Genomic DNA, 72,089 nt, shown 5'->3' on the forward strand with positions numbered 1-72,089 from the left:
ATTTGTGGGTATGAAGGATGGTTGTGGCCATGGCCAAAGCATCAGTTTCCTGACCTGTGGCTTGTCACCGTGAAACCTATAGCTGAGTGGCAGCTCTCTGACTGATGTTTCTCCAGTCCTGCCAATGTCTTTGGAAGCCCCCAATGGCCAATATTAAGCTCTCTGCTGGAATTATCTTGAGTAGTTTCTGTTTTCTGCACTTAACCCTGATGTATAGTAATGAAACTTCTCCCAAAGGAAGACTGTTGTTTATTAACTCATTTGTTTTTTTATTCTGTCAATAAATATTTGTCCATTCAGCTATTGAGTATTGGCCTTATGCCTAGCACTGTGCAAGGGGCCTAGGATTCCCTTGTAACCCAGACAGAGGTTCTGCCCTTAAAGAAGTTATAATCAAAAGTTACAATCAAAAGCCAGGCTTTGCAGTGGGGTGGGGATACAGTACAGAGAATTATTAATGATTGAAAAGTCCAACGTGAAATGCCTAGTATGGGGAAAAGAAGGGAGACTCACCCTCATCATGCATCCATTATGTGTCAGATATTATGATGGGATTTTATATACTTTATTATATTTAATCTTCATAACAATCCGGTGAAGCAGGTTATCACTCCCGTTTAGCAGACGTGCAAACTAAATTTTTCATTTTGCCAAATATCTGCTCAGGATCTGCCTGACCTCAAAGTCCATGCTCTTGGAAAGCAAACATCAATAGCTTTAGACTATGCTTTGCAATTGCCAGGTCCCCTGAAGAAATGCATGAAGGGCTTGGCCTCGTAACTCATCAGGTTCTCAGTGTCTCTGCAGCCCATCAATCATTCATCCATTCCACTTTCCCTTTTCACTTTGATTCCCATTATTTTTCCTTTCCTTTAGGTTTCCCTTGGCCTGCCCATCAAGTGCCTTTTCCTTAACTATCATTCTGCCTTTGATTTCCTTTCACGACTTTTCTTTTTCCTTCACTCTGGACCTCTTGCATCTCTGTCTCCCCACCTCTTTCTCTCCTTCACCTTCCTTGAATCACAACTTCTCTGTCTCATCTCTCTCTCTGGGCCCTCTCAGGCTCTCTGTCTCTCTGTGTCATTCCTTCTCTGTCCGTTACATCTCCTAAAGAGAGTCCCTGGTTTACAGCAGTTGGGCCTCTGTATTTCTGGTTCCATGTTAAGGTTGAGGGGACAAATAATTTTACATTCTCTCTTGGTTCTGCTTTTGATGGGAGAGTTAAGGAACTGTACCTCTCAGTTGTCAGTGAAAATGCTCCTTTGTTGGTATGCAAGAGTTTTGACTCCCCATCCTTGCCATTGTCATGCTCTGTTTTTCCCACAGGTTGCTCATGCTCTCACAAAACTCAGCCCAGTGAAGTCATTTTTCCTTTTTTCTCTGCCTGGCACTGTAGGGACGTGAGGGCTTAGCAGATGTTCCAGCTGCATTGGGATGACATGGAACATGGAAATCCCTGACATTTAAAAAATACATATTGTTAAACAATGATTTGAAGGAATATATGTACCCAATGTCCATTGCAGCATTATTTACAATAGCCAAAACTTGGCAGCAGCCCAAGTATCCATAGTAGATGAGTGGATAAAAAAAGCTTTGGTGCACTATACGGCTGTAAAAACAAAGGAAATCTTACCCTTTGCAATAGCACGGATACACCTGCAGAGTATTATGCAAAGTGAAATAAGCCAGTCAGAGAAGGACAAGTACCATATGATTTCATTTATATGTGGAATCTAATAAACATAATAAACTAACAAACATAATAGAAACAGACTCATAGATAGAGGAGAGACTGACAGCTGTCAGAGGAAAGGGGGGTTGTGAGGCTGAGTGAAAAAGGTGAAGGGATTAAGAAAAAACATACACAAAAACTCATAGACACAGACAATAGTATGGTGATTACCAGAGGGAAAGGAGAGTGGGGGTAGGTAGCAGAGGGTAAAGGGGGGCGTAAATGGTGATGGAAGGAGACTTGACTTGGGGTGGTGAACACAAAATATAATATACAGATGAGATATTATAGAATTGAACACCTGAAATGGGTATAATTGTATTAAAAACTAGAGGCCCGGTGCATGAACTTCATGTACGGGGGGTGGGGGTTGTCCCTCAGCCCAACCTGTACCGTCTCCAATCTGGGACCCCTCAAGGCATGTCTGACTGCCTGTTTAGGCCTGATCCTGGTGGGATTGGGCCTAAATGGGCAGTCGGACATCCCTCTCACAATCCAGGACTGCTGGCTCCCAACAGCTCGCCTGCCTGCCTGCCTGAATGCCCCTAACTGCTTCTGCCTGCCAGCCTGATCACCCCCTAACCACTACCCTGCCAGATCGATGCCTAACAGCTCCCCTGCCAGCCCGATTGCCCCCAACTGCCCTCCCCTGCAGGCCTGGTTGCCCCCAACTGCCCTCCCCTGTAGGCCTGGTTGCCCCCAACTGCCCTCCCCTGTAGGCCTGGTCCCCCCGAACTGCCCTCCCTTGCCAGTCCGGTCACCCCTAACTGCCCTCCGCTGCTGGCCTGGTTCCCCTCAACTGCCCTTGCCTGCAGGCCTGGTCCCCCCTCAACTGCCCTCCCCTGCATGCCTGGTTGCCCCCAGCTGCTCTCCCCTGCAGGCCTGGTTCCTCCCAACTGCCCTCCCTGGCAACCCAGTAACCCCTAACTGCCCTCCCTTGCCAGCCTGGTTGCCCCCAACTGCCCTCCTCTGCTGGCCTGGTCCCCCCAAGTGCCCTCCCCTGCAACCCTGGTCCCCCCCAACTGCCCTCCCCTGCAACCCTGGTTCCCTCCCAACTGCCCTCTCCTGCAGGCCTGGTTCCCCCCCCAACTGCCCTCCCTTGCCAGCCTGGTCACCCCTAACTGCCCTCCACTGTAGGCCTGGTTGCCCTTAACTGCTCTCCCCTGCTGGCCTGGTTCCCCCCAACTGCCCTTCTCTACAGGCCTGGTTGCCCCCAACTGCCCTACCCTGCAGGCCTGGTCCCCCCCAACTGCCCTCCCCTGTAGGCCTAGGTCCCCCGCAATTGTCCTCCCCTGCAGGCCTCATCCCTCCCAACTGCCCTCTCTGCTGGCCTGATCGCCCACAACTGCCCTCCCCTGCCGGCCATCTTGTGGTGGCCATCTTGTGTCCACATGGGGGCAGCCGTCTTTGACCCCATGGGGGCAGCCATCTTGTGTGTTGAAGTGATTGTCAATTTGCATATTACTCTTTTATTAGATAGGATGTCACCCCAATGAATTTTTTAAAAAATTATTATTGACGGGTACAAATTGAATGAGGAATAAAAAGCTAGTGGATCTTGCTCCCAGTTAATCTTCTCTTGTGCTCTGATCACATGGTAATTGCAGGTCTCTTTGCTGGAACATTCTTTCTCTGCTCAGGGGCAAAGTGCCCTAGTTAGGCATCTTCAGGGAGGAGGAGCAGTAGTTTCAAGGGAAAAAGGGCTGTGTTTAAAAAGATTATCCTTACAAAAAGAAAGAAATTCCATCATACTTGTTGTTTTTTTTAAAAGCAATTTTAGCTTTTGAAAAGACCTACATTTTCTTTTGTTTTCTTTTGAACTAAAAGGAAAGAACCAGTGAAATTTTGCTCTTTATCAATTTTACTCTTTATCTTCATTTTCCTTGATTGTCAGACTTCATCCTAATACTCTGTTTGTCTCCCAAGACTCTAGAGGAATGATTGCCTTCCAAATTTCCACTCTCCTTCCTGAAATTTCAGCAGTAAAGATGCAGATTACTGTTTTATGCTTGTGATAAGCACCTTAACCTTTTCAAAGAATGTAATTATCACAAATGAATTATATAACTCAAGATCTCATTTTCTCTCCATTTAATAAAAACTTAAATGGGTGGAGTTAGGTGTTTCCCCCCCAAATAAATTACCTTTTCTTGGCCCTTGGGCTAGAAGGGCCCTTTCCCATCCCCATGTGGAATGGCTGCCGAAAAGTTAATGGGATCCAAGACTGAATTAGTGAGCAAGTTGACCAGTTCAACAGAAATAAAAGTCTCATCGTACTTTGTGATAGCAACTTAGGATTCAGACTTGGGAACCACAGTGTTTGAAAATTACTTACAAACTGGAATTAATAGAGGAGGACAACTGGGGTGGTGAGGTGGCTGAAATCTATACTATCTAATAAAGAGGGAATATGCTAATTGACCCTCACACCATCACAAAGATGGCAGCTCCCACAGCCAATAAGGAGGGAATACGCTAATTGACTGCCACGCCCTCAAAGATGGTGGCGCCCACAGCCAATAAGGAGGGATATGTTAATTGACTGCCCTGCCCTCAAAGATAGTGGCGCCCACAGCCACAAGATGGCAGCGCCCAGTCCCCTCAGCCCCGCCAGGGCGGCAGGCGTGTGGCAAGTCCGCACCCTTCCCCAGGCAGGCCTGGCTGCTCCACACACCTGCCGCTGGAGTCCCCCAGTCTCCTCAGCCCCCCAGCCACCCAGAGCTGGCCCAAGGCGCAGGCAAGCCTCGGATGGCGGCTGCCCAGCTGACGCCCGAGGTGCAGACAAGTCTCAGATGTCCACTGCCCAGCTGCTCAGGGCTAGCCTGAGGTACAGGCAAGCCTCGGATGGCAGCTGCCTAGCTGCCTAGGGCCGTCCGAGGCTCAGGTAACCAGGGCTGGCTGAGGCTTGCACTGCTGGCAGTGGCAGCAGCAGAGGTGTGATCGGGCATCACCTTCTCCTGATCACCGGGTCGCCTCCTGCCCCTGAGGGCTCCCGGACTGTGAGAGGGGACAGGCAGGGCTGAGGGGACCCCCCCGCCCCGCTCCAGTGCATGAATTTTCATGCACCAGGCCTCTAGTGTTATATAAGGAATCAAGAAATAACTAGGTTGGAAAAGACAAGTGTCTGGAGTGAGAGAGGCCAATAAAAGACAGTGCTATACTTACCACAGTGATTCATCTTTAAAAAAAAATCCTCACCTAAGGATATGCTTCCATTGATTTTAGAGAGAGAGGAGTGAGGAGAGAAAGAGAGAGAGAGAGAGCGAGAGAGAGAGGGAGAGAGAGAAACATTGATGTGAGAGAGAAACATTGATCAGTTGACTCCCATACACACCTCTACTAGGAATTGAACCTGCCCTGACCGGGAATCAAACCCACAATCTTTTTGGTGTACAGGACAATGCTCCAACCAACTGAGCCACCTGGTCGGGTCTGGAATTCATTTTTTAATTTAGAACACAGGACATTATTGAGATATGACAGTAATTAGAAGAATCCTTTACTGGATATTCAGTATTTATACTTAGTGCTTTATATATTTTTTGCTTATTTGTTTTAATCCTTTACTGGATATTCAGTATTTATGCTTAGTGCTTTATATATTTTTTGCTTATTTGTTTATAACAATTTCAGAGGTAGTTATAATTATCTCCATTTAACAGGTGGGAAAACTGAGGCTCAGAAGAAGTTAAGAATCTAGCCCAAGGTCAGGCAGTTAATAAAGGCTAGAACAGAATTCAAACTTAGATGTCTCTGACTCTAAAGGCAATATCCTCAAATAAAGCACATGTATGTCCCAAAAAGAAGAAATGGTGAGCAAAAAAAATGCTTGGTTGGGGAGAGAAACAAATGTCCTTTGTTTTATGCAGGACTGTGTCTTTGTACCTTTTCATTTAATATGGCGAGAGACTGCATTACCTCTTATTTCTGTGCATTAGCAAGGTGAATGCATCCCACTTGTCTCAATTTACAGAGCAAATGCCGTGGCATGGATTCAATGGAAATTTTCTCCCTTGTGTTCCAATCTATTGCTGATGTGACAAGGACAGAATTGTCGGAGCAGCTCCTAATTAAATAGTTCAGAGCTTCATTAGGAAGATGTGGCTGGATGCGGGACTCACCAGGCAAGTGTTGACATCACAGTTGACACTAATTGGTCCCTTGGCTGGCAGCCTTGGCACGACAGAGGAACTGGACACTGAGGGGAGGGCAGGGATGCCAGACTTGCTGAAACTACTTTTGAAGCAGACTCAGAGACCATCGCCATGGGTCAGGAATGCAATTCCCATAGGCACTAGGATTGAACTTGTCGCTTTGGCTTTCTCTCCTCAATCGGTGGCTCTCTAGATCCAGGGTCCTTCTATTGTGGTTGACTTGAGCACATGCACACACACACACACACACACGCACGCACACACATGCACATGCAGGCTCATGTGTGTGCACTCAGAGACTGAAAAAAAAAAAAACGTGTTATAGTACAAAGTTGAAGTGTCTGTTATAGAAGTAGGACTAACCTACTTAAATAATCTTTTCCCTTTTGAGATGTGAAAAGTATCCAGGAAACCAGGCCATGAGACTTTCTATAGGAAACAAAAGAAAAAGCAAATTTTGGCCCTTGTCCCTTATTTACCAGAACAGGTGAAAAGACATGAGTGCCCCTGTGTTCAGTCTCAGCTTCCATAGCGGAAGCTCTGTGTTGGATTCTCACTGCATTGCATGATCTTCCTGACTCAGGGACTCAGGGACTCAGAGACTCAGGGACTCAGAGGATGACTCTTTATTTCATGCCCAGGATCATGCAGGTCACCCTGAAACTAGGAAATACTAACATAAAAAATAGATCTTTTAAGTAGATTCAGAAACTTGTTAAATATCAAGATCTGGGTCTATCACTGATTGGTCTTTATATTTTGCTCCCTGAGATCCTATGTGAAAAAAAAAACAATATTTTGATTTTACGAGGGGCAGTTACTGTTTTCTCAATTTTATAGATGATGAAGCTGAGACCTAGTGAACAGAAGGACTTATACAAGATTTTGCAATCGGTAAGAGACACAGCAATGACATGTGTCCATTCTTTTGGCCTTAAGTGTAATATTTTCTGCTATGTGACTTCCTTTATAGCATTTTATTTCCTTTCCCACTTGTTACCCATAGAGTTCACCATAGTAAACTGTATGCACTTTCAGCATTCCTCATTTTTCTTTTCTTTTTTTTTTTTTTTTTTTTTTGTTAATCCTCACCTGAGGATATTTTTCCACTGATTTTTTTTAAAGAGAGAGTGGAAGGGACAGAGGAAGGGGGAGAGAGAGAAACATCAATGTGACAGAGACACATTGATTGGTTGCCTCCTGGTATATGCAACCCAACCAGGGCCTGGGTCGAACCTGCAACCCAGGTACATGCCTTTGACCAGGAATCGAACCTTCAACCCCTAGGTGTGAGGTTACTTACCCTCCAACCACTGAGCCCTTCCTTGTCACCAAATAATTTTGACCAAATTTTTATATGTGCTTATATCACACATACCCTATAAAAACAAAGGTGATTAAAAACAATTGAACAGTGGTTGAACTTATCCTCAGATATCACACCATTTGACTTCTTGCAAGAGAGAATTCAAAAAGCTTGTGCTTGTTCCACCTTCCCCGTGACTCTCAGTAAATGAAAGAAGGCATTGTAGCTGCCATTTCACCCATCAACCTATAAAGGGTCCGGAATGGATTGAGACATCAGGATTGATGTGTGTCCTATAAAATGAGGGGTGCATACTGAGCATGTGCAAGATTATAGAAATGCTGTGACAGTTCCTTTACAAATTGGTCTTGACTACTTGTTCATCTATAATCTAGTTACTGAGTAATGCATTTTTCAAAGTGTTGACTTCTCTTTTAATCACCTTGTACATCTTTCACTCATACCTGCCTCCCAGCCCAAGTAGAATTCCATCAAAGGAGAGGAAGCATGTTGGATTTTTTTTAAGAATTATTTTTGGTGGCACTTGAAGCAATACTTTACATGTTAGGAGTCATAAGCAGTAGTAAAATGCTTTTATTGTATGAAGCTCTTCCTTCTATGAACTTAATAAGCTGTTATATTTCTGAGGAGAACATTGTCACTCTCCCTAAATCTAGTCTGGGTTATTTGAATTCTGGAGTGCCATGTGTTCTGACTTCCTAATCTGCTTAGGCAGCCTAACTCCATTTCTTTGAGCACTATTTTATGGCAGGACTCTCTTGTCTTATAGTCACTGGGGCAGTGGCCTTATCATGGTTCCCCCTGAAACTCTCCTATTGGGTGAGTGGGGACTCTTCCTCCCAGTGGCTTAGCTCAGAGTGTGATCTCGTCCCTGGGGGCTGTCTCAGGACATGCTTCCTCTGCTTTGGACTTGGCTGGCTTTGTAAATGGTCACCAGGGGGTGAGATTTCTCTATCTTCTGACTCTGAGAGAAGCATCATCAAGTGGATTTGCTTTCAGAAGGAAAAGATTCACTCAATGAACTCACTGACATTTTAATAACTTGTCAGCCTCTGAACTACAGACTTCTCCTCATTGTATTCTCAAGGATCTCCATCTCTGAGTCTTAGGTTAAAGCAACCATTGATTCTCTAAAGGGGATGTTTGATCTTCCTATCTGGAGGGGCAGCAACCTTGACTCTCAGGTGTGCCATCTAGGGTGGGCAAGGCTGTCTTTCCCTGGCCTCCCTGGGAGCCACTGTCCAGCATAGTGGGCTGCAGAAGTCACTTTGAGTTTCTGTTTTCCATGTAGATGAGGAAGGGCTGTTATAAATGAGATTCCTAAAAGAAAATACTTTCTGTTTTAAACAGAAAGGTAACATGCTTTATTGTTTGAATAACAATTAAATGATATTCAAACAATAATTTTTTTTGTTATTGATATTTTTTGCCTCAAATAATAGTTATGTTTTAAAAGTTATTTTTATTTATTCATTTAGATATTCAAATATGCTTCTTCTATTTTTTAATAATAACAAAAATTCATAAAGCCTTTACTTTGTGCCAGGACTAGGCTGTATATCTTACAAGCAGTAACTTATATGAGTCTCTCAAAAATTCTATGAAGAAGGTATTATTATCAATCTCATTAATGAATTAGGAAAGAAGTTAAGGAAGATTAAGGGCAAAGAGTTAATAAGTGTTATGGGAGATATTAAAAGACACAATTCTTGCTTTAGAAATCCAGAATGTTAAAATGAGAAGGAACTTTAGAGGTCTTTCATATAATCATCTTATCCTAATATATAAAAACCCTGGTTCCGTCAGGACCAGAGGCTCAACCAACCGGAAATCAGCCCTGCAGTCAGTGCTGGGTTGCCGTGGTGACCTAGCACTAACTGCTGAGGGGGCTGCGAATCAGGCCCTGAGAGAGGCCTGAAGAGAGAATCAGGGTCTGATCCGTAGCCTGTGTGAAGCTGTTGATCAGCAGTTGCCTCTCTCTTTCTATCCGGCCAGGCCAGCAGCCGCACCTCCATTTCTCTCCAGGCCTCCACCGGGGCTGCTGATCATCCCTGCCTTTCTGATCAGGCCCTGTTGATAGGCCCAGAGACACTGACTGGCATAGAAACCGACCAATCAGAACCAAATCTGGGTGAACTGTGAGGAGCCAATGGCTGCCTAGGAGGTGGAGCTTTTGACGCTGACTGGCATAGAAACCCATCAATCAGAACCAAATTGGCCGGCAGAGGATGGCAGTTGGGGGCAAGATCAGGCTGGCAGGGGAGGGCAGTTGGGGATGAGATCAGGTCGGCAGGGGAGGGCCATTGGGGGAAAGATCAGGCTGTCAGGGGAGGGTAGTTGGGGGTGAGATCAGGCCAGCAGGGGAGGGAAGATGGGGGCGAGATCAGGTCGGCAGGAGAGGGCCATTGGGGGTGAGATCAGGCTGGCAGGGGAGGGCAGTTAGGGGCGATCAGGCAGAGGCAGTTAGGGGCGATCATGCAGGCAGGCAGAGAGGTTAGGGATGATCAGGCAGCCAGAAAGAGGGGTTAGGGGCAATCAGGCAGGCAGGCAGGTGAGTGGTTAGGAGCCAGCGGTCCCAGATTGCAAGAGGGATGTCCGACTGCCGGCAGTCAGACATCCCCCAAGGGGTCCCCGATTGGAGAGGGTGCAGGCTGGGCTGAGGGCACCCCCCAACATGCACGAATTTCGTGCACTGGGCCACTAGTTTTGTTAATAATAATAATAATAATAATAATAATAATAATAATAAAGCCCTGAGAGGTTTGCCTTGGAACCCACAGTAATCATAGACAAGGGCTGGACAGAACCAACAACTTCCAAGTCTCATCCCAGTGTGCTTTCCACTCTATGCTGCCTCCCTCCAAGAGTTGAGAATATTGTAGCAATACCACCCCTTGCCTCCACCCCCCAGCATTGTAACAGCGAAAATGGGTATTGCTTAATATAGAAGTGAGGGGTGCAGATGGAATGTTCCATTGATGCTGAGAGAGGGGAGAGCTTTGGGGGCTGCTGGTATATCCAGGAAGACCTGGTGGAGAAGAGGGCACTTTAGCTCACAACCCAAAGCTGGTGGAAGATCTGAATATTCAGGGAGAGAAGAGAACAGGTATTCTAAGGACCAGGCTGAAGAAAGGCTGTGAGTTACAGACAGGGATAAAGAGGAGACCTGCCTGGTTGGCAGGGAAGTCTTATAAGGCGGGGGGTGGGGGGGGGGTGGTCATAGGAGAGAGAGGAGGCAGGATTTTCTGAGCTTTGTGCGCCAGGGGTATCAGAAATAGGATGGAGGCAGAGAGAGCAAGTTCTGAAAATAATATTGATGTAAAACGATGAGGTGCTGGGCAAGAGTGGTGGCCATGGGAGGCTGGACAGAGGACATTTCCATATGGTGACAGCACTTAAGGCATTTCAGGGAGAAACATACATTTGGGTAAATAGGCAGACTCTGGGGTGAGGAGTTTGAGGTGGAAATGAGGAGCTGTCTTTGGGAAGCAGGGAAGATGCAATTCAGCTTTGGGGTCAGAGCCACGTGCAAGGCCACGGGCCTGAATGCAGCTGACTTGCACCCTATTGATTTTCCTGAGCAGACCATTTTCACTTAATTGATTTTCTCGGCTTATTGACCTGTGTTTTGTTGGTGGTTAGAGGTCACTTTGTTCCCTTCAGATTCGTTTTTGGCCTCTTGCTACTTCCTCTTGTTAGCGTGTATTCTAATCATGACTGCCAGCTATGGACCAAATGTGACATTTCTACCTTTGGTAGTTTTGTTGTTTGGAGAAAAGTTAAGGGTACAATCAAGAAGCTGAGTTTACAGAGGAATTTGGACTTAGCCATCCTGAGAGAGGTGTCACTGTGGATAACATAGAGAGACTGGGATCACAGGAAGGTGACATTGTTCACCATGAGTAAAATGCTCAGTGGACCATCAGGGGCAGGTGGGATAGTGAGTAGAGTTGCCCACTCATACTGCTTTCTCTCCCGCAATTACAGCGGAGCCAAGTTTGTTGAAAATAGCTGTGAAGTGACCCCAGAAAAAGTTACTTCATTGGGCTCAGTTTTGTCCTCTGTAAAGTAAAAAGTTGTGTGATTGATGGGATTCCCACCTGTGGCTCCTCCCGCTTGTTAAAATCCTATCATTCCTCCCCACCATGGTCAGATTCAGTAGGTCTAGCATGGAGCCTAGGCGTCAGTATGTCTAACAAAGTTTAGGTGATTCTAGCAAACTGGCCCGATGCCTGGTGTCTGTAGATCTCTGGTCTGTGTGCTTTCCAGGATCCTTCCAGTTTTATTCATTTGCCTTTTTTCTCGGGGTCCAGGGAGGTCTTCAGGATGCACTGCCTCTTCTTTCAGTGAGAACCTCCTAATTCCGCATTCTTCAGGGATAAAAGGCTTTTTTCCCTAAAGAAAACCCACTTTTTAAAATTCTTTATTGATTAAAGTATTAAATGTGTCTCATTTCCCCCCCATTGACCTTTTTCCGGCCACTCCCAACCCCCAGCACATGCCCTCACCCCCTAGTATCTGTGTCCATTGGTTATGCTTATTATATGCATGCATACAAGTCCTTTGGCTGATCTCTTACTCCCCCCACCCCCAACCTTCTCCTGCCTTCCCTCTGAGGTTTGACAGTCTGTTAAAACCCACTTTTTTATTTTAATAGAAATATAATACTCTATATCATCTATCCCAGCACTACATATATTTTAAGTCACATTTCTGTTGTGGAATGACAATGTTTCTGGTTAAGGACATTCCAAGCACCAACACTCAGGTAGAGAAAACAACTTGGGACAGGCTCTTCCTGTGAAAGTCTATATAAGGCAGCCCTATATTTGGTTTCATTCCCGCCCCCCCGCAACCGCAACCTTCCCAGAGAGGAGACAGGAAACCAGAGCAGATTTAATTTCTTCCCACCTATAGATTTTATGTCTCTAGCCAGGTTATAAATTTAAATAAATGGTCTCTAAACAACACATGTATTTTAGTCTTATGAGAAACTTCCCCAGAGAATTTCTTTCTAGGAAAAATAATAATGGATGATAATGGTGATAACTCTTTCTATTGAGTACTGACTGTGGTCTGTACATCCTGTACTAAGTACTTTCATACATCGTATTCATTTAATTCTCACAAAACCAATAGGTACAATTGTTATCTCCACTTGACTGATGGGCAAATGAAGTTTAGAGAGGTTAAGCAATATCCCCGTAACCACATAGCTTGTCAACAGTGGAACGAGGATTGGGCCTGTCTCTCTAGGTCTGTAAGGCCCCAGGGTTGAATCATCACTCTGTATTGCTTGCGCTGTATGATCTGATAGAGGAGGAAGAAATAGGGCATGCGTGATCAGCAGGAGGCCTTGGATTTGGATTCTCAGACATCAGTCTATATTTCACAGCCTTTCAATGTATATGCATTGCAAGTCAAAGCAAAGCATTGGTATTTCCTGATGGATGGGAAAGAATGTGACAACCCCAAATGCTTTTCCTACCATGTGTTGACTTCAGAAAGAATTGTAAAGCTTTTTCCTGTCTTGATCAGCATGTGCAACATATTCCTTGAAAACAACATAGTCCTAGAAGCCAACTGAGCTTTTCCAACCTGGTGTCCTCAGGTTTCTAGTTAGACTTTGTCTGGGATCCCTCTTTTACAACATTTAGTTCAGTTCTGCTGTGCTTAGAGGTCATACTTTGTATGATTTCTATTCCTTTAAATTTGCTAAGCTTTGTTTTGCAAATGGTGGTCTACCATTTAGATAGTAGTTTTCTAGTTTTTTCCATTAGTCTTAAAAGTTTTTCCTACTTTGTACCTTGTTAGATTAATCAAGAATTGTTTGATTCCATTTTATCAACACCATTGGCTAATTATTTACACCTTTTCTTTGTAATGGTTTAGTGATTGCCAATAAGTTTACAATGTACAGGTTTGTAGATCTGTAATTAACCAGAGTACATCTTCAAATAATATTATACCTCTTTGTGTATAATGTCAGGACCTTACAAAAGTATAGTCTCAATTCTTCCCTTTCATCTTTTGTACTACTTTTATATTTTAATGTACATATGAATAAATGCACAATACATTGCTACTATTTTTACTTTAAACAGTCAACTATTTTTAGAGTCATTAAAATAAGAAAAAATTTATTTTTACCTTCATTTATTCCATTTCAGTGCTTATCATTTCTTTGTGTGGATCTAAGTTTCTGTTGGTAACATACTGCTTTTGCCTGAAAAATTATTATATTGCAAGTCTACTGGCAGTGAATTCTCTCAGTTTTTGTTTGAGAATGTATTTCTACTTCATTTATGAAAGACATTTTTACTGCCTAAAAAAATTCGGGTTAGCAGGGTTTTTTTTCCTTTTAGCATTTTAAATATGTCATTCCTTTGTCTTCTAGCTTGCTTGGTTTCTGACAAGAAGTCTCCTGTAATTCTTATCTTTGTTCCCTTGTATGTATCTTTTCACCCTGGCTCTCTCTCTCTCTCTCTCTTTTTAATCATCACTTTTTAAAATAATCATCTAAGGATATTTTTTTCCACTGATTTTTAGAGATAGTGGAAGGGAGGGGGAGAGACACAGAGAGAGAAACATTGTGCGAGAGATACTTTGATTGATTGCCTCCCACACACACCTCTGCAACCGGGGTATGTGTCTTTGACTGGAATCAAACCCATGACTCTTCAGTCCACGTGGCTGACACTCTATCCACTGACCCAAACTGGCTATGGCTCCCCTGGCTCTCTTCAAGATTTCTAAAGTTGTCTTGTGTTTTCAGCAGTTTTAATATGATATGCCTAGTTTTGGGGGGATTTGCATATTGATAATATTGTTTTTTATTTCTTTTTTATATGCCTTGTAAATTTTTAATGGACATTTTGTATAGCATAATAGAGACTGAAAGTAGTTTTTGTGCCTGGAATGAGCACACCTTTTCTTCTGTGAGGCTTTTAGTGACCTGGGCTTGGAGTTTGTTGTTGGCGTGGTTAGACCCCAGAGCATGGCAGGCTTAAAATTTCTCTGGCATTGCCTTGCGTTTAGGGTGGGGCTAGCTTGTTAGAAGGTTTTTCTTAATGTCTTCTCTGTTCTCGGCTTTCAATAGTCTCTTTGAGTTGTGCCTCCAAGAGAGTCTTTCTCCTCACTCTTGTAAGTCTCTCAGCACTGTTTGATTATTTGTTACTTCTGATTGTTAGCCTGGTCCTGGGAAGTGGTGGGGAGTGGAGAGGTGTTCTTTGTCATTCTATTTAGACATCCTCAGAGAGGTGCTCCGTCCCTGGGTCACAGGCTGTGCTGCTCTCAGTGCTTCTGCCCCCTCCCAGGGGTAGTTCTGTCTCTGAAGGTACTCCTGCCCTCCCCCAGGAGTAGAGGGTTCTTTTCTATATTCTTTCCTCCACTGCAGTAGGTTTTTTTTCATGCCCTGAGTGTGACAGTGTGTGCTGCTCTCCCCTCAATATTTTAAAGCTTTTGTTCTGTTGGGGAGATAGAACAGTAGGATTTGGGTTAGGTTTCCTGGGTTTCCTGCAGCAGCTGCTATTTCCGTCCGACAATGCTATCTCAGGATAGATTCCTAGGACACCTGCCAGACTTCTCTGTGAGTACCCAGTGAGGTCCATAAAGAAGAAACTGCAAGTAGGTGCAGATTTCTTGTATATCCACTCCCTGCCCAGGGGTTCTAAACATTCTCACTAGCTCCTACTCAGCCTTTTCCAATTCATGAAGTTTTAGCTGAATCCTTCAATGTCCAATAGCATCTTTCCCAGGTAAGCAAGAGTTTGTGACTCATAATCTCTCCTTGCAAGCACCTGTTTTTCCTTAGGTTTTGGGTTAGTTGGTTATCCTATCACTTGAACTCTGCTGGTTTCAAAAAAATTTGGGATGTGCTGTTTTTTAATTGTAGAGTGATACTCTTTCCAGATTTCTCTATCTCAAGTGGGAATCTCACCATACTTATAAGCCTCCCTGCTCTTGCGCATGTTCACTCTGCCTGCAGTTCCCCTCCCCTTTCCTCTACCTGGCAACCTTCTACTTGTCTTAGTGACCTCATGTTCTTCTCAGAAGACAAGGGCAGGCTTACACAGTGATTAAACCATTAAACTACTTTCATAGACAAACATCAGGATTTATTGTCAGAAGACCTAGAAATTGAGTCTCACCCTTATCCTTGGCAAATCTCTGGTCATATTTGAGACTTGGTTTCCTTATGTGTAATGTAGGAATGCTGATGCCTTCCCAACTTCCTTTGCCAGGTAAAACAATGTGTGGCGGTATCTGACACACTTTTAAAGCTCAGTATTAGCCCATCCAACCAGCACCAGTTCTGTCCTGAAGAAGACCTCACTCTTCCCAACAACTTGAGAAGTTAGTGGCCCAGGGAGCACTAGCTTGGTCTTATGTCAGAGTGGAATCCCAGAGGCTCAAACCTTGCCTGCAGCCAGTAGCCAAGAAATACAAAAGGTTCAAGCAAAAGACTTGCCTGGCTCCAGAAACCCCACACTTGCCTTTTTTTATTTTTTATTTACAAAGTTTGTTGCCAAATACTAAGGAAAATAAATTGATTTTCATCTTTACTGATGTGTTAAAATTGCTGCAACACCTCATATTACCAAATAGATTTTACTGTATAAATTGGAACATAATTGGTACTTCAGGCAGGTCACAAATCTACCTTGGCAGGAGCATATCACTCACAGTACATTGATTATAAAAATTAGTTAATTCAAGACAAACATTACATTCTCTAATTCCTGGCACAAATCCCTCCAAATCCTCCATGCATTGCTGATGCTGAGCTAGAGGATAGCTATCCATCAGGTCAGTTTATTCTCTGCAGACTTGATTTAGGTGGTACTTATGCTTGTGCATCCACTGAGATAGATCTCATTTATTAAATCTGTCAGGCAGGGACCTAAATGATGGGATTTAGTAATAGTGCACTAATCTGTTGCTTTTATTTACTACTCCCTGTCTTACTGGTGTAAATCTTCTCATGGAGAATGCCTCCTAATTCATTCAGTTTGACTCCTCATGAGGAGCAGAGGTAGCTCATTGTAAGGTACACCCTCATGAGAACTAGCATTTTTGAGTGCTTCTGTGCCTTGGACAATGTTGGTGCTCCACCCAGATCACTTTGAATAACTCTAATGATAGTGTGTGTGTGTGTGTGTGTGTGTGTGTGTGTGTGTGTGTGTGTGTGTTGGGGAAGAGTAAGTGCAGCAAATAAGGCTTTGGGATCCTATCATTACCAACAGCTGCAGGAGACTGCCCTCAGGCTCCTCTCCTTGGGCTACTAGGACCTGCCTGGCCACACAGAAGTGCCTAGGCATTTACATTCCTCAGGGCAGCCCCTATCCAATGACCGATGGGCTCAGGAGCATGAAAGCCCCATTCCTTTGATGCAGGGTAATTCATATTCCAGTTCGCCTGCAAGATCAGGCTGAAGCCACTCTACAAACTTGACCCCAAATTGCACCTTTGCTCAGCTTCTTCCATTTCGATGCCTTTGTTCCCTCTACCCTTAATCCCAGGAGCCCTTCCTCCCTTCTTTGCCCACTCCCTTTCTCTTTCTATTTGCCTCTCTTCCTACCCACTCAATAAATGTTTCTTGCTATGTGCTCTATGCCAAACCACTGTGGAGATTGGGAAGGCTGGGGAGGGTTGGGGGGCAGGGGTGGTAAGAGATCAACCAAAGGACTTGTATGCATGCATATAAGCACAACGAATGGATGCAAGACACTGGGAGGGGGGTGAGGGCATGTGCTGGGGGGTAGGGGAGGCTGGGGGAAGGTCAATTGGGGGGAAAAAAGGAGACATATGTACTGCTATTTGTAATACTTTAAACCAGTGGTCCGCAAACTGCGGCTCTCGAGCCACATGCGGCTCTTTGGCCCCTTGAGTTTTTAGCAAAGGCCAGCTTAGGAGTACCCTAATTAAGTTAATAACAATGTACCTACTTATATAGTTTAAGTTTAAAAAATTTGGCTCTCAAAAGAAATTTCAATCGTTGTACTGTTGATATTTGGCTCTGTTGACTAATGAGTTTGCCGACCACTGCTTTAAACAACAAAAAAAAAAGAAAAAGAAAAAGAGTAACAGGACAGCATTGTTAGAAATGTCACATTGGGGGAAGGTTGTGATAGGATTATGAGGACATTTGGTCAGGGAACACAGAAATGCTCATTTGTGTGCTGTCCCAGCCACACGTTCTTGCAAGATTCCCAAAGAAAATGTCTGTAAGGAAAACGGAGTGATGAAAAGCAAGGTGTCACTATCAGCCAGGACCAGAAAGCTGGGCTGGACCATGTGGAAGATCCCTTCTTGCTTCAATGGGAAGGCCCAAGTAGCGTAAGCCAGAGCAGGCAAAGGCTTTGCTTTCTAACCCAAATTCCTGGGCATAAGCATCCTGATTAGAGTGAAAGCTGCTTTTGCTTTAATTCTTCCTACCCTCTTATCCAGTCCCTGCGTAGGCATTTTCTTTCCTTATTCCTGAGAAGTTTTAGTGCTGCTTCTAGGTTATCTTGCTTTTTCCATGCCAAGATCATTTGTAGGAAGAATAGAGGATTTTCTGTATCTATGATGTGATTTTAGGAAGGATGGCAAGACCTAATCTGAGCTATCAAAATCTGCTTTACCTCTTGGCTGATACATAAAACTCCACTTGCATTGCTCATTTTTTGGCTTGACTTTGTTATGAAGGCAATGCCAGCCAAGAAGAAGAGAAGGAGGCACTGAGAGACAAAAAGATAAGGCTAAGACCACTGAGAAATATGCCAAGGCAATTTTGCTGAGAGTTGGCCCGCCTTCCAGCCTGGCTGAATGAGGGTCTATTTAGTGACTCTGCTTACTCAAGAGAGAGGTGGTCCTTCCCTACCCCCTTCCCTCCTTTCCCCTCTCCCTTCCCCCTCCCTCCCTTCTTTCTTTTCTTCTTACAGTTCTTTGCATTTAAACACAGGTATAGATTTGTGTAACCACTACTATAATCAAGATATATACCAGTTCCATCACCCCCAAAACTCCTCTGTGCTATCCTTTATAGTCATGCTTTCCCACAACCCCTACTGGGAATCACTGATCTGTTCTCCATCACTATTATTTTGTCTTTTTAAGAATTACATATTAATAGAATCATGAGTGTAACCTTTTGAGACTGGCTTCTTTCATTCAGCATAATGCCTTTGAGATTTGTCCACGTTGTTGTGTGCTACACCATCTGCTTTTGATCTCTCATGTATTGGATCTGCCCTCATTCAACCATACAATGCCTGCAATGTAGAAACTAGAACATTAGAACGCCTATTGTCCAACTCCAATAAAAGCTTGTGTTCTAGTCAGGCTTGCTTATTTTCAAGGAATAAAGACCCACTCAACCCCACCCAAGTAAGTAGGAATTTATTGTAAGAATCCAGGGCTTTCCAGGAATCCAAAATCAAGACTCATCATAGCTAGGTCTGGGAATGGGAGATAGTTTTGGATCCAAGGCAGCTTTGGGGATGAGTATAGGATCAGAGCCTCTCTTTTAGGGTCTGCATAGTCTCTCATTCATGCTACTTCTCTTTCTGAGTATAGATTTGCTCTGTTCTTACTCTTTACCAGCTGGCTGTTCCTGCTTCCTTATGACATATACTTTCTCTTCCCCCACCTCAGCAATTGCCCATCACAATTTTTCCTACTCCTGCCCTTAGAACCATTTCTGAATCTAACTGGAGCGTTAGATTAAAATTCCTGGGAACAATCTGTTGGGCTCAGCTCATCTTTCAGGCCAAACTTCACAGGTGTCAGACCATCTGATGAAATGCCTGCTCTGTTCTAACCACCTGTGCCGAGTGCCGATGGGGACTTGGTAGAGTAGCTACCATAGAAGAGGAAGAGTTGGAAGGTGGGGCTGGCCATGATAGACTGCTCTAGTATTTTCCATAAAGAAACTTCTCTTTATGGAGGACTGTTGAAAGATTCATCCATTTCTTCAGATATTCTGCTCTTCATTCTTTGATCAAGCCAGCCACAGGGAAGATGTGGCTGGGCCATCCTGCTTGGTCTCCAACAGACTGCTTTCAGAATTGTGCTTTGTTATCCTGCTGGCTTCACTGAGAGAAATGACAAAGCTCTCTTGAAACTGACTGCACTTTCTGTTGTTGAGGATGTTATCCTTGCATTGCATCTAATAAGCTTCATGGGAGAAATTTACTAGAGGGGAAACTCTAAGGATATACTTTACTTCCTCTAAGGCAGTGATCGGCAAACTCATGAGTCAACAGAGTGGCAAACCGCGGCTTGTGAGCCGCATGTGGCTCGCGAGCCGCAGTTTGCCGACCACTGCTCTAAGGAATTGGCATGCTTCCCTCCTCTTGAACAAAGAAAGCTGGGCAACTCATCAAGCTCCCTGTGTGCTGGTGCTCAGGAAGCTCGGTTCTCAGGAAACCAGGGTTCAGTTATAGCAGCTGCACAGCTCCTGATGGTCTCCATTCCTGCTTTTGGCCTGGTCTTCATATATTCTTATTTTTCTTTATCTTCAATTTTAAACGTATATTGGTTCCCTGTGATCATCTCATAATATTTTAAGGGTTGAGGACTGGTATAAACAAATAAACAGACAAATAAATAAGAAAACCATGGGAGAGAGAGATGGGCTATAGAACTTAGTTCCTGGACCTAGGCTGCCATCTGGCACATTAGGTCTCTTCCAATGACAAATGTCCACTTAGCTAATGATAACAATCATACTTTTCAAGGTAGAGAAAACAGAAACAATCATCAAATAGTACATATTAGGGATTATACCAAGAGTTCTAAGGACTTACTTACCACATCTCATGTAATCTTCACATGTCAATAAGGGATTGATATTAGAGCAAGTTACTTAAAACTCACTAACAACCCACACACACACACAAAAGTGGTAACTAGGTGAGGTGATGGGTATGCTAATTAGCAATGTATACATATATGAAATTATCAAGTTGCACACATTGAATATATACATTTTAAAAATTGTCAGTTATATCTTAAAACAAAATCAAAAGAAAACACTCACTAAGCATCAGCTTCTTCATTTGTTAAAAAAGGGAAATAATACCTTTCTTCTAAGAGTATGATAAAAGGTTAAATGAAGTAAAATATACATAATAGCTAACACAGTGTGTGGTACACAGTAGGTGCTCAAACATTTTAGCAGCCTTTGCTACCCTGTCCAAACGTGCACTGCCCATAGCCTCTCCTGTCATCTTTGGTGAACTTCCTATCTTACAGGTGGTGTCAACGTTGATTTTATCTAATCTAAGTATCTCTTTAGTGCTGTGGTCCTCTTATCTGCAAGTGCCTAACTTATTTGACTATGGCCAGGGCAGGAATGATGCTTAACATCCCTTGTCCAGTCACAATCATAGCAAGATAATTCCTGGAAGCCATTTTTTATTATTATTTTTAATTTAAATTCTTTATTGTTTAAAGTATTACATGAGTCTCCTTTTTCTCCCATTAACTTCTCCCTGGCCTCTCCCACCCCCCCAGCACATGCCCTCCCCCCTCCCCCCCCGCCACTACTGTCTGTGTCCATTGGTTATGCTCATATGCATGCATACAAGTCCTTTGGTTGATCTCTTACCTCTCACCCCCGCCCCGCCTTCCCTCATAGGTTGGACAGTCTGTTTGATGCTTCTATGTCTCTGGTTCTATTTTTGTTCATCATATTCCACAAATGAATGAGATCATGTGATATTTATCTTTCTCCGACTGGCTTATTTCACTTAGCATAATGATCTCCAGTTCCATCCATGCTGTTGTAAATGGTAAGAATTCTTTTTTTTTTTTTTTTTTTTTTTTTTTTTTAACAGCACCATAGTATTCGCCACTGTGGAAAACAGTATGGAGTTTCCTTAAAAAAATTAAAAATGGAACTTCCATTTGACCCAGTAATCCCACTTCTAGGAACATATCCCAAGAAAACAGAAACACCAATCAGAAAGGATATATGCACCTCTATGTTCATAGCAACACAATTTACAATAGCTAAGATTTGGAAACAGCTTAAGTGCCCATCAGCAGATGAGTGGATCAGAAAACTGTGCAACATCTGGAAGCCATTTTTTACGATAAAGATGAGATTTTGCCTGTGGAAATTTGTTGCTGCCCCTTTGGAACTGTGAATAAATTAAGAAAAGGTTTGTTTTTTGGAAAATGTGGAGCTGCCCCAGATAGACCACTTGGCTTTGGTCAGAGGGGTAGGAGTCCGGAGGGGACTGTCCCCGAGCAGCTCTGGAGTCCTTGCTGCTGACCTGACCTTCCTGAAGGGGCTCACCATGCTCTTCTAACAGAAACTGCTTTTGTATGTGGGGCCGTGGGGAGCCATTGGGGTTGGCTGTGCCTTTGTCATCTATATTGTAATCTAGCATGGGGCCCTACGTATTTAGCCAGAGAGACTGCTCCTGAGCTCCAGTGACACAGAACAGGTCAATAGCAGGTCTGCTGTTTTAAAAAACCGCAGGAGCTGCTTAACACAGTAACGCTTGGCAAGACATCCTTGCCAGGCAGATCCAAAGTGGACACTGTGATCCTCTGAGAAAAAAGCTCAGTGCAGAGAGCCAGTGAGAACCAGGAGTCACTCTCATCTTATCCCCACCTGCAGCCCCTTGAAGGAAGCGCTGATGTTGTCACTGTGAGACCAAAATATATAGATTTGTGTAGTACCCATGAGATCACACTTACATTTCACATGCCTTTAGTAGACTGTGGCTGCTAGGAATGATTTTTTTTCTCATTATTAATAATTTCCTGGACATTATTCCAAGCCAGGCTGTCCTGAGACCAGGCTGACAGGAACACTTAGGACGCCACATCTCAAGTTTTCACCCAGGTGATTTAGAATTAAATGGTTTCCTTTACATTTTTAGCAACTTTCATCTCAGATGCTGAATGACTGAGAACCTGATAGCCTGGGGAGCTTTGTTTTCTAGCCACTGACCTAGACCTCAAGCTTTGAATTATATGCAAGTCAGAGTTGTGTTCTCAAAAGGCTCCAGGAGAGGGTCCCAGTAGAAAATGTTTCATGGGAGGCTCCAGGGTCAAGGAACTCCTTTCCAGCTCCACGGAGCTCCTGTCTCACCTGCTTAAACTTGAACTAGAATGGGCAAAACCTTTTGGGGGAGAGTGGTTTTGAGCAACAGACTAGAAGCTGTAGACCTCAACATTTCCTCCCCAAACATCCATTTCTTGTATGAATGTAGGCAATTTCTTCTGGGCGGCCAGCCTTCGAAAAGCTGATGTAACCCCCACTTCTCTAGACATAGGTTCCTTCTTAGAGACATTTATTCGAAGACTTCACATTTGTTAATCACCCTCCTGCAAGGAGAAGGCAGCAGAGCCAGAGATGTGGCTAATTGTAGCCCCACCATCCCAGACCATGACACTATTGTTGTCCAGAATCTCTAGGGCAGCCATGGGCAAACTACGGCCCGCGGGCCAGATCCGGCCCGTTCGGCTGTTCTATCTGGCCCGCAGAGCCGAAAGAGTGGAGGGTTCCCTTGCTCTCCCCTCCGCTCCTTTACTTTGAATTTATATTAGTTCACACAAACACTCCATCCATGCTTTTGTTCCGGCCCTCCGGTCCAGTTTAAGAACCCATTGTGGCCCTCGAGTCAAAAAGTTTGCCCACCCCTGCTCTAGGGCCTTTCCAGACTTTCTTCATCCTTTGTGTTTCCCTGTTTCAGGAAACCAGAAGTCATGAGCTTAGCAACACATGCATTTCCACCCAACACTTGGATGCCTTCCCTTCCTTCAGACCTCACGTCTCCGGTCACAGTCAGGAGCCTCCCCAAGGAGGATGATACTGAGCAAGTGAGAAAGGGAGGGAGAGGATGAGAATTCCTGGTCCAGCGGAAAATATGCCAGAGGAGAAACAGTCAAACCAGTGCCAAAATAAACCACAAAAAACAGCTAGTGCTTATATCGTTGGGGAATACAGTAAAACTCTGCTCTATGTGTCATGTGAGTCTATAATTTAAATCTGAGTTTCCATCATTTTTTACTGTGTCCCATAGTAAGAAGTAAATTGTATATTGTGGCTCAGTACACATACACAAAACAATGTTCATGCTTACTTCATGGATGCATGCTGGCATTTTTTTCCTATCCTATCCCACTCCATTTCCCCCCCCCCCCCGCCACCTTACCCATTTTACTCTGTTCAAACATTTTCTGTTCAATTTCACTTTGAGAGGGAAAAAAAGAGGGAATGGTGCCTACTCACTAAATTAATTTCATAATCCACTAATAAATCATCACTTGCAATTTAAAAAACTGGTTTTTAGTCTTCACGGATATACAGACTCTTGGATTCATAGACTTTCAGAGTCTGGATTCATAGACTTTCAAAACCTTATATCATCCATTTCTAGTGTAACCTCATTTTCCAAGTGAATACACTGAGCCCTAAAGAAGTAGTTCATCCTCCCTGTGCGGCTGGTTGATGGCAGGGACTGTTTTTAACAACTTCACATGGCGACCCACGAGGGAGTGGGGCACAGAGGCTGGGGCTGGGATTTGAGATATGTTCTGCTTAGAACTCTATGACGTTGAGCTAACCACTTAAATACTTTAATCCCAGTTTCTTATGAAAGGGTTGTTGTGAACACCAATTAGGAGAGGCTTTGCACGTGGTGAAGTCCAAAGTTAAAAAATAACTATTTTCCCTGCCTTTCTGCATTAGCCTGTGATGCAGGGGCAGGTAGGTGTTGTCTGTATTTTTAGACCCCTGGCTTTGGGACAGGGAGAAAAAAATGTCTGTGTAGTTATTGGTTTTTTTTCCTCTTCATCAGAGACTCCAAATCCCCCTACTTTAACCTCTCCTCTTTTGTTCTTATGGCTTGTTTTTTCTTCTTGATTTTATCTTATTTATTCACATTTCAGAATGTTTTGATTTTTGAGTCTTTTAAAAAAAATATCCAAGGTCAATGAATGGGTCAGAAATAAATAGTCCATACAAGGATGGTAAACATTTAAAAGTGTCTGCGTCTCTCTCAGTGTGGGAAAAGAGAAGGATCCGTCTAACCATCTGGAAATTCATCTGTTCCACCTGTCTTAAGAGAATGAAGCCATTCCTCAAACAATCAGTAGGAATGAGTAAGACATGTGGATCCTGGCATCAGTGGTTCCAGGGGTGAACCATATTGCCTCTGGGGCTTTCAGAAACACGAGATTTTCTCTGATCTGAATGTAAGCAAGTGTGAATGGTCTGATACTAGGAGAAGCCACTCTTTCCCATGATCACTTTAGACCAAGCATGTCAAACTCGCAGCCCATGAATATTTTTGCAGCCCAGCCAATATAATGGTAAGAAACGTTTTAATAAAAATTTTATAACTTAATTTTTATAATATCCTGGTATACATAATTGTTAATAACGAACTATAATGTTCACTAATGACTGATTACTATAATTGTGCTGCATTCATTTCCCTTACTCGCCACCTTCCGCACAGGCGCACCATTTCTCCCCACTAATACTAGCAGCAAATATTTTAGCAGCCGATTGCCACATCATTAGTCTTGTACTGACTTGTTTGGTGTGCGCAACAGGAAGTATTTTGCTTTCTGAGAACAAGAAAAATAGGTTTATTTGCGTTATGCTTATTAAATTGTGTAGTTATTCAGTGTCTGGTAAGTTAATGTTCAAGAAAAAATATTAATTTTTATTAAAATGTTCTATTATTTTATGTTAACAATTACTCATTTATTTCAGCCCTTTGTGTTCAGCATGTCTCTATCAATATAAACCTATGTTTCTATGAAAATTGAAGCTTTTGTTTTTTTGCGGCCTGCATAAACTTAAACCTTGTTTATTTGGCCCGTGTTAGCCTTTGAGTTTGACATGCTTGCTTTAGATAGTGTCAGGAGGGGCAGAGTCTTGTTCACAGGTGGCTTTGTCCAGAAGGAGGCTCAGTAGACCTCGACAGCCTGTCAGGGGCTCTGGGTGCATGTTCAGGTTCCTCAGGGGTGAGTAACTCAGGAGGACCAAGGAGGAGGGGGATACTGTGGGCTCTCCTCACAGCTTCTCATACTTGGTTTATGCTGGCTAAGTGCTTTCAGGAGGAAAGTGGAGCTTGATCTGGCCTCAGGGTCACCCTGGGGCCATTTCTCTGCTCTGGATTGGAAGGGGTTCAAGGGACTGGAGTTCACTTCTCTAAGGACCTCGCTATGTCTTAAAACCACAGGAAAAGTTTACCTAGAAAAATTTAAATAAATTCATCTGCTTATCCCTCCTGTTTCATATTTGAAAGATATGGCCATGGTAAGGCTCATTTTGTCTTTTCTCCTATCAACATATATTCTGCTCAAGTATCTGGTTTGGTTTCTTTAGTAATTTATGCAGTCTCAGCTCATTGATTTTCTGCAGAACCAGCCTTTTATAAGAAACTAAAATTTTCCCGGGGAGAAAATTGCCTTCTCTGTCACTGTAGTTTATATTTAGTGCATAACCACCTGTATGACATGACCTGACTTTCCACATCTAAAATGAAGATACTGTACCGAGAGCAGACATCTTTTTCTGGTGGCAAATAGCACCCATTTGAGAGCTAAGCTGCCTGGGTTTGATCCCTACTTTTCCACTTACTAGTGGTGTGACCTTGGAAAAATTACTTAACCCTTCTGTGTTTCAATTGTTTTCATCGATAAATTGGTGATGGCAATAATAGTATCTATGTCATGAAAATGATATGAGTTAATGCAGTGCCAGGTTATAGTAATTGCCATATGAGACTTAGTGTTTTTCTCACTTAGATAACTTGTAAGGTCCCCTATAGTTTTAAAAGGGGGTGATGATATAATAATGCCATTTTTCATTGGAATAGCTCTTTATTGCTTGTTAAATGTGGCTCCACATATTATCCTCCAGATGAGGAAACTGAGGCTAAAAAGTTAAGGGACTTGTTTAAAGACATACTTTTTAAGGGGGCAACTGAGTCTAGAGCTGAGCCTTCTGACTACCAGTTTTGGACTCATTCCTCACATGATGATGTCATTTGGCCGGGTCCTGCTAGTTCCCTCTTAAATGGTCCTGCTCTTGATAACCTCTCATTATGTTAGGACAACACCACCATTCTCCAAAGTACGGGGTGTCACCAGGAACCAGAAGGCATCCATGCCTTTCCCTGCCCCTTTCTATTTTAATTAAGACAGCACTAGCTGCTGTAGCAGATAAACTAAAATCTCAGAGGCTTAACACAATAGCAACCTATGTCTCACTCATGTAAAGTACAGTCTCAGTGCTCTCACTTCTCACTTGGTAGGTGACTATTCAAGGCCACAGGCTTCTTCCAAAATGTCTCTTTCCATCCTCCCCCAGGACCTTGAAATTCTCTCCTTCTGGGTAGTAGATGAGGCAAAAGATCATGGAAATCTCTCACCCACCTTTAAACCACTTTGAACTAAAAAGCACACACATTACCTCCTTTCACATTTCAATAGCAAAAGCTAGTCATGCGGCTCCACCTACATGCAAAAAGGATGGGGAAATATAGTCCCTTGCTGGGCAGTCACTTTTTGACAAAAAGCATGAATTTTTGCTCATCAGCTAGTCATCTTGGCCACACTTACCCCTCATTCAATTACTTGCCAAACATGGGTATTCTCTCTCCAAATTTTCTCTCATATTGGTGCTTACCTACCATTCCCATTTCCACCACCATAGTTGAGGCCCTTCTAACTTCACACTAAGGTACTATCATAGTTCCTTAAGTGATTTCAGAAACTAGCTTCTCTTCTTTACACTTTTCCATGTCTCCCACATGCCACAGACAGATTAATCATCTTGAAGTACTTTTTCAAAATGTCATTTGTATTGGCTCCATTCAGCAACATTCAGCTCTATTCAACAAACAGTATGGGGCTCTTACCCACCAGTGATTAAGCACTGAAGGAACACATAAAGGAATGACACCTGTCCTTCACTGAAACTGCTTGCAATGAGTGATGGACAGGGACCAAGTGCTAAGATAGAGTACCAATCCTATATTATAAAGAGGTAATATGCAAATTAACCCTCATACCATCACAAGATGACTGCACCCACAGCAGAGGCGGGGTTCCCATAACGAGCAATCAGCAGGGACCTGAGGCTGTGCCCCCTCCGCCCAGCGGGGCTTGACAGGGAACCTGAGGCTGGGCCCCCTGCCTGGCAGGGCTTGATGGGGGTGGGGCTGGCCAGGTCTGGATCTCGCCCAGTGGGGGTGGGGCCAGCCGGGTCTGGGTCTCATGCAATTTCGAGGCACGTGCAGGTGTGTGTGTGGGGGGGGGGGGACTTGACTCTGGGTTCCACGGCACACCCCAGACTCTGACAGGAGGAAGATTTTCATATACATTTTACTAATTTTCTTTCATCTCTGACACTTCTATTATAGAGAAAGGGCAAATTAGCAATATTAAAATATTTCCTCTAATTAACTCCCTTCTAATGTGCACGAATTTCATGCACCAGGCCACTAGTAGTTGTTATATGTGTTTAGAGTAGGGAGACAGTAAGTTCTCAGAAAGGAAAAGCAATTCTAGTTAAGAATTATTAAGAAAAGTAGAGCATAAGACTTGAGAGGAGGCAATGAGATTGTAGTTTCTGAAACAGGCCTCAAATCTCTGTGTGTAGGTGAATTTAATTTCAGGAAACTGAGAGAGATACAATTGAAAACTGCTGGGTAACTGGGTGACATTTAGCATGGTGGTGATTTGGAAAGGTCCTCAGAGATTTAAGCTGAACAGATATCTAAATTAAAAAATAGATATAGGAAACTCTATAGTCTAGTGAGCTTGATATGTACATTTAGAAATATTATAGAACTTATTCATAAGAAGGGGGGATGAACCTAACTCACTATGAACAAATCATCTCAGATTGGTATTGTTTTCTCTCTTTTAATAGGATCGATCATTAGAGTTAAAGGTCAAGGGGAGATAAAGATTCAGTTTATCTGAATTTTAATTAGAATTCTGATCAGTTTGAATTAAATTCATATGGAGAAGTTGGAACAGTATAGCCTGGATGATTGTTTGGTTTGGTGGATTTAAGCTGTTAAATGCATTACAGTAAACCCTCAATTTTTGGGACTTCAACTTAATGGACTTTAGATTTAATGGACAAAATTTCCAGTCCATATGTCATATGTGAAAATTAATATCCTGTTAATTTTTAAATGTTTTTAACCAAAATATGCTTATAATTAAATTAAGAGGTTGTTTTTGTTGTTTTTAAGTCACTGTTATTTTTAACAAATTTTAGCAAATAGGCCATATGTTGGAAAAAACACTGTAGTAATTTTGCCAACATAAATAAATATTACATATCTACAAGTATAGTCTGCATATTTAAATCCAAGAGTCACCGCTCCTCAACAGTGTTCAGCGAATTATTGGCACGTGATCACACCACAGTGGTAATAGTCCTGTGGTGTGACTTTATGTAGCAGGTTTAACATGTGAAGGCTGATGTTCCCACCTGCACTAAACCACACCCCAGCTGTGTGCATTTGTTTACTCGAGGTGACTGGTGAATGCATGCATTTACTAGGCCTATTCAGTGTACATTTAAAATTATACTAATACATATAAAAAACTTTTCTGTGAAATTAAACTTTTCATACATACTTAATTTTAATTACACAAACATGTCTACATTAGTAAAAACAGGTAAACTAAGTTGTCAATTTTTTAACATACACATTCCGAAACCTACTTTATTATATAACAGACTTTTGGCTTTAACCAGACACCCCCTTGCCTGAATTAGTCCATTATATCAAGAAACTTGATATAATAGAAACTTGAAGAAAGGTTTATAAAGATGTGTTTCAGGAACCTGTCATTGCTTCCACCCCTCCTTTTAAAAAAATTAATTATTTTGGTGGAAGACTTGAGGTTCAAGTTTATGGTTGATATGAATTTGGAAGCTAAGTTAATATCTTTGAAGTAGTAAATTCTTTTTTTCTTAATTTAAATTCTTTATTGTTAAAGTATTACATAAGTCTTCTTCCCCCCCCCCCCATTGACCTCTCCCCAGCCGCTCCTACCACCTAGCATATGCCCTCACACCCATACTGTCTGTGTCCATTGGTTATGATCATATGCATGCATACAAGTCTTTTGGTTGATCTCTTACCTCTCCCCACCCCCTCACCCCGCCTTCCCTCTTAGGTTGGACGATCTGTTCGATGCTTCTATGACTCTGGCTCTATTTTTTCCATCAGTTTATGTTGTTCATTATATTCCACAAATGAGTGAGATCATGTGATATTTATCTTTCTCCGACTGGCTTATTTCACTTAGCATAATGCTCTCCAGTTCCATCCATGCTGTTGTAAATGGTAAGATTTCCTTCTTTTTTACAGCAGTGTAATATTCCATTGTGTAGATGTACCACAGTTTTCTAATCCACTTATCTGCTGATGGGTACTTAAGCTGTTTCCAAATCTTAGCTATTATAAATTGTGCTGCTATGAAAATAGGAATGCATATATCCTTTCTGATTGGTATTTCTGATTTCTTGGCATATATTCCTAAAAGTGGTATTACTGGGTCAAATGGGAGTTCCATTTTTAATTTTTCTGAGGAAACTCCATACTGTTTTTCACAGTGGCTGTACCAGTCTGCATTTCTACCAGCAGTGCATGAGGGTTTCTTTTTCTCTGCATACTCGACAGCACTTGCCCTTTGTTGATTTGTTGATGGTAGCCATTCTGACAGGTGTGAGATGGTACTGCATTGTCATTTTGGTTTGCATCTCTCAGTTGATTAGTGACTTTGAGCATGTTTTCATATGTCTCTTGGCATTCTGTATGTCTTCTTTTGAAAAGTATCTGTTTAGGTCCTTTGCCCATTTTTTTAATTGGATTTTTTATCTTTCTTTTGTTAAGTTCCCTGTAAATGTTGGAGATTAAACCCTTATTGGAGATAACATTGGTAAATACATTCTCCCATGCAGTGGGCTTTCTTGTTTTGTTGATGGTTTCTTTTGCTGTGCAAAAGCTTTTTATTTTGATGTAATCCCATTTATTTATTTTCCCCTTAGTTTCCATTGTCCTAGTAACTGTATCAGTAAAAATATTGCTACAACATATGTCCACTATTTTGCTGCCTATAAATTCTAAGATTTTTATGGTTTTCCATCTTACATTTAAGTCCTTTATTCATTTGAGTTTATTTTTGTGTATGGTGTAACTTGGTGGTCTAGTTTCGTTTTTTTTTTTTTGCATGTATCTGTCCAATTTTCCCAATACCATTTATTGAAGATACTGTCTTGACTCCATTGTATGCTCTTGCCTCCTATGTCAAATATTAATTGAGCATAATGGCTTGGGTTGATTTCTGGGTTGTCTGTTCTGTTCCATAGGTCTATATGTCTGTTCTTGTGCCAGTACCAGGCAGTTCTGAGAACAGTGGCTTTGTAATACAGCTTGATATTTGATATTGAGATCCCACCTACTTTGTTCTTCTTTCTCAGGATTGCTGCAGCTATTCGGGGACTTTTTTTTTATTCCAGGTGAATTTTTGGAGAGTTTGTTCTAGGTCTGTGAAATACGCCATTGGTATTTTAATGGGGATTGCATTGAATCTATAGATTGCTTTGGTAGTATGGACATTTTAATAATGTTGATTCTACCAATCCATGAGCACAGTATGTTCTTCCATTTGTTAATGCCTTCCTCTATCACTTTTTTCAATGTCCTGTTATTTTCTGGGTACCAGTATTTTACTTCCTTAGTTAAGTTTATTCCTAGGTATCTTAATTTTTTTGTTGCAATGGTAAATGGGATTTTTAAAAAATTTTTTCTTTCTGTGCGTTCATTATTGGTGTATAAAAAGCAATTAGGGGATATGGCCACATGTAATACCTTAATCAATAATAAAAAAAAGCCGTAGATTTCTGGGTATTAATTCATTTATTTAGTCTAATAGTTTTTTGATGGAGTTTTTTGGGTTTTCTATGTACAATATCATGTTATCTGTGAATAATGACAGTTTTACTTCTTCTTTTCCAATTTGGATGCATTTTATTTCTTCTTCTTATTTGATCACTATGGCTAGCACTTCCAGTACTATGTCGAACAGGAGTGGTGAAAGTGGGCATCCCTATCTTGTTCCTGTTCTTAGGGGAAATGGTTTTAGTTTTTGCCCATTGAATATGATATTGGCTGTAGGTTTGTCATATAAGGCTTTTATTATGTTGAGGTATGATCCCTGTATTCCGACTTTGCTGGGAGTTTTATCAGGAAAGGGTATTGGATTTTGTCAAATGCCTTTTCTGCGTCAATTGATATGATTATGTAATTTTTGTCTTTCAATTTGTTTATGTGATGTTTCACGTTTATTGATTTGCAGATATTGTACCAGCCTTGCATCCCAGGAATAAATCCCACTTGGACATGGTGTATGATCTTTCTAATGTAATGCTGGATTTGATTTGTTAGAATTTTGTTGAGGATTTTAGCATCTATGTTCATCAGGGATATTGGCCTGTAATTCTCTTTTTTTGTAGTGTCTTTATCTGGTTTTGTGATTAGGGTAATGCTGGCTTCATAGGAAGAGCTTGGAAGTGCCTTCTTCCTGAATTTTTTGGAATTGTCTGAGAAGGATTGGTTTTAGTTCTTCTTTGAATGTTTGGTAAAATTCCTCTGTGAAGCTGTCCAGTCCAGGGCTTTTGTTTGCTGGAAGTTTTTTGATTACTGTTTCAATTTCATCAGTAGTTATCGGCCTATTCATGTTTTTTTATTCTTCCTGATTGAGTTTTGGAAGCTTGTATATTTCCAGGAATATGTCCATTTCATCTAGGTTGTCCAGTTTGTTGGAGTAGAGTTTTTCATAATATTTTTTTATTATCCTTTGTACCAGGTGTACCGGTCAATAATGCGGATTTTGTAATAAAAGAAAACACGATAATTTCAAGAGAAACATCGAAAGTGCTTTATTCAAAGTAATGTCCATCACTAGCTACACATTTCTCCCATCTTTCAGGTAATTTGTGGATATCGTTCCAATAGAACTTTTCTTGTTTTGAGGCAAACTATTCAGAGACCCAATTTTCCACTTATTCGTACGTTTTGAAGTGCTGCTTAGAAAGTGTGTGTGCCATCAGTCGGAACAAGTGGTAATCTGAAGGAGCAAGGTAATCTGGTGAATACAGCGGGTGGGTTAATACTTCCTAGGCAAGATCTTTTAACGTGTTTTTAACTGGTTTTGAAGTGTGTGATGGTGCGTTATCATGAAGCAAAATTACTTTGCCGTGTCTTCTGGCACATTCTGATCGTTTTATGATCAAAGCATGGTTCAAATTGATTATTTGTTGTCGGAAGCGATCAGTTTTAATGGTTTCACCTGGTTTTAGAAACTCATAATACACCAAACCTTCCTGATCCCACCAAACACAGAGCATTGTCTTCTTTCCGAAGTGATTTGGCCTTGCAGTCGATGTTGATGGTTGACTTGGATCAACCCATGATTTTGTGCGTTTGGGATTCTCAAAATAAATCCACTTTTCATTGTCAGTCACAATTTGATGCAAAAAAAAAAAAGACTTTCTTTCGTGCCATTGAAGCAACATTTTACTGATGACTTTTTGGTTTTCTATTTGTCTTTCATTCAGTTGATGTGGCACCCATTTTCCTTCCTTTAAAATCTTTCCCATTGCTTGTAAATGATCAGGAATTGTTTGCTGAGCAACGTTTAATCTTTCTGCAAGCTGTTTTTGAGTTTGACATGCATCTTCATCCAATAATGTTTGTAATTGTTGGTCTTCAAACTTTTTCAGTTGACCTGGACGTTCTTTGTGTTTCACATCGGAATAATCACTTTTAAAGTGTTTAAACCAGCATTTACAAATATCTTGAGATGGAGCATGTTCACCATAAGCTTCCTGAAGTATATGATAACTTTTTATTTTTAAATATATTTTATTGATTTTTTTTACAGAGAGGAAGGGAGAGGGATAGAGAGTTAGAAACATCGATGAGAGAGAAACATCGATCAGCTGCCTCCTGCACACCCCCCACCGGGGGGGGGGGGATGTGCCCGCAACCAAGGTACATGCCCTTGACCGGAATCGAACCCGGGACCCTTCAGTCCGCAGGCTGACGCTCTATCCACTGAGCCAAACCGGTTTCGGCTATGATAACTTTTTCTTCAAAATAATGAATTAAAACTTCCCACAAATGCTCTTTTTTTGGCACGAAATTCGACATTTTTAAGTGTAAAAATATCTATGATGTTAACACCTTCAGCAAATTTGACATGAAGTTTTGAAGCTTGCTGTCAATACAACAAAATAGCATACATATTAAATAGCATATATATCAACATATGTGTATCTCCATCTATTGAAAAAAATCCCCATTATTAACCGGTACAACCAGTATGTATGTGGGGTTGGTTGTTACTCATCTCTCTCATTTCTGACTTTGGTTATTTGGGTCCTCTCTCTTTGTTTGTTGGTGAGAATGGCTAGAGGTTCATCAATCTTATTTATCCTTTCAAAGAACCAGCTCTTGGTTTCATTGATCTTTTGTATTGTTTTTTTTTTTTTTTTTTTTTTGGTCTCTATGTCATTTATTTCTGCTCTGATCTTTATTATTTTCTTCCTTATGCTTACTCTGGGCTTTTCTTGTTGCTTTCTTTCTAATTCTTTAAACTGTAGGGTTAGATAATTTATTACTATTTTTTCTTGTTTTTTTGAGGTAGGCCTGTAGATCTATGAACTTTAAGTTACCAAAGACTTAAAACTGGTTAGGCATATATAATTATCATTGAAAAAGCTTTATCATATACCTTTCATTTTAGTTATATTTATTTTGCCTTAACAACTTTGAGATTTTAAAGGCAATTATTACTACCCAAGGCATTTTCTTGGCAAATTTTGTAACAGGAATTACTCACTGGCCTACAGTGGCTTTAATATAAAAGTACTATTTCATTTTTTTACAAAAATGGAAATGGCCCCCCAGGTTATTTCTGTAACCTGCTGGAGGGCACTTCTGCCGATCTGGTCCTCCTAGGAAAAGAACTTGGGGGGTTTCAAAGATTTTATTTCCTGTATATTTTTCTTTATGAGTAGACTAACAATATAAAATCTTGCATATAAGAAGAGATCTTAAAAACAAAAACAGAATATCCCTTACAGTAAATGAATGAGTGCTCACAAAAGGGTGGACTGGAACATTAGCCTTAGAATCTTATCTCACACCAACCCAGCATAGCAAATGGGTTCTGAGTGGCACAAAGCCCAAACAGCAGAGACAGAGGATTCCCTATGTTCATAAAACAGTGAAGCACAAACTAAGTCCCCCAAAGATAAGAAAGCAAGCAAAGAACATCAGTAACCAAGTTACATCACAGACAAACAAGAACTTTCACTAGCTAAGTGTTTCCAGTGTCTGGTGCCGTGAGAGGGAGAGCAGGAAGGGTCCCCAAGAATATTTGGCAGCTTAAGATTGAAGTTCCTGCAATCCCTGCCATGGGGTAAGCCCGCCACAACTAGCTGGGTCCCCCAAAGTGAGATGTGCCCCATATTTAAACAAATTAAACCAAACAAAGACACAAAACAATCAACAGAGACACTCTATGTACCATATTTACAGGCAAGAGCTTCATACCATGCTCCTTGTCTGACCAGTGACAGAAACCTCAGAATGCCCTGCGTTTAAAACCAACTGAAGCAGGGCGATGTCTCTCATCTCAGAGTGGATCAGACTAAGGGCTCGGAGATGAGGCAAGGACTGCTGGAGGTCCCTTGCCACCTGGAGCTGATCAGCCTCACCCAGACAAGAGACAGTAAAATGCCTCCCATGCCATTCACCATACTACCATATACAGTACATGCTTCCTTACAAGGAAGCCCAAATGAGAGGCAGCAAGTATTTCTTGCGCCACACAAACACACTTGATTCCTCCTACAAAAACGCTTGATTCAACTTGGGTCTCAGGTGAGATTACGGAAATTGCTAAGGCTGCGGCTAGAATTCAAAACAGGAAAATTCCTGACAGTGCTGGAAATAAGAGTCCAGGCCTCAGCTCTAGGAGCCTCCAGTCCAGGCAGCAAGCAGGATCCCCGGTACTCACCCCAGAGAAGTCTCTTGCTTACATCCCTTCGTGGTTGCCAGAATATGTAACCAGACAATCAAAGGCTCCTTGCTGCCTGTCACTACTTGAGCCAATTAAGCAGAGACAGGGCTGAATCATATATGAGTGTTTATTCCCATACTGCCAGCAGAATGGGAGAGCAGCAGGTCATCCACAAAAATCTGTTCTCCTAGTAGTAAATTCTTAAAATTCTCTGGGTAATTTTCTAAACTTGAGGTTGTAATGAAAAAAGACAAATGATATATTATCTTGTGTATGATAATTTTCCTCTTTGTAAAAGATAGATGCCAATGAGTTTTTAATTATATTTTGGCTTAGAAGTGATCTATTATTAAATTTAAGCTAACTTTGTACCAGTCAGCACAGCTTAGCCAGAAGGATGTTCTTGCTTATTAAATTTAGAAAAGAAGTGGTCAAATAGAAGTTAAGCCCTGAATCCTCTGCCTGAGTTTCAGGAGGTAATAAGTCAATGAGTTATACCTTCCTCCACACCTCCCCGATCCCTACCCTCTCCCTACTTCTGAAGTAGTAACCTTGGGGAAAAAGACCCATGAGAAGCTGGCTGTGCTCTGATAAACAGGAGTTTGAAAATTCAGGAGATGTCTGAGCCCTGGGCACTAACTGGAAGGAAACATCCAGAGATGTCTGAAGGCCCAACTCTACCCCCCTGAGTCCTCCAGAATGCAAATCAAGAGGCCTACTAAGTTGAACCGTGGTTTATATGGCATAATTAAAATCATGACATTCTAAGCCAACTCCATCCAGAGGAGAAGAACCCTGGAGCATCTTCTACTCTTGGGCCAATATTGTGTGGGCCCATGCTCCTAATAAGTGGGCTACTTTTCTTTTATAAAATTCCCAGTGCTAAAATGTGTTTAATTTAGTTGAGTCATGCCAGGAACGGTCTTTTGAGTCAGCAAGGACCCATATCTGGAAATGTTGAAACAGAAGCTACGTGGTCCCTTGCTAGTGATGTTGTAGAGGGAGTTCCTAAGCAGGGTACAGGGCAGGAAGGCTTTAGGAGGAGGGGGACTTCGAACATCCCTTTGGGATGGTACCTACAATATGCAAATTCCCAGCTTGCCATTTATAGCCTCCACTGTCTAGTTAGAGCTTGGACTTTAGCATCAGAAATATCTGGGTTTTAATTTCAGCTCTGCTGCTTAACTTGGAAATGTTAAACATGTAGTTCACCTTTCTGTGCCTCAGTTTCCTCTTTTGTAAAATGGGAATGGATGCCAACAGTTGACTCTTCAAAGACAACTTTAAAAAACTGTTAATCAAGCACAGGTTTATTAGACTGAATCAAGTTTATTAGACTTTACTACAGTAACGGAAAGATCACTACTTGGCAAAGACTACAAGTCTCAGAAAGGGGAAGTCAAGAGAGGGTATTTATAAGGTTTTAGGGCTGCATGATTTTAAGACAGGTCTTCAAAGGCAGGAGAGGTTGGGATTGGGCAGAGGTTGGGATTGGACAATAGATTTGGATTGGTGGATACTGAGGCAAGAGCCTTAAAGTGAGTTATTTTAGGTGTTTCACTGACTTATCTTACAATATTTTAGCAACAAATGGCTAAACTATTTTTGCCTGATGCTAGTATTATTTCCAGGGATAGGAAATATGTTGGTTTCAGTTAATACCTCATAAAGTTGTTCTGAAAATTAAATAGAATAATGGACAAAGCACATAAAGCTCCTAGCAGGTATTCAGCAAATGTTGGTCAATAGTAACAATTACTGTCCACTCATTTACAGTCCCTATGTTACCTATGGCCAAAGGAAACTTAATATGTCATATTTGCAGTTTCTTCTCTTAATTTATGATGTTCTAGAGAAATACAAAACTTCAAAACTGCTCAGTGTTCTTTCCTCCACCCTGTTTTCTCAGACCTCACTTAGTAGGGAGAGATTTTGTCTTCTGAACTGTATCTTACTGTGGAGCTCTCCTCTGTGACTCTCATTGCATTCTACTTTCTACCTATGACAGTTACATGCATAGAGATATTTTTCCTGTTAGACTTCTAGATCATGAGCCCTGCCCCCCAGTCTCCCAGAGTTCTCAGCCCAGAGCCTCCTCCAGGTAGTGGTGTTCTAAATGCTTGCTGATTTAATAAACATAATTCATTACTGACCAAATATAAAATGGAAGACCTTAGGTAAGAGCTGAAGCTTAAGGCAAAGTCTGGGTCTTCTTGCATACTTTGCACACAATAGGTGTGTGCCTTGAGCTATCTGTAAATGTGACTGGTGGTGCGAGGAATGATACCATGTAAGACAGATGTATGTGGAAATAACCAATAGGCTGAAAATGTCAAACAGAAAGTGATGGTGAGAGAATCCAAAGAGCTAGTACTCAGAGATATGGGCAAAAAAAACCATTTCAAACATGAATCATTGACTATAACTCATGGCTAAAGATCTAACAGAAAAGATCCATGAAATGATCCTGTTTCCCGTAGGGCTTTGTTTGTTAGGTTTCCACATTTATCAACATTTCTCTTCTTGAGATCCATCTGACAGGCTATGCAATATTTTTAAGGTAACCTTGGAAACAGAGACCTAATTTTTTAAGTTAGAAACTAATTATGTTAATTTAACATTTATTAAAGCTCCCACATATAATTTATTAATATTTTAATGAAAAAAACTGTCACATTGTTTTATAGTAATAGCTACCATTTTATAAATGTGGTGCTTTATTATACACTAGAGGCCCAGTGCATGAATTTGTGCACGGATGGGGTCCAGCCAGCCCAGCCCCAATCAGGGTGGATTGGAGCCGGGCCTGTCAGGAGGAGGAGATGGCAGGAGGTTGGCTGGCCTGCCCATCCCGATTGGGGCCGATCAGGGCCCAGCCAGCTGGGGTGAGGGGCTGTGGGCGAATGGCCTGTGGGCCCTGCCCCCAATTGAGGTGTGGGGGCTGATTGTGGGGGATGTCCAACTGCTGGTTTAGGGGCATGAACTCCAGCCATTAGGAAAATCACACAGAATGTCCTTGACATATAAACAGTGTGGTTTTATGAGTTGTTTTAATAATAATGACCATTCCTTTAAATAATATCTGCTTACATACAATACAGCTGGTACTAAGTGAATTCAGAATGTTAATATCACAGAATCATAGAAGATTGTAGTGGAAATAACCTTGAATTGTCTAGTCCAAACTTTTATAAATATTGGAATTCCCTTTTAAAAGATTTTGAATGCTTTTTGTCCTAAGAAGCTTAACCAACTTTTGAGGCAACCCATTTTCTGTGAAAGGTCTGGGGGTCTCAGGCAGCAGGTAAGTGGTGTGGCTGCCACCCTCAGGGACCGGGGGACTCTGGAGGGACTGAGGGGACTGGGCACCGCCATCTTGTGGCTATGGGCGCCGCCATCTTAGTGACGGTCAATTTGCATATTCCCTCTTTATTAGATAAGACTAGAGACCCGGTGCATGAAATTTGTGCATGGGGGGGGGGGGGGCTGTCCCTCAGCCCAGCCTACACCCTCTCCAATCTGGGACCTCTGGTTCCTAACCACTCACCTGCTGCCTGCCTGATTGCCCCTAACCACTTCTGTCTGCCAGCCTGATCGCCCCCTAGCCACTCCCCTGCCAGCCTGATTGATGCCTAACTGCTTCTCTGCCAGCCTGATTGCCCCCAACTGCCCTCCCCTGCCACAACCCACCTTCTCTGCCCAGACCTGCCTCCTCCACGTGAGGTGGTGGAGATGCCAGGACTGGCCTCCTCCGCACCACACAGAGCCACAGGACCCCCAGGCCTCACCACGCTGAGCATCTGCTGGGCCCCGCCTTCGCTGTGTACACAGCCATCTTGTGACAGCCATCTTGTGATGGCCATCTTGTGGCGGCCATCTTGTGATGATGTGGGGGCGTGACACTACTGAGGCTATTATTGGTATAGATAGATTAGTTCATGTAACCTTCAGAAGAACACTATAAGTTTATTATTTTTACCCCCATTTTCCATGGGAGGAAACCAAGGTTCAGGAGGTTAAATTACTTGCATAGTGTCTCATAACTACCAAATGGTAGAGCCAAAATTTGAACTTAGGGTGGCTTCATTCCAAAATCATATTTTTAACTACAAAAGTGATTGAATAAGGCTCTCATCTAAAAGCAAGATATTTTACTACACAAAACTCATTGTGAGGGGTCAGGGAAGACATTGTGGAAGTGATAGTATATGACTATTTTAGGAAAAGTTATATAAGTTTTTCTAAGAAACTTACATTGATTTAATTCTATATCCATGTATTCATATATATAAACTCAACTAGTTATAAATATGAATAAAAATACACATTTCTATCAAATTTTCTCAACAGTCCTTAGCCATATCCGGTTTACTCTCACATGTGCATATGGTTACAAGAAATATGTATTTATTAATAAGTGAAGGGGGAAAAGACTGATTAGTCAAGGAATACCAAAGACTCAATGTTTATTACTTTATACTTGTATAAAGGGGCTCTTTAACCCTTAAGTGGGCTCTAGAGTTTATATGTAATTTTTTAAATAGTTGTTTTATTTTTCCTACATAAAGTCAAGCATAGCCAATATGTTCGTATAGAAACCTATGAAAATGGTCAAGAGTGCACAAAAACTAACCATTGACTTTGTATTTCAAGTTAAAACAGGTTACTGTTTATCTTTTCAAATAGTTCTCCCAGCTCTAGAATCATAAAATAGAGTATCTTTTGTCAGTCACTTTAGCTGCCTCTTCTTCACAAATTGACTGGGACTCTGACCAAATTAACATCATTTTGACTGATGATATTTTTGATGTTCTTTCCACTTTTTTCTCTTTTCTTTTTAAACAGGTGGGGAGGAAGCACGTGTGTCTGGCAGGTGCTGCTGCCACCCAGGATGCATTGCTTACAGCCCTGTCCTGCTGTCTTGTCTTCGGCTTGCTGTCAGCCCCCTGAGTAAGTTCCTCTCCAACAGCGTGTTTGCACACCTGTTTCTTGCAAGCCCAGGCAGAGTGCAAGCTGTTGGGGAGTAATTCTCTTGCTACTGTCCCTGCTTCCCCTGGTTGTTCATCTCATAGACTTTTGGAACAGGAGGAGGGCTTAGCGATCACCTGGTTTCCTTTTCATTTTACTGATTTGGAAACTGAGGCCCAGGTCGGCCTTGTGGGTCCCAAAATGTGGTCCTGGGACCAGCAGCATCAGCCTCCTCTGGGAACTTTTTGGATATGCAAATTCTCAGGCCCCACCCACACCTATGGAATCTGAAAGTGGGGGTGGGGCCCAGCAATCTGCATTCTAACTAGCCCTCCAGAGGATTGCTTCATGCTATAGTGTAAGAAACACTGGCTAAGGGGAGGCTGGGGGAAGGTCAATGGGGGAAAAAAGGAGATATATGTACTAATATATGTAATATTTTAAACAATAATAAAAAAAAGAAACACTGGCTAACAATCATGGGATGGGAAGTACAGCAGAGGGGATATAGTAAATTACATTCTAACTATATGTGGTGCCAGGTGGGTAGAAGACTTACCCAGGTGATCACTTTGTGAGTTACATAAATGTCTGATCACTGTGTTGTACACCTAAAATGAATATAGTATTGTATGTCAACTGTAATTCAAAAACAAAACAAGACACTGGTTTGAGCTATTTTGCCAAGGTCATGTGGCTATCAGCAGGACACAACCCCAGATTCCCTGACACCTAGTTCAGAGGTCTTTCTGCTCCGTGGCTCTGCTTCTGCCCCTTCCTGAGCTTACATTCATGGCAATTTTTTCTCTTGATGTCTTTTGCAAGCTGGCATTTCTTCACTTCATTTTAATGAGGTCCGGCCTAGCTGCCCCCATCCCCTGACCCCCACACCTGCTTCAGCTTGCTGAAAGATCCAAGTTCAGGAGCTATTACCTAATTATATGAATTTCATGTCTGGAGATTTTAATAACAGTTTCTTCACACTGCAGTTTTAATTTGACCATGAATTCTTGTCCTGAGCAGAGATATTGTTAGTTCTTCTGGTTCATAGATTTTTCTTTGCTTTTCAAGCCGAGTTCAGCAGCTGAGCAGAGGCATTTTCTTTCACTCTTCTGAGGAGATGAGAAAGGCTCATGCCCTTTCATGAGCAATTTTTCTTTTCTAGTGACAGTTTTTATCCTATTCTAACAAAACCACGCAGCAAGATTTTCCCTTTCAACTTTAGTCTCAAAGAGCCAGCTTCAGTGTGTCTCACTGACCACCTCCCCCATGTTGAAGGAACAAGGCCTTGTAAGCTTCTGAGGCTCTCCCTCTGCCTCCACAGACCCCAGGCAGGACAGACACCCTTGACTGACCCTCCTCCACGGTTCTCCAGGGGTATCCTCCATGTGGCTGAGCTTCCATGCGGCGTCCGCTTTTGTTTAATCTCCCTTCTCTCCACCTGCGTTTCCTCTGGGCTTCCATCCTTGGGCTAGAAGCCTGTTGTGGTCATAAGACCCCAGTAGGAAGCTTTGTGTTTTTATGGCTTTTTTCTTCCATGAAAAAAGTTTGCATGAGAGCTGAAAGGCACTGAATGAACTCAACTAGTCTTTTGCCTGGTGCAAGGTTTATTCTAGGCCCAGAAAACCCTGAGAGCCTTGGAACATTTTCTTTTGTTTCCTTTCTCCTTCTCCTTCTCCTCCTTTCCAGGGAGCTCTTTCCATCTGGACCTTTTCCAGGTTGTTAGCTCAGGCCACACCCAGCCTGGGGTTCTAGGGAGAACTCTGGAATGAGGTATACTCCAGGGAGGCCCTGAATCCAGAGGGCCTGGATTTGACCTGGCTGCCCAAGGGCACCTTATATGAGGCTGGCTCTGGGAACTGACCAGAACCAGATGAGGTGAAGATTTCAGGAAATTTCTTCTGTGTATTTGGGGCCATGACAGTTGTCTACTTGAGGTTAAATTTTTCAATACTGAAAACTTAACATGTTAATATTTGTTTGATGCCTCTGGGCTTGGGTTTAAATGAGCACATCTTTGCATGATGATTCTGTTTACATAAGAAGCTGTTGTGGAGTCCCTCTTGATATATAAAGAATGACAGAAAAAATAATAAATACTATAGCTATGGAGTACATGTGGTGGGTTCCCATAGTAGGCATTTTATAAACATTGCCACTAATTCTTCTAGCTAACTGGCAAGGTGAATACTATGAGTTTCATTGTCCCAGTGAGGAAACAGTCTGAGATTAAAGCAATGCCCAAAGTAAAACCCTTACTAAGTGTGAAAATTTAGTTGTCTTTTTTTTCTGCGAGGGTTTAGTGTAGTGGTTAAGTACATCACCTCTGAAGTCAAACTGCCAAGTTCAAATCCTAGCTCTGTCACTTGTATTGTAAGACCTGGCTATACTCTATCTCCCTGTACCTCAGTTTTCCCATCTGTAAGGTGGGCATAATAATGTCATGTAGTTCATAAGACTGACATACGATTCAAAGAATTAGTATACATTATGTACTTTAAAAGTGTCTGGCATAAAGCAATCACTATATGTATGTTGGCTATTTAAAAAAACGCAAGGCTGATAAAAAGTGCTGTTTCACGTTGTTTGCCAAATGATCTAATCCTTTAATGTAGATTTTCCACATGTCTAATAATTTTTCTGGCTCTTTTCAGGGCTAGGTAATAAAACAATTCAGTGCTTAGTCAGACAAGCTAGGAGGAGATACATAATTTTTACTTAGAACAAATGAACCATTTATCACTCTTTTGGCCCCCTGTCCTCCTCTCCCAACCCTGTCAGACTGCACCTTTATAGCTCACGTGGCTGCAAATCACACAGCAGCCGGTGCTGAGTCCCATTTGCAGTACAAAAACACTGCCAGGACGGAAGGAATGGGCTTAATTAGTAAGAGACAGTCAAGGTAAAGCTTTACAAAAGAGCTAACTGCGCTGTGTTAAAGAGAAGAAATATGATGAAAGCCACCATTACCAGGGCCAGAATGATGCATATATTTCCTTAGCCTTTGCCTGCAATATCACATCTACTTAGATGTCCCAGCCCCAATTTCAGAGTGAGTTCAAAGCTGAGGTTTCCTAGGAGCTTATGCTATCAGATCTTTATCAACTCTGGCCAATTAACAGCTTTGGGAAAATATAACTGAAGAAAACAGGCATCCATTTTCCAGAGCTGTATGTGAGAAACAGACATTGAAATACTCAATCCCAAACACAATTAAAGATTTCTAATTCTCAGCCTGGAGATAGAGCACTATGGGACCATAACCTTAACTGAGAGATGAATATGGATGGTGAGATAGAAACAACCAAACAGAGGCAGCAACAGCTCATGAAGGCTGGGAATTGACCAGGTTGCTGAGTGAAAGGGGAAGGGCAATAGAATGTGCAATAGAATCAGAAATCTCAGTTCTAATGTTGGCATTGTCATTCGCCAGTTTTGTGATATTGGGTGACTCTCTACAGCTGTGGGCTGTATGTTTTAAGGTCTTATGTATTTTTCTTATTAACCTCACATATACATTAAGTTCCATCCAAGGGCTTTAAGGAAGAGACAGAGAATCTTCTCTAACAAATTGTTAAAGACTCCAGAGAGGCTGGTTGGAGATGACTTAACTGGCATTTTTGCTTCTGTTTAATTCACATATACCACCCAGCAGTGGATAGGCATCTTAGAATCTGTGGCTATTCCAGAAACGATTTTCAAACTATAATTAGGTGGTTATTAACCATTTCCTGGCTTTATTTATGGTCATTGGCAAGGCTTGCCTTTTGTTCCTAGGATTAATGATCTATCTGGAAGTTTTGGGGAAATTCTTTGATCACTCAATGAGTAGACTTTATTCTGAGCATTCTGCATGTTGTTATGCTTCTTGAGGGTAAGAGGAACTTGTTAAATATTTGAAATGATATGTAAACTGAGCAAACTTGGTCATTCATTCATTCACAAATATTTAATGATCCCTGACTACGTTCCATACGCTGCACTAGGTGCTCCAGAGATGACACTGACCAAGGAAAACCCTGCCCTGACACAGTAAAAAATCTACGTGTGACAACTAGTTCCATATGCATTTACAACAGGATAGGATACGTTTTGTGGAGGAAGCATGGCAGAGGCTGTCTCTCACCTTATCTGTCTGCTTTTCTACATTTCTCAGCCCCTTGCATTTGGCAGGGTTATGTCATTAATTTTGATCAAAGGCATGTGAGTAGAAGTGATTGGCGCTTTCATACTAGGCATACTTTCTCCATACTCACTTTTACCTGGCCTGGATGACTTTGGAGGCCACACATTCCACAGAGCATAGCTGTAAGAGGGTGGCCCAGTCTGCTTCAGACTGTGATGTGAATGAGAAATAAACGTTTAATGTCTATGTCAGAAAAGACAAAGAAAGACTGTGGCAATATTCCAGATTATAAAGAAGGAACTAAATGCAATATCTGCCTCTAGAATGGATGTACTAGAAAAGGATATAGTTAGATCAACTAATAAAATTTGGATATGAATGTTAGGTTTGATTATTAAAAGTTTTGTATTAATGTAAACTTGTGAAGATGATAGTTGTACTATGGTTATATAAGAGACCTCTCTATTCTTAGGAAATACCCACTGAAGTACTTAGGGGTAAAGGGCCATAATTTATGTAACTTACCCTCAAATACTGATGCAAATGGAAGTAAAATATTAACAATAGGAAATTTTGAGTACAGGGTATATGGATGTTCCTTGTACTATTGTTAGTTTTGCATTTTTTGGTAAGTTTTAAATCACTTCTAAATTAAATGTCAAGGAAATACATGCGATTAAGTCACTAAGGTGTTGGGGTTTACTATTGCCACAGCATAGTCCATACTTTCTTGATGGAATTGGGAATTTATTGCAGGCTAGCAAGTTAATTTAGTGGATGAGCGAAGAGTTTCTAGAGGAGGATGGCTTGAAAAATAAGTAGGAATTAGCCAAGTGAAGAGGGAGGAGTATTCCAAGCAGAGAAACTATATGAAAGCCAGTAGTGAGAGCGAGTACAGTACATTCATGGGACAGAAAGAATTCAACATGGCTGGGACATAGAGTTTGGAGAGGAAAGAGGTAAGAAATGAGGCTGGAGATGTAGACGGCCAGGTCCCTAAGGGCCATTTAAGCATGTTAAGGCATTTGGACTTTATACTAAGGGCAACACAAAACCATGAAGAGTTTCAAGCATTTTAAAATGGATTGGTAAGGAAAAAGGCTACCTCAGAAAAGGTCAATGGGGTTGTGGCCATAGGGATGGAGAGGTGCGGGAGATGTGAGGTTTGAAAGCCAGTGGGAGATGAAGTCTATTGTTCTGGGTGATTGATGAGTGAGAAATGGGAAGAGTGAATTCCCTAATCTGGCTAGGGCAATGGTCGGCAAACCGCAACTTGCAAGCCACATGCGGCTCGTGAGCTGCGGTTTGCCGCTCTGTTGACTAATGAGTTTGCCGATCACTGGGCTAGGGGAATCTGGTATATGTTGCTACCATTCCTCAAACTAAGAAACACAGGGAAAGGATCAGGTTTGTCAAGAGAAAATAATTTCAATTGGTAGCTCCAATGGAAAAATGGCCAGGAGGCAGCTGGATGAATGGGAAGGGAGCTCATAAAGGAGGTCAAGCTACAAATAAAGATGTGGGGGCTCTCAGCACTTTTATGGGAGTGGTAAGGTCACCAGGAAGGGGGAAGAATGGAGAAGAGGGCCCCAGGCAGACAGTAGGAATATGAATGGGTAGAGGATTTGATGGACAGTAGGAATATGAATGGGTAGAGGATTTGATACTAAGCCTGGGCTTCCATAGTGCCAGTATAGAGTGGCTATTGCCACACTTGTGACTCAGTTTCTCCTTTTGCAAATTGGTCCTATCTCATTGGAATAGTTAAGTTCTGTTCATTGATACTTAGGCAAGGGCTTAGATTCAATTAAGAAACTTCAAAATATCTTGTTTGTTTCTAATTTACAAGGGATTTCTGCATTTAGTGATTAAAGTATTTTCTATAGTTGGTGAATGATCTGTTGACATTGCATTTTATAGATGGGGTCATAGGGTTCAAGAAGTTCTAAATGCTTTATTTCCTGCTTCTCAGAGTTTTGGCTGACAAGCCAGGAATGGGATGCCAAGATTTTGGCTTTTAGACTTAGTGTAATTCCAAATTAATTATTCAGAGGTCAGGACATGTTACATATGCCCTTTTTATATTCTTTTCTGGGTTTTAATCTTCTGGTTCAATTAGCCAGTGCTCTCCTTTTCACCGATGTGCTTTATGGATGGCTACATGGAAAGACAAATTTACAGTCAATCGACTGATCACCATCGTTCAGCTCCTGCCTCCTACTCATGTATGCTTCTGGAAGCATTACTCACTCTTCCTCCCCAGGCTGGGCTAAGTGCCCGACAAACTTCCCGCATTCTGCTGACAAGGGCAGTTTCCTATGGTTCTCTCCCACCAGCCCATGAGCACCTTGAGGGCAAGGACAGGGTCAGACTCGCTCATCTTTCAATCTCCAGCTTTATGAGCAGGGCTCATAGAAGATGTTCACCCTTAGGATTTTCCCAACTTAGCTGAAGTGGTTGATACAGGCACTCCTTATTGAAGGGGCTTAGGGCTTAGCTGGTTAGAACAACCATCTCCAAAGTGGGGTGCGCACATCTCAGAAGTTTTACAAGATGATCCATGGGGAACAAAAGAAATATTAGAATTTCTGTTTAAGACTATAGCTATTATTTATCCCTTCACTTAATCTATTTTAATATGTTTTATAATATATTATAATAATATAGTAAACAAGGGGCCAGATGCATGAAATTGGTGCAAGGGGAGGCCTTTCTTTCCCCAGCTGCTGGCACCAGCTTCCCTCTGGCACCTGGGACCTGGGCTTGCCTTGCAGCCCTGGTGTCATCCGGAAGGTCATCCAGAAGGATGTCCGGTCTAATTAGCACATTATGCTTTTATTATTATAGATTATATATGTTCAATTGTATTTGCATGTATGTATGTTGGGGCTTCATGTTCAAAATTTAAATTTGAATGTAGATGTAGGTTGTGGGTGATTCCTTAGTGAGTCTTATTGACTATTTCAAGGCTGCAGAATAGTTTAGCAATTCCACTTCTGGTTATATATGCAAAGGAAATGAAGTAATTATTTTGAAAACATATCTGCACCCCTACGCTCATTGAAGCATTATTCACAATAGCTAAGACATGGAAACAACCTAAGTGTCCACTGATGGATGAGTGGGTAAAAAAAATGTGGAAAAACACACACACACACACATACACATGCACACACTAGAACAGGGATGGGCAAACTTTTTGACTCGAGGGCCACAATGGGTTCTTAAACTGGACTGGAGGGCCGGAACAAAAGCATGGATGGAGTGTTTGTGTGAACTAATATAAATTCAAAGTAAAGGAGCGGAGGGGAGAGCAAGAGAACCCTCCGCTCTTTTGGCTCCGCGGGCCAGATAGAACAGCCGAACGGGCCGGATCCGGCCCGCGGGCCGTAGTTTGCCCACGGCTACACTAGAATAATATTCAGTCATAACAAAAGAATGCAATCCTGACATTTGTGACAACATGAATGAAACTTGAGGGTATTATGCTATGTGCAAAAAGGCAGGCTGAGAATACTGTATGCTCTCACTTAAATGTAGAATCTAAAAGATCAAAACTCATAGAAACAGAGAGTAGATCAGTGGTTATAAGGGGTGGGGAATTGGGAGAAGTAGGGAAGGTGGTCAAGAGTATAAACTTCCCTATAAGATGAACAATTTCTGGGGTGTATTGTACTGCATGGTAACAATAGTTTACAGTATTGTTTTATATATTGGAAAGATGCTGAGAGAGTAGATCTGAAAAATTCTTATCACACCAAAAACAAAACAAAACAAAAACAAAAACAAAACCCTACAAAAAGTTAACTATGTGAGATGATGAATGTGTTTACCAACCTCATTGTAATAATTTTAAAATATATACATATATTAAATCATCATGTTGTATACTTGGACTTAACACAATTTTATGTCAGTTATATCTCAGTAAAGCTGGGAAAAGGAAGGCTGTAGGCTTTTCCCCTTATTCCCAGGTAGCTTCCTTTCATGCAGTTGTCAGCTTCCAGAGATGGCCATTGAATCCAAACCCCTCTTCTCTGTTGGTTTCTCCTTTCTACAACCACACCACCCTGCACAGTGTTTGGCTTTTGGCAAAGAATAATTTGGCCTTGCTAACAATTTGTTGGTTTTATCTTATAGGACACAGGTGGCTAGTCATCATTTATAAAGCTAAGCACACAGCAGACACCTAATTAATGGTGATGATGGAAATAATATAGTGATGATTGAACTAGATACCTTCTGTTTGTATTGTATCCTATAGGGACTGCTGTCTTCCATTGTTTGGATCAATGTCTCTGTACTAGTACTGGAAAGGTGATCGTGTGTGTTGTGGAGATGAATATCAAGGTAAGCCAGAAGGTCCAATTGGCAGATATTGGTAGGATGGCTGAAAATGAATATTTCATGAGAAGGTAGGAAAAAAGAAGGGAAGGAGGTAGAAAATGAGAAATTTGGAAATTATGCATCTCCATGAATAATGGCTACTGCTTTTCACTTAATAGGTCATTTAAATCTCAAAACATCATCTCCCTCGGCCCCCCTCCCCCTGCTGGCCAAGTATTGTCTTTATATTACAGATGACATAACTGGAGCCCAGAGAAGTTAAGTAACTTGCCCAAGATCATACACATAGTAAATGACAGAGCTAGGATTCAGACCAGGTCTGAGTGACTGAAACCTATCCTCTGAACCCACAATCCACCCTGCAAGACTCAGCAGTTCCAGGTAGTTGGCTTGATCACATAGTCAGGAAGCCTTAGAGAGCACCAGCAGGCCTTCTTCCCACCTAAAATCAGAAAAAATAGAACATGGTGCCCCTGTGACCACCTGTGACCATGAGCAGTTAAAGGCAAATTTTAGGATTTGCCTAGAGCAGGCAGAGCCTTCGGTAATTGCTTCATCGCTGTTCACAGGCCCTGCAGCCTGGCACTGCTTTCTTCTGTCTCCTTTCAGAATGTTCTTTCTTGCTCAGAAGTATGTAGTGTGGCTCTGTTAGGATTGTTGAAGTTATAGCATCTGGTATTTTGTGTGCATTTTCTCAGGAAAAAAAAAAATATATATATATATATATAAAGGCCTGGTGCATGAATTCATGGATGGGTGGGGTCTGGCCAGCTTGGCCAGGGGGAGGGGACATGGGCGGTTGGCCGGCCTGCCTGCTGGTCGAAATCCTGGTGGAGGGGACAATTTGCATATTAGCTTTTTATTATATAGGATTATTATATAGAATATACACTGAGTGCCCAGATTATTATGCATTCAGAGATCACAATAATCTGGCCACTCAGTAAATACACACACACACACACACACTAGAGGCCTGGTGCATGAAATTTGTGCATGGGGGTTGGGGGAGTGGGTCCCTCAGCCCAGCCTGCACCCTCTCCAATCTGGGACCCCTTGAGGGATGTCTGACTGCCCATTTAGGCCCGATCCCAGTGGGCCTAAATGGGAGGTTGGACATCCCTCTCACAATCCAGGACTGCTGGCTCCCAACTGCCCTCCCCTGCAGGCCTGGTCCCCCCCAACTGCCCTCCCCTGATGGCCTGGTCCCCCCCAACTGCCCTCCCCTGATGGCCTGGTCCCCCCCAACTGCCCTCCCCTGCTGGCCTGGGTCCCCCCAACTGTCCTCCCCTGCAGGCCTGGGTCCCCCAACAGTTCTCCCCTGCAGGCCTTGTCCCCCCCCAAACTGCCCTCCCCTGAAGGCCTTGTCCCCCCCCCAAACTGCCCTCCCCTGCAGGCCTGGTCCCCCCCAACTGCTCTCCCCTGCAGTCCTGGTCCCCCGCAACTGCCCTCCCCTGCTGGCCTGGTAACCCCCAACTGCCCTCCCCTGCAGGCCTGGTCTCCCCCAACTGCCCTCCACTGCTGGCCTAGTCTCCCCCAACTGCCCTCCCCTGCAGACCTGGTCCCCCCTAACTGTCCTCCACTGCAGGCCTGGCTCCTCCCCAGCTCCTTCCACTGCAGGCCTGGTGCCCCCCCCCAACCCCATAACTGCCCTCCCTTGCAGGCCTGGTTCCCCCCAACTGCCCTCCCCTGCAGTCCTGGTCCCCCCAACTGCCCTCTCCTGCTGACCTGGTCTCCCCCAACTGCCCTCCTCTGCTGACCCGGTCATCCCTAACTGCCTTCCCCTGCAGGCCTGGTCTCCCCCAACTGCCCTCCCCTGCAGGCCTGGTCTCCCCCAACTGCCCTCTCCTGTAAGCCTGCCCCCCCCCAACTGCCTTCCACAGCAGGCCTGGTCCCCCCAGCTGCCCTCCTCTGCTGGCCTGGTGACCCCTAGCTTCCCACAACTGCCCTCCCCTACAGACCTGGTCCCCCCCAACTGCTCTCCCTGCAGGCCTGCCCCCCCCCACAACTGCCCTCCCCTGCAGTCCTGGTCTGCCCCAACTGCCTTCTCCTGCTGGCCTGATCGCCCACAACTGCCCTCTTCTGCAGGCCTGGTCCCCCCCAATTGCCCTCCTCTGCTGGCCTGGTCACCCCTAACTTCCCACAACTGCCCTCCCCTGCAGGCCATCTTGTGGAAGCCATCTGTGGTGGCCATCTTGTGTCCACATCAGGGCAGCCATCTTTGACCACATGGGGTGGCCATCTTGTGTCTTGGTGTGACGGTCAATTTGCATATTATTCTTTTATTAGATAGGATACCTTATTGTTCTCCCTGCAGTAAAATTGGTTTCTCTCTGCCCCCACCCTCCTCCCTTTAAATTTTAAAGCAGTTCTTTGGCCCTGTCTCCTCTCTTCAGACTGTGTCAGCCTTGGTGAGATTCAGGTTCCAAGAGTGTCTGCTCTGGTTCCAGCAGGATTTTGAGGACTTTTAAATTTGTCAGCCAGTCCCTTTAAGCAATGTGCTACCCTTTCAATAATTAAAGGAAAAACCCCAAAGCTACTAACAACCTGTCCTTCCTCTTATTTATTTATTTATTTATTTTCACACTGGTTCCAGCATTTTTGGTTAACACCATGGCTGAATAAATTGGAAAACAAAATCTCTATGGGTGATCAGGCAAAACTTATTAATCATAGAACCCTAGCAGACAGCATAGCCTTAATACAAATATTTGTGCTTCTATCACTGGCACTCGGCTGATCACTGCCAAGTAGTGACAGATTTTAAAGACAATCACATTAAGTATTAATCAGGCTTGAAAGATGCAGCCACGCAGCGGAATACTAACCAGCAGGCATTTCCAGCCTGCTTTCTGCACTGACAGCATCCTATGCCAGTGTGTTATTGAAATGTTCTTTTTCTTCATAAAATAGCACTTTCAGCATGCCTAAAAGTCTAAAATGGCCATCGGCTGGTGGGTGACTTGAAGTGACACAGTTGCCTGACCGTGTTCACCTCCCTTATTCTAGCTCCTCTCTTGCTGCTGGGATGTGAGCAAGTGCTAGACATTTGGTTTGGCAAGTAGTGAGAACGTTTGGATGTTAGAAAAGTGAATTGGTCCATAAAGAAGGCCTCCTGGAGTCAGGGGCGCTCAGGCTGGGGCTGGAAGGAAGGGAGAGAAGACTGCAGGCGAGGGACCCGAGGGCTGGTGGGAACATGGGGTTGGCCATATCTGCCTGGCTGGGGTGGAGAATAGCAGGAAATAACATGTGCTAAGTCAGGTGCATTGGCAAAGACAAGAAATTAAAATAGAAATTCATACTGTTTTAATGAAAACTTTTATTTGCCTACCAGTGCCACTGCCGAGCTCCAGGGCCCCGGGGCCAGTTGCACAGCCGCTGCCAAGGCACCGGTAAAGAAGAATGTGAAGGTGGCCATTGCGAGTGTGCAGCTTGAGATGAAGGCTCTGTGGGACAAATTCAATCAGCTGGGCACCGAGATGATCGTCACCAAGGCTGGCAGGTCAGGGCGCCCCTCTCCCCACTGTGACCCTCCCCACGTGGCACCAGTCTCCAGCAGCGGGCTTTGCTGGGATCCAGGCAAGCAAGACTGAGACGCTGGGTGGGGGGCGTGGCCTGGCCACCTGTGGGTCCGTCTTGGTGCGGGCCAGCTCCTTCTTTGCTCTGCAAGTCCCGGCTCTAGTGACAGCCGCCTGGCGCGCCGGGCCTGAGGGTACTGCTCGGGAGGCCAGGAAGGCAGTGGAGAGAAACCCTGTGGACCTGCCGCCTGACCAGCAGCCCAGGACCCGGCACCGCCAGAAACGGACCCGCTCAGAGCACACTGAGCTTGGGGGGAAGGCAGCCGCCAGTGAGGGGCCTTGCCACCAGCCGGCTCCCGGTGGATCCCACCTCAAAGGAAACTCGGTCTTTGGTACCTTAGTTCAGTTAAAGAGGAGCATCTGGGCACGTTTTAGGGGAGAATTAAGACTCTCAAACAGTGTGTTCTGTTCCGTGGAGATTGCTACCCAGTTGTCTTAGGCCTAAATTCTGGGTGATTGTGGGGCCTGGCTCTGCCACTGGGGTCCGTGTCTTCCAATTGGCCTGTATTTATTGTAAGGGCCCAAAGAGAAGAAGGGGAACAAGTTTTTCCATGCAATGGATTTGACCGACAGACAAAGGCGAGTGCGGGGCTGTGTCTAATGTACACACAGAGACACCAGCTCTGAGTCCGCCTGGCCAAAGGGAGCTCAGGGCCTGTATGCAGAGCCTTCGGGTGGTTTCTCCTTCCTTGCTGAGGCCATCCTCCCTGGGAAGCCTGGGGCCTGTGCTCAGCTCCAGCTCAGTGGGTCTTCTCCAGGCCCCGCCCCTCAGCTGACCCATCAGCCCGATCAGGGTGGGCCAGCTGGACCCCACCCATGCACGAATTTGTGCACTGGGCCTCTAGTGAGGATATAAAATAAAATTTAAAAAATGAGGACATGTAATTATTGAAATGGGGTAGGAGTGACTGTGTATTTGTGTCTGTGTAAATGTTGAATTGGCTGATTGTATCCTTTTCTCTTTAAAGACAAATTCACGTTATAATTTTAAAAATTGCTTGTTAAGTTCTAGCCCATAAAAAGGACACATTATCCTCTGGACATTGCTGAAAGCGTATCAGCAAATTCCTGTTTGGCCTCTAACTGTCTAGACTCCTTGAAGACTTTCTCTCCTTCTGTTTTTACACAAGTTGCTGTATGCTTAATTAGATTTCAAGTAATTTCTTGGCAATTAAAACTTTTCCAGTTAGGGTTTTTTTTAGTTGGTGAGATCCCAGGTAGGGAAAAAAACCAAAAGATAATTATCTCTTGGTAACTCTTTGCCAAGCAATCACTCATTAAAGCTCCCAACATCCTTCTCTATCTTTATTAAGGGGGAAAAATAATAAAGCCATAGAATTTTAAAAGCTGGAAAAGGCCTTTGAAATAATTTAATCCAGCTTCTTGGGTTGGTACAATGATCTGCTCTTTTGGCCATTTGAAGTGACTTTTCACCCATAAATCTCCATCTTTCCATTATTCTTTCATCTGAGGAGATGTTCTATTAAGACCAGCTACTTTCCCTGCTATATTATGACTCCATTTCCTTTATTATGACCATATAATTTATTGTCCAAACGAGGACACTACTGAGAGTAAAAGGGGGCATTAATAACGAAGCCAGAACTGTCCTGCAAAAACTTGGACGTATGGTCATCTATTTCTGCTGCCCCCTCCACACCTTTAAGCTTTGAGTCTTCAAATAGCTTTTTGTCAGGCTTTTTTAATCTCTCCTTTTCATCTGCTTAGAAACCAGATTCCTCCTTCACATTAATTCTGAGCCATCTTTGTGATCATCTTTAGAGGTTTGGGGTATGGGCTGCCCCTTAGGTAAGGCTTATATCCTACCTTCAGGAAGAGTGAGTAGGGAGGGAATGAAGGCGGAAGCTCTTTCCTCCAGGGGTCCCCTCAATGCAGAAGTATTCTCTGGTAAAAATGCTGAGTAAGAAGCTCAAGGTAAGAATGCTGAGACACAGAGAAAAATACTTTCACTATAGCAATCTTTGCAGCTGCTTCTGCTTCCTCACCACCCACTCACTCTTGGCTTCTACCCCTACTTGAAATCCCTCTGACTTTATTTTTCCTCCCTCTCCTCCTCAGATCTTGTCCCTCACAGCCACCCCTCCTTCTTCAAATGCTCATCTTTGCATCTAGGGTACACTCTCCCTGGAGGACCTGCACAGTGCACCAGCCCCTAGTGTGGGACTGCAGGGGTCATGGCACTCATCGCTGTGTGCCCCCAGCATGTAGCAGAGAGCCCAGCCTATAGGGGCAGCTCAATAAGTTCATTGGAATGAGAACGTGGGTCTGTAAGTGGAGCTAGGGTTCTATTTCAGCCCTCTCTGTGTTCTTATTCTTCCCCAGGAAGGCTGAGTATTGAGCACTGTCATCCCTTTACCTGGAGGAAGAAACAGCAAACACACTTGGAGAGTCATTTCTTCACATAGTAGGAGTCCGATTTTCATCACCTTACTAAATCCCAAAACCTAGTGCCTCATGGGAGATAAAGTGCCCGGGCATCCTGATTTCAGAAATTGATGAAGTTAAGTTACATCTAAGTTTTTCTCTGTTTTCAAGTTCTGGCCTCTCCTGTCTCTTAAAGGTTAAAAGCTGCTACCCACCCTTCCCCACCCCCTACCCCCCCATCCCCCCAACATACCACACAGATCCACAGACAATATAATGAGACATCCACCAGGGGACGCCTGATGATTTCTCTGTAGGTGTTGGTGGAAGCTGGTTAGGCCTCAGGAGTGTGGTTGGAGACATCTTTACAGAGGATTTGTGAAATGTGTTTCAGGAGTCAACTCTGGGAATGTGTCTATTAACAAGGCTGGGACCATTTCCCTACCCCTTTTTTTCTTCTGCCAAAAATTCTCCAAAGGTTCAAGAAGAATTGAGTACATTTCCCCTAAATTGCTTCTTGTTCATTATTTTAATGTCAACCTCATCTCGATTTCTCACTCACAGCCTGACTAGCAATGAGGAAGAAAATATTGATCGTATTTCCTAAGAAGCTGCTTCAAGACTCTCTCCAGGGCATTGCACAGGCAGCTTTTGGGCAGGGCCAATAGTGCAGAAAACCCTTCAGGCTTCTAGATATTTAGTCACATAGACTCTCCCACCTGGTGACCTGAAACAGATGGCGCACTTTTTGCCAATGCCTGACAGGTATGGAATAGGAATTAATGCCTGAGTTTGTCCCAACCCTTGCCTTGGGTTGGGACAACTCAGGGATAATTTCTGCTCCAGAGTTTCCCAGTGGGTTCAGGTGGAAGGAGCTCCCAAGGGCTCTGCCTGCACCTGTACCTGCACCTGGCGTGGTTCCTTTCTCCTGCAGTCCTGCTTCCCGCAGTGCCTTACCTGTTTCTCCTGGGAGCATTTCCTACTGAATCACTTGCCTGAGTCCTCATCTCAGGCTCTGCTTCTGGAAAACCTGACTCAAAACAATGTTATCTCATTGAATTCTCATAGCTACTCTGCGAGAATTAAATTTTTTAAAATGTCCTTTCATAGTTTTCATTTATAAACAAAGCAACTGAGATTCCTAGAATTTAAAGGATTTCCTCAGTACCATACAACTAATAGAGTGCAGAGTTGGGATTTATATCCAGAACCTTTGACTCCAAATCTTGGATCTAATTAATTTATTTATAAGTATCTTGGTTTAGAGAAAGACAGGTTTGCATGACAAAACAAACAAACTCGTTTCTGCCTAAAATGCTATGGCATGCAGCTGAATGAAATTAAGTTTAATTTTGTATTTCTATCCAGATAAGTTTAATTTTGCAGGCTTCGTGTGGCTGGGAGCTGTCAACAAGATGTAAAAAGTCTATCCGCACACAGCTCACTGCTCCCCTCCACATGCCCCAAGACCTTGGCAAGCCTCCTTGGTGCCAATCAGCAGCCCCTTGTAATGTGAAAGGCAATGGCAGCTATGGCGTCCCATTGCAGAGTCCCTCATTAAAATCTGTGCTTGGCAGAGCAGCTGGTCCCCGATCATAGATTCCGGCTCACAGTGGGGAGCTCCATGGATGGAAACAACGCATATACACAGCTTGTTAATGACACTGTCAGAAGATGTGGTTCCCTTCCAGGTATTTTAGAGAAGCTTCGGCCATTTATTACACACAGAGACATTTGTTCACTCATACCTAGGCTCTCATATTCTTTCTTTGTAGGAGTGTTATTAATAAGCAGAATGTTCAAAGTGTTTTTCTAGTTGTCACTATAAAGAGAAGGGTGCTAGTTTAGGTGATAGGGGGAATCCCAAGAAGTATAAAACCATCTCCTGCCCTTTAGAGAATCCCTGTGATTTTATTATTGTCAGGGGGTAATAACAATGATGATGATAATTGTAATACTCATCTATGAAATGTTGTTTTACAGTTGATAGAGTATTTTTACCTTCATTAACTCATTCTTCCCATGGTCCTATCCCTGGAGTGGAAACTCAGAAGGTTTTCTCATGTTAATTTATCATCAATAAACAGAGAAGCTTGCTCCACTGTTATTAACTTAATCAAAGGTTTCAGGGCTGTGACCTCAAATACATGAAAGCACTTTTACCCATTGGCAGATGCATACCTAGCCCCTACTGTGGTCCAGGCCCAGGTTCACTTCTAAAGACATCTATATATATAAAAGGCTAATATGCTAAGTGTCTGACCGTCTGATTGGTCGCTATAACATGCACTGACCACCAGGGGGAAGATGCTCAATGCAGGAACTGCTGAGCTGCAGTGACTTGGCAGCGGCGGTTCTCAGGTGATGCACCCCAAAACCAAAGAGGAGGGAGTCCAATTCCTTGTGGGGCCATGCAATTCCACCTTCAGCTGTGGGTTATGTTGTTACTGGGGCACTGTGAGCCCCGAATCTGGTTTACTGCACACTTGCATTTGTATTCCACACCCTGTATGACAGCAATTTTGCAGAGTGCCTTCTCTCACTCTGGGACCTCTTGGGGGATATCGGAGAGCTGGTTTTAGCCCAATCCCCACAGGCCAGGCCGAGGGACCCCACCTGCCAGAGGGACCCCCGCTCACTCCGCAGACGCCGGGGAGGGACTGCGGGAGCTTGGCTCCAGAGCGTGTCCTGCCCATCTCTCCTAGTCCCGCCCCACCGGCCACCTTCTAATTAATTTTCTTTCAATGTGCATGAATCCATGCACCAGGTCACTAGTATAGATATAAAGTTATAAATATATCTTTATAAAGATCTATATATCTTTAGACATGTGAATCAGTAAAAGCCAAAACAACCTCTATGGATACCAATTTCCACAGGGTCTACTTAAATGAACTTCTGATAGAATCATATTTCTAACTTCCGAAATGTTTAACCATACCTAGAATCTCAAAAATCAGGGAGAGAAGATTTTGCTAAATAGATACTTGGTAGTGTATGATAATGATTTAAAAACATTTGTTGTGGCCTAACTACATTATAATCATAATAGTAATAATGATTAAGATTTATCGAGCTCCTATTATGTGCTATAAACTTCACTAAGTACTGTGGATCCAAGAAGTATAGGGTGAGGTCCATGCCCTCAAGCAGTTTATACTCAAGTTGAGAAGACCCACTTAGGCTCAGTGGTGGATGCTTGATATGGAGAAAAAGCCTAGCTGATGGAGAAATTGCTCTGGTCTGATGCAGTCAGAAATGACTTAGAAGATAGGATGATTTAAAAACCTCAAATGGAGGATAAAATTTAAATAAAGGAAGAGGTATGTAAAGAATGCTTTAAGTAGGGAGTAGCAGAGGAACTAGTGTTTACAGCTGGAATGCATGACTCATATTTAGAAGACAGTGAGCAGAAGAGTATGACTGGAGTGTAGTGTTGATATAAGAGAGGATATATACATAAGCCTAGGAATCCAGGTGAAGCTTAAATGCCAAACCAAGAAGTTAGATCACTGGTGACAGCCACCCTGTACTGTATGGTAATTAATATGGTAAATACAATAGTAATGATGATTGGTGCCTACATTTAATGTCTAATATCTACCTGGTCTTGAAGTAGCTGTTTAATGAGTTCTCACTTAATCATCCTTTAAATCAGTAAGTATTCATTGTCCTCTATAATCCTCAAAGCAATCCAATAAGAGAAGTCCAGAGTTAAAGAAGGTGCCAGTCCAAATGGAATTGGGGCCAAGTTTAAGTTTTCTCCAGTTCTCCTGTCTCTATCCTATTCTGATTTTCAGCTTCGTTGTGAGGATCATCGACAGTAACTGGGGTAACATGCTTTCTCCTTCATGTCTAGTTCAGGAGACAGAAAGTCCCCTCCCCCAATAGTTGAATATCAGGACTTCTATTCCATCTGTTAGGACCCTCTAGGGACATGTGCCTACCTGTGGACCAATAGCCAGCAGCAAAATACCACACATGAACTGGCTGAGCATGGGGTGGACTGGGTGATGAGAAGGGCTAAATAATATAACCCATGGGCCTTTCTGCCCATAGCTAGCACCCAATAAAAGTAAGTTACATTTTTTAATAATGAAGAGAGTATTAATTGGGGCACTTAACATATACATGCCTGACTATGTGGAATGTTCTTTTTCTTTAATGTTTATCGTCACTCCCTCCTTTAATCCATGGGCACAATCTTACTTCCCATCATAGTGGCACGCACAAACCAGGAAGGTAGCCCTGGGCTTATTTGTATATGGAAAGCAGCTTCATTTTTATTCTTATTTATTTGTATTTATTTTTAAATTTGATCTTCATTTTCTTTCAGTGTTAAGCAATCCTAAGGTGGTTTTATTATTTTTTTAAATGTGTTTTTATTCATTTTAGAGAGAGAGGAATAAAGAAGGATAGAGAAATAGAAACATCAATGATGAGAGAAAAACATCCACTGGCTGCCTTCTGCCTGCCCCCTACTGGGGATTGAGCCTGCAACCTGGGCATGTGCCCTGACTGGGAATTGAACCAGTGACCTCTTGGTTCACGAGTCGACTCTCAACCACTGAGCCACAACAGCCGGGCAAGCAGCTTCATTTTAAAGTACAAAGGTAGAAGTTAGGACATAAGGACATATGACCAGGAAAGGAATGCTGAGTGGGAGCTGGGAAAAAGGAGGAACTGAGAGTCAGGAACAAAGTGTTATTGACTTGACTTTTGCTCTGTTCCACTCCTGTGCCTTCTCTGCTTTCAGAATGACAAACTGGGAGGAGGGGTGGGGATGGGGATGCTACAGCTCTTATCAGCAATTAGAGGGAAGTTTTAAACAACTCATCCATCCAGGCATACATAGGACCTCATTTCATCTTTATGCCTTTGGCAACTAGCTGGGAAAGACCAGGACTGAGGCTTTCACACCTATTTAGCACCTGGTTAAGCATCACTTGGCACCTGCCAAATGGGTTTCTCCCATTTAGGGGGAATTTGCACTGATTACTGTACTAATTAAGCAGAAGTCATTGCTACTCACAATCATTAGGCTAAATCGGTTTCTGGGGGAAAGTCTCCATAAGCAGCTGCCCAAATGAAATGGATTCAAAGGCACCCCACGCACACAGCTCATGCACTGGCAGTTGCTCACACGCCATCAGCCAGCACAAGCTGGATTCTTATGACCAGGTTCTTGTGGAGAGTGAACCTAGGGATCATTGGTGGTCTCAATCCTAGGTGACATGGGTTGCAGAGTTTTAAAAGGTGCGATGCTCATACTTGAGGTAAATTATACTAAGTACCAAACGTAAGAGGCAAGTCCTGCATTAAGTAGACATTTCACACATGCTTTGGCCTATAAATTCTCTTTTCTTTCCTTTGTATAATGTTTTTGGTGTCGGCAATTCCCTGCCCCAGTGACTTTCTACATTGCCCTGTAGCTTACTTAGAGCATTTTATAGACTCCTTTTGTGGTTGGAGTGTAGTAGGTTTTCTGAACTATGATTCTTAGGATTTATATGAATTTGGACAATAATTTTGAGAGGTGGGGTGTGTGGTGGGGAGAGTATACAGCGATAGCCTTGATATTCAACACGTTGGGAATGCTTGTGAGCAACTGAGGAGCTTTCCTGTGGGCAACAGATTCTCATAAGAGACCAAGAACTCCTCAAATAGTAGCCTCAGGTAATAGGCCTGAAGACAAGCACTTTGAATCAAGGCATAAACTACATCTGAAGACTTGCCATCTATCTTTTTTTTTTTTTTTTAATGACACGGCTACTGCTTGTTATGGAATGTTGTTTTGGAAGTCAGATAATGTTGAGCTGGGTGAATATTATGAAAACTATAATGTGGGGAAGGATCTGACCTGTATAAATTTGGGGACAAAATTTACTACTTCAAGATAGGCTTGAGGCATTGTATTGGTTAATATATATATTTAGAGAGGAAGGGAGATGGAGAGAGAGATAGAAACATCAACGATGAGAGAGAATCATTGCTTGGCTGCCTCCTGCACACCCCACACTGAGTTTGAGCCCACAACCCGGGCATGTGCCCTGACTGGGAATCGAACCATGACCTCCTGGTTCATAGGTTAACATTCAACTATTGAGCCATGCTGGCTGGACTGTATTGACTATTTCTGAGATTCTAATGTCCATCATGAAGTCTGTACATTTTCCTGATATTGCACATGCCAATGTATTTCTGTCCTTACCAGATTTATCTGAAACCCTGAAGAGAGGTTGTTTCTTTTAGGGGAAGGAGGTGGATAGCTCCATATTATTTAAAATTGTGATGATGTTTTCAGCAATTGCATCTTACTTTGTGGAAGGTCAGAAAAAGAATTCAATATGAAGCCAATGGAAAATTCCAAACATGGGTGCAATGCTATATAGCAAATGCCACTGCAATGAAAATCTCTACAGCCCAGTGATTCCCAATGGCCTATTTGTATCAGGCAGTATTCAATGAGGAAAAAGTGTGTTCTAAATAAAAATATGGATAATCCCTTGGAGTTCGTTTTAATGGGAAACTATTGTCAAAAATCTTGAGGGAGTGGGGCTGGAAGCTGTGACTTGGAGAGAAGCGTCTGCAGGAAGCTCTTAAAGGAGGTTGTTTGAGAGGTTAGTGGGGCGGAAACCAGATAGATGACCATGAGGACATGAGCCCTTTCAGAAACACAGAGAAACCTTGGGGTTTAATGGAGCGAGGGAGGGAGGCTCAATCATTCAAATTGAAGGGAAGGGTGACCTGGGAATGCGTGGTAATTTGGGACACACAGGTAGCAGACATTTGGGTGACATTTAAATTCTATTCTGCTAGGGGCTCCCATCATTTCGTGCAGTGCTTGGTACCTGCTAGGTGTATATTTAAAAGCTATTATGCATCTCAAATGGGAATGGACACAAAGGTGCCCTGTAAATACTAAAGTGCTACATAAAAGTTAGATATCAGAGCTGATTATAAGATTTTAATGACTTACCAAGTTCATTTCCAGGGAGGAGGAGAAGGGATGAGATAGGAAATGATGAAAACGGGGAAAGAACACAGAGATGGGTGTGAGGGAAGCTGAAGACTTTGCTCCCCAATTGTAGCTGAGAGATCCTCTGCTGCCCTTTGATTTCGAAAGAGAAGAACATTTTCATCTTTTGAGTAACCCTTTGATTGTAGATCTGGTATTGCCTGAACCCCTGTGTCCAGTTGAAGGAACGAAGCATCCCTGCGGCCTTTTTCCCCTCTGGTTTGAGAGACAAATATGGATGTTTCAGCAGCTCAATCTCCACCCTCTATGTCCCCCCACTCCCCACCTCCCCACCATCCCTGGCAACTTCACAGAGTGCTGGCTGAATAAGCTCAATAGATCAACTGCCACTGGGCTTCAAAGGCCCGTCCCTAACAAAGCCACCGGGGAGCCTCCCTTGTTCTGCACTCACAAGCTGTTCCCTGCCCCTCTCAATGTAGAGCCTTCCAGGGATGGACCCTTTGATGGGAACTCTGGGCAGAGCCTGTGGACCATCACACTTGGTGTGAGCTATGGGATGGCGAGAAGTCTGGGTGTTACATCTGCTCAGCTGCTTCTCTACTTACAGGTTTCCCCCTATACATCCCATTTTATATCTATACTGCATGATTCTTTTGCTCCTTGTGAACTGGGGTCCTTTTCAATATGAGATTTAAGCTTTCCAGGTACCTGGAATGGCAAAGAAACAATTCCCCTACCGTGAGAGATTAACAATCAAGAGACGCTTTTCCTAGGAGCAAATGAGGAGAGAGGCGAGAAAGGCAGATGAATTTTCCTTAATGCTAAAGAAAAGCCAATTTCCAGACTTTCTTCTGAAAGTGATGTCAATTAATGCTTTTCTTCCCACTTCTAGAAGCTTCCTAGAGTGGCTGGCTGGTTGGGGCTGGGTGATTTTTTGCTTATTTTCAGGGAAAATAGCTATGGGGCTGCTGAGAGAGAGAAGATTCTCTCTGACTCCTAAGTGAGAATGAATGAGAACCGTCCCTGATGGGGAAGCATGGACCAGTGCAGTGATCTGTTGATCAGCATGGACGTGCATGCAGAGCTGTGAGCACAGAGGCTGGAGCGGGTACAGCTCTGGCTGGAGGGGTCATGTCATCCATCCTGCAACAGCCTCTGGTTCAGTTAGTTGTCTGTTTCTTCCAAAAAGTGCCGGGGAGAGTCCTCCTGAGGCCCCTGGGCAGATGCCCTCCCTGCAGGGTGAAGAGCCTTCGTCAGGGCAGGGGATGCTGCCTTATCATCCAGAGGCTGGCTAAACTAACTACAGAAGGGATCGAGCTCTTTTACTGCTGAAAACAGCCTTTCTGCAGATGGAAGGTGGCAGCTCCTGATCCAAGAGTATTGATTTGCTGCAGTTGGTCTGCTCAAGTTGTAGAAAAACTCCGCACGATTGGCTGGCTAAGGAAGCAGAACTGAGGCTCAGCCAGGCAGACTCAAGTTGCTATTGGTCTGAGTGGTGGAGCCTGCAGGCCTTCTGTAGCTCAAGTAAGGAGTTCCTTCTCCCTTGGCCTACCCTCTGTCCATGCAGCACTGGCTCCAGCCTCAGCAAGCGAGTCAGACAGCCCTGGCTTCCAACTCCCCCTCCCTCAGGGATTAGTGGTGTGGACTTGACCAGGTACTTAACCTTTTCTCATTCACTTTCATAGTCACAAGTTTTTTACTGAGTTCCTACTGCACATGCTAGACACTGTGCTAGGGCCTGGGGATAAGGGGTGAGCACCACAGTTCACCCAGCTATAAAATCAACCAACACTAGCATCACTGCCTCGGGTTGCTGCTCAGTTCCTTGGGAGTCTGTGAGGCCGGTATGGCTCTCTTTGTATTCTGGCTATGTGAAAACTGCCGAAGGTACAGATGGGAGGGAGGCTTCCGGTTTCCCTCTCTCTAAGAGTTTAATTGGGAAAGAAACTTGAACCCAAGGTGGCCTCTCATGATCTGTGAAAAAAAAAACGCTGTTTTGTTTCCCTCAAAAGGAGTCTGGAAGCAGCCAGCAGCTCTGTCTAGGAGAACAGAGAGGCAGCTGTCACCTGAGAGAGGCCCTAGCATAAATCACATGGTCACCAGGAAAGGAGGGCAGGTTCAACTAGAACATTAGGACTCTCATGGCTTTTATCCATGATGACCTGCCCGGGAAATGGGTGGTGCTTCCTTTCTTCTTCTTCTTCTTCTTCCCCACCCCCTACAAATCAATTCTTTATAGCTGAAAATCCTAGCCCCTCCTGCTATCCTGTTCAGCCAGAATAGAGGACAGTTCTGGATACCCCAAAATGGCTCTTTAGACATTTCTCTTCTTACGTCTGCTTTTCCAGGGCCACCGATGATGATGGCACTCTCTCCTGTGGCATTCTCCCCTGGGCTGCCCGATGCCATGATTATCTGATGTTGAGTGCTTAGCATGTTCCAAAATCATAGTTCCTTCCAGTTAAACATGGCAGCTTAACCCACTGTAGTCAGCTCTTCTTCCTCTATCAACTTCACTATGAAGGACCATCAAGGAGTGATATGCAATGAAGCACAGGATGGAGGAAATGTGGGAAACTATGAAAGATGTCAGTGCATTCTTAGAGGATGGGAAGCCCATGAAAGAATGGATGGTGACTGACTTGCCAGAGAGGGGAAGGCTCTGGCTCCAGTGCCCACAGAGGGCACTGCGGAGAAGCATGCCAATGTGCAACGGGGGCCGATGGGCTGAGCCAAAGGATACAGTTAGAGCCCCAGGTCCCTTCCTAATCCTTGCAGAGAGGTGATGACTAAACCTCTCCCCTCCAACACTCCCAAATTCTCCTTTAGAAGCTGATGCTGAGAGGCTCAGGCCACGAGGACATCGGCCACCCCACAGGTTGGCGATGGAGATTAATTATACATCTACAATCAGAATGAGGGGCCCGCCAGCTACCTGCCCCTGCCCTGCTCTCCATATGCTGACAGCCAGGGAGAGTGGCTTCTTCTTTAGGGAAACCGAACAGAAAATGCTTACAGATCCTGGTGTTTGAGGAACCCCCTCAAACCTTAGATGTTGATATGCCTGGCCTAGGCAATCTAGAACTTCTCAGCACTTCTCTTTCCTTTATTTATTTATTTATTTATTTATTTATTTATTTATTTATTTATTTATTTATAAAACAATTATCAGGAAGTTAACTTGTCTGAGCTCGAACTGGAAAACTCCTTCTCCCCTGTGATGGACAGCAGCTGAAATCTGGGTTCCACATGTTAGCCTTAGCTGAGTGGCTTCAGGCCTGCCAGTAGCCCTGGCTGGTTTGGATCAGCTGGTTGAGCATCAGACAAGAAGTCTCTGATTCCTGGGCAGGGCACATGCCTGGGCTTGATCCCCATTAGGGGGCATGAAGGAGTAAGTAACTGATGTTTCTCTCTCTCTCCCCATCTCCCTTCCTCTCTCTAAAATCAATAAAAACATTTAAGGGGGGTGGGGAGAGGACCCTGTCTGCATGTTGTGGTTCAGAAGGCAGCCAGAGATGGGGTGGGAGTTTACACATAGAATCTGGGCTTCCCCTTGTCCGAGTCTCTCCTTTCCAGGTTGTGCTTTCACTTTGTTGTTGCCCAGGACTCTGATTATTCAAGCCATAAGCCTGGGGCTTTCTATTAAAATGTTTGCCCTCTGCTTGGTACAGAATGATACTTGTTCTCTGGCCAGAAGCTGTAACAGAATGAGAAATGATCCTTTGCTTCTAAATGTCAACTCTTCTCCAATATCTGGCTATTTTTGGTTGCTATTCAATGCCTTCATGTAGTTATTTTTTATATTTTGTTCAGGGTTTACGAACCTTCCTCCCTTGGGGCAGGTTGGTTTGATAGAAACTAATAGGAACTACATTTTGGTAGTTATTACTTTTTGGTAATTTTTATTCTCCCGTCACTTTTCTCTACCTTACTTTTAAATATAAATGAACATTGCCTGGCCAGCGTGGCTTAGTGGTTGAGCATCGACCTATAAACCAGGAGGTCATGGTTCAATTCCCGGTCAGGGCACATGCCCGGGTTGTGGGCTCAATCCCCAGTGTGGGGCGTGCAGAAGACAGCTGATCAATGATTCTCCCTCATCATTGATGTTTCTATCTCTTTCTCCCTCTCCCTTCCTCTCTGAAATCAATAAAGATATAATTCAAATAAATAAATAAATATAAATGAACAGCTAAGGATCAGTAGAAGTTTGAGGAGAACATCCAACATAAAAGACAGAGAAATAAAATAAAAAATAAAATGGGGAAAGGTTGGGTAGGAAGGTTCTTAGAGGAAACAGATATTGCCCATAACATAAAGATAAACCCTCCATAATATATTATTAGAAAGACAAAAATATTTACTCTGTGAAACAAAAGCCAGCTATTGTTTGGGAGAAAAAAAGAATCATAGAACAAGAAAGGTCTTAGAAATTTAATAATAGAACAGAAATATGCAATAGTGGGAGAAATCTCCCAAAAAGTAAAACAAAAAGACCAATGTGGACAATAAGAAAGAAAAGATTAGAGTACTAGAAAACCAATCTAAGAGGGCCAATACCTGACTGATAGAAAACCTAGAAAGGCAGAATAGAGAAGATGGAGAGGAAAACATTATCAAACAACACAAGAAAATATCCCTGAACTGAGGACATGGGTATCTAGAGTCTAGATCAGGGCTTAACAAACATTGGTCCATGGGCCAAATTTGCCCTGCTACCTGTTTTGTAAATAAAGTTTTATTGGAACACAGCCATGACTATTTGTTTACCTGTTGTCCTTGGCTGCTTTGCTATAATGATGGAGTTGAGAAATTTTGACAGAGACTATATGGCCCACAATGCCTAAAGTATTTACTATCATGTCCTTTCCAAAAAAATATTTGACTGAATCCTCGTCTGGATAAAAAAAAAATCCTGGCATTGGCCAACACAATGAAAACAAAACACATACACACACACACACACCAAAAACAACCCAGACCAAGGACACCACTGTGAATTTTTGAAACACCAGGGATAAAGAAAAAAATCCTAAGAGATTCCAGAAGGAAAAGAAGGTCACATAAAAATGATCAGAAATCAGAAAGGGATTGGACTGCTCAAAAGCCACATTGGCGGTTACAAGAAAATTGAGTGATTCCTTCAAAATACTAGAGGAGAAACAATTTTCAATCTGGAATCCAATCCAGTGTAAGGATCGGATAAAGGTGTTTACAGACAGCCGTGACTCAAACATTGTACTTTTAGTTTTCTGTGGAGAATATGCTTTGGCACAATAAAGGAGTAAACCAAGAAAGAAGATGCCATGGAGGCCTCTCTGCGGGGCGGTGATGGGAGATCCTGGGATGACAGCTGTGTTACAGGCCCACAGAGGAACCAGTGCAGGCAGGAGCAGGGGGTGGCAGGGAGGGTCTCCCGGGAAAGAACATGTAACTGATGGCCTGTCTATGAAGGGGAGGAAAACTTCCTCTGCCCTCTCACATTCTGTGACTGGCCTAAGGATCAAACTGGCATGAGACAAATTAACAGAAGGAAAACCTACAAATTCACTTAATATTTTTATGTGCACACTATAGTCTTCAAAATAAAAATGAAGAACCAAAGAAGCCCTTAGGCTCAAAAGCTTATAAACCTTATTATACAAAAAATAATTAATTGTGGGGATGTGACAAGATAAAGAAGCTTGGGTTTGGGGCAGTAAATTGTGGGCCTGGGACTAGGAAATACATGGTGGGAACTGATAGAAGATAAGGGTTATTTGAGTAAATTCATATCAGCTGTGGGCAAACTACGGCCCGTTTGGCTGTTCTATCTGGCCCACGGAGCCGAAAGAGTGGAGGGTTCTCTTGCTCTCCCCTCCGCTCCTTTACTTTGAATTTATATTAGTTCACACAAACACTCAATCCATGCTTTTGTTCCGGCCCTCCGGTCCAGTTTAAGAACCCATTGTGGCCCTTGAGTCAAAAAGTTTGCCCACCCCTCATGTAGGTCCATTTTAGCATAGAATCCCAGACTCTGGTGACAAGATTGTTTTTCTCTTCCTGGTCCAGGAAGGGTACCTTTCTCTCTCTCTCTTTTTTAATATATTGATTTCAGAGAGGAATAGAGAGGGGGAGAGAGATAGAAACATCAATGATGAGAGAGAATCATTGATTGGCTGCCTCCTACATGCCCCACACTGGAGGTCGAGCCTGCAACTCAGGTATGTGCCCTGACTGGGAAATGAACAGTGACCTCCAGGTTCAGAGGTTGGCGCTCAACCACTGAGCCACACCTGGCAGGTGGGAAAGGTACTTTTCTAATGGGGAATTTCATGACCTGCTTTTAGGTAGAAAGGGGAAGCTGAGAGAGCCCTCCTGCATTGGCTATTTCTCAAGTGCCTTCAGTTCACAATCATGAATATTCCAAAGCAGCATATGTTGGGGCAGCTTGTTCTGAAATTATCCATCTCTGTGTTGGGTCAAGCGGAGGAGAGCACTAGAGAGGTTTCACAGACTGGCGCGTGTTTGTCAACACTTGTCACTGGTTATACAGTAAACAAGTCACCAAAAAAATGCAATTATTTCAGGAGAAACAACTAAAATTGTTTGAGAAGGAAAATGTAATCATAATCCTGGCTCAACAGTAAATAATATTTACATAATCTGCTTGGTGGCCCCAGTGGTTCCCCTCCTATTGGGTGGGCCCCAGGAACACTCCCTTCCCCTGATCTCTCCAGCCCTGGGGGGGAGGCAGGAGCAGGATTTACTGATCTCTGTTTGCTCTTTCAGCAATTCTAACACTTTCTACCTCATATCCTAGATGACATTTTCCTCTATTGGATTATCTGGCATAGGTTTATGGAGTCTGACTGGTATAGAAGTCAATTAATAATGTCTAAAATGGATAAGTCAAGAAATAGCAGTGTAAGCATCATGCTAAAAATATGGAAGTAAATGCCAAGGGGGAAAAGAAGACCGTGAAAGAGTTGAAAGTGTTTGCCTTTGAGCTTGGGGATGGTATTGGGGCATATTAGGGGAAATAAAGAAGAAGGGGTGATTATTATAAGAACTAGGTTAATGGCCCTTTTGCTTCTGAAAGACAAGGTTTGGTATAATGTGAAAGAGATAGATCAAAACAAAAGGGATCTACCTGCTCTTTCTGAGCAGAAGTATTGAGCCCCCCGATTCCTGTCACCTCTGTTACCCCCAATATATCATCATGGGAGGCAATACTAGCAGTCTCTCCAGGGAGAAAGGAGAGGGGAGAACCAGCCCCAAACCCTGAGGGAGAGCTGCTTTAAAATGGGTCTACTATGGGAGAAACCAAGATGGCGGCATAGGTAAACATGTAAATTTGCTGCCTTGCACAACAACTTCGAAACTACAACTAAAAGACAAAACGGACATCATCCAGAACCACAGGAAAGCTACAACTAGAAAGGAATAGAAAAGCACACTGAGACTCAGAGGAGGTGCAGAAGTAAAGTGCAGAGGTACGGAGACGCGCGTGAGGAGAGGGCTGGCAACTGAGTGCGCGGCTGTCTATTTCAAGTGTGAGGGAGACACAAGCTCCCAACTGCTCTGAACTCCAGTTCTGGGCGAGACTCTGGGGACCCAGACTCATTTGGGGAGAAACTGGATTGTCTGGCAGTGGGCGGAACTCGAGGGCGGCTTTCTCTCAGAGGTGCTTGCAGCGATTACCAAGGGACATTGAGACCCGGGCAGGGCTGACGGGAAGCCATTGCTGTTTGCTCCTCCCTGAGACTCTGCCCATCCAAACTGTGCAGAGGCTTTTGCATATGAATGGCCTGGTCCTTTGAAATCTAAACTTACCTAACAAAACTGCAGCTGAGTCAGAGAGACCCAAAACATCCAAAAGAAGGCCCAAGGCTCTGCAGCAGCTTGCATTGCTTCACAGCTGGGCCTCATCGGGGCACCTCCAAAACCCAAACAAAGAAGAGGAATCTGCAGATCTCTCCGTAGTTCCTGCTGTGTGGCCTCAGGAAGAGGCTAAATTAGCACCTCCTTGGAGATCCAAGAGCCAGTGTACCCAGGGGTCAGAGTGGGACCATCCAGATTACTACTCCTAAGATCCATAAGAGACACACTCAGAGGGCAGACTCAGTGAGCACCAAAGCCCCACTGAAGCAAGTCTTGCCTCATAAGGGTGTCTCTAGCACAGAAGTTCTCCCATCATAGACACAGCTGATCCTCACAGCCAATTGGCCTGGAGGTCAATTCCTCCCAGTGATACCAACAACAATCAAGGCTTAACTACAACAAGACTGTGAACACAGCCCACAAAGAGGTGCACCAAGAGTGTCCACCTCAGGTAACTGGGGAGGCTGAGCCACTGGGCCCTATGGGACACCTAGCACACAAAGCCACTCTATCAACTCAGGGAAGCAGCCAAAATGCGGAGACAAAGAAACAGGTCACAAATGACAGAAATGTAGGGAAGCAAACGACTGGATATAGAGTTCAAAACCATGGTTATAAGGTTTTTCAAGAATTTTCTAGATAAATTTAGTGAGACCCTCAAGGATATGAAAAAAGACCACCTAGAAATTAAGCATACACTGACTGAAATAAAAAATAATATACAGAGATCCAACAGCAGACTAGAGGACCACAAGAATCAAGTCAAAGATTTGAAATACAAAGAAGCAAAAAACACTCAACCGGAAAAGCAAAAAGAAAAAAATCCAAAAATATGAAGATAGTGTAAGGAGCCTCAAGTGTACCAACATCTGAATTATGGGGGTGCCAAAAGAAGAGAGAGAGCAAGATACTGAAAACCTATTTGAAGAAATAATGACAGAAAACTTCCCCCACCTGGTGAAAGAAATAGACTTACAAGTCCAGGAAGCGCACAGAACCCCAAACAAAAAGAAGGCAAAGAGGACCACACCAAGACACATCATAATTAAAATGCCAATAGCAAAAGACAAAGAGACAATATTAAAAGCAATAAGAGAAAAACAGTTAGTTACATACAAGGGAATACCCATACGATTGTCAGCAGTTGATTTCTCAACAGAAACTATGCAGGCCAGACGGGAGTGGCAAGAAATATTCTAAGTGATGAATATCAAGAACCTACAACCAAGATTACTCTACACAGCAAAGCTATCATTCAGAATTGAAGGGCAGATAAAGAGCTTCACAGATAAGAAAAAGCTAAAGGAGTTCATCACCGCCAAACCAGTATTATATGAAATGCTGAAAGGTATTCTTTAAGAAGAGGAAGAAGAGAAGAAGAAAAAGGTAAAGATAAAAATTATGAACAACAAATACATATCTATCAAAAAATGAATCTAAAAATCAAGTGAATAAAAAATCTGATGAACAGAATAAACTGGTGAATATAATAGAATCAGGGGCATAGAAAGGGAGTGGACTGACAATTCTCGGGGTGAAAAGGGTGTGGGGGGTGCGGGAAGAGACTGGAAAAAATCATACACCTATGGATGAGGACAGTGGGGTGGGGGTTAAGGGCAGAGGGTGGGGTGGGAACTGGGTGGAGGGGAGCTATGGGGGAAAAAAAGAGGAACAACTGTAATAATCTGAACAATAAAGATTTATTTAAAAAAAAAACTAAAATAAAAAACTAAAAAAAAAAAGTGGGTGCAGGTGCCAGCCCCACCCCAGATGCGGAGCCCGGCAACCCGTAGGCAGAGGCTCTCAGTGTCTGTTCATAGGGATCCCCGTGCGACACACCCGGGCCCAAGGCTGAAGGGATCCTGTCTGAAATGGCCCCCAAACCCTGCCCGCTGGACCTGCAGCGCCCCACAATCCAAAATAAATAAATAAATTAAATTAAATAATAAAATTAAAAAAATAAAATAAAATAAAATGGGTCTACTATGGTGGGAAGATGCAGAGGCTGCAGGAGAGTGATGTCCAACTCTCTAGGGGAGTGTTTTCCTGAACAGTTCTCTGATCCTCATCTGCTTCACACACTAGCGGTGTGTTAGCGATGTTAGCAGGACTAAAAGAGAAAGCAGCCAGTGTCCATGTGTCCATACTTGGTGAGCAAGACTCAAGGGCCAGAAAGGAGCTGGAGCTCAGAGAGAAGGAGTGACAACCACCATGGTGTGGAAGTACTGTCTCCCCTGGATGGTTCCGAAGTGCTGGGAAAGGAGCTGGGCCTCCTGCTATTCCGTCTTTCATGGACTCAACAGACATCTACTGAATGTCTTCTAGGTGTCAGGCCCTGTCTGGGTACTGGAGACACAGGGTAAATAAGACAAAGTCTTTGGCCTTATTTTATTGCTCTCAAATTGATTCTAGTACCCTTTGTCTCACCAGTCTCTCTTTAAAAGGTTCTCTTTCACCTAATAACCCTAACTGACTAAGTCCAGTCCATCAGCCCTCAAAGGTGAGGTCATACAAGCCAGATACACTTTGCTGGCCTCATCAATGATG

This window comes from Plecotus auritus (assembly GCF_963455305.1).
Source record: "Plecotus auritus genome assembly, chromosome: 1".
NCBI classification, from domain to species: domain Eukaryota; kingdom Metazoa; phylum Chordata; class Mammalia; order Chiroptera; family Vespertilionidae; genus Plecotus; species Plecotus auritus.